The sequence below is a fragment of the Lepeophtheirus salmonis genome, chromosome 1 (genome assembly GCF_016086655.4).
Source record: "Lepeophtheirus salmonis chromosome 1, UVic_Lsal_1.4, whole genome shotgun sequence".
Classification (NCBI taxonomy): domain Eukaryota; kingdom Metazoa; phylum Arthropoda; class Copepoda; order Siphonostomatoida; family Caligidae; genus Lepeophtheirus; species Lepeophtheirus salmonis.
In genome coordinates, this window is record NC_052131.2 from 54708342 (window position 1) to 54767482 (window position 59141).

Below are 59141 nucleotides of genomic sequence, written 5' to 3' on the forward strand. Positions count from 1 at the left end.
ACTCTGGTTGTATATTAATCGATATTTTACTTAAAATATTAATCTTTAGTTGGTTATTTTCAAAAAATAACTATTATTGATATATTGTCATGAAAATTCGGAATAAACTATTAAAAAATAGCTGTTGGTATGAGTGAGTTATTTGGCTGACTACTAATTAATTTAGGAACCATTTTCTGGTGCTTTATATAGGAAAGGTTACGTGATACAATAGAGGTATTTAAAAAAATAAAATAAAAAATTAATTAAGCGTTTTCATATAATGTCAGCGGTATCCGGACAATTCCTCCCTGGTGAAGCCAATATAAACATGAGATAAAAAAAACATAAACATATATCATTTTTAAAAGAAATAAATATTCAAAATGCAATATTATGAGCAATTACTCGTGACTCATCAAAATTTTCACGATTCTCTAAATCATTAAAATAGTCACAATACATTGGTTAAAATCACGATATTGTTTTCTTTGAACAGGCGGAGGACAACATGTAAGCTGTTAAAGGATAAAGTGTTCTTCATACTTTAAAAGTTCGAGAAACTTTCAGAGAACTGGATGGCATGAAACAACTTTCGAGGGTAACTCTCATTTTGCTGCATAATGAAACCTCGTAATTAAAAATGACTATAAAATCGCAATTAAACGTGTGACTACAAGTTTTAGATCCCCATTCTGTGAATTATCATATTAATTAATGGTATGTTTTTAGATCTGGGAGTGAGACCAGATGAACAAATCCAAATAATTAATGAACAATTATTAATTCATTAAGGAAATTATATACTACCTTTAAAAAGAAACTTATGGAACTTTGAAGCCTCAACTATCCATCTATACCTCCTCTCTTATTAAAACCGTTATGCCTTGTTTTTTCTGACAAATTTTAATTAGTAATTTTTTTTCTCCATTAAAAGAAACGTCCGTGTCTTTATAAGCATTTTTATAGACACGGAGAAAACCATCCGTCAAAAAAGAAAAATAAGCGCACGCCACCTTAAAAAGTGGGAGGATATGTGCATAGAACCATTCTCAACATGACTTGTGTTCAGTTCTTTGAAAAATATCAAAGGGAGCTGTGATGAGTGTGGAATATGAAAGCCAAACGTTGGCTTCGAAACAATAGTGGATGCCTCTGTGTCTTTCTCCTTGGATTATTCTTTGTGCTAACACTCTTCACAAAATACTCAAGCAAACGTGGGAGAGAGGGTAACATAAGTCGCTTTGTGGAATTGTTGGAGGAAGAAGATGGTGATCAAGGAAGATTCAAGTGTGAGGAAGGAGTAAAACTCCTGCTCTCAAGGACTCTTCCTTCAAAATCAGCCTTTCCTTCTGAGGACAAAGAGTGTCGTAACTTTGAAATACGACATTTGAAACCAGGATGTATTGCACCGAAGGCTTTAGTGAGCTATCCGGGAAGTGGAAATACATGGCTCAGATATCTTTTGGATACGTCAGTGGGTATATTCACGGGATCACGATACAAAGTAGGATTGAATTTATAATTATTTATGTCAATGGAAATCCTCCATTTATTAAAATTTAAATGTTTTGGTTTTATTCCAGGATTTAGAGATTCAAAGCTCGGGAATGTGGGGTGAAATCCGTCCCTGGAACGATGGATCAACTCTCGTACAAAAAACCCACGACGCCTCCCATGGACATGTTCTTACTGACTTTAAAGGAGGTCGTGGTTTACTCCTAATTCGTAATCCCTATGATGCCATACTCTCCAATCGCAATTATCTCATTGGTGGACATGTAGGCTCTAACTATTCCAATGAAGCATTTAATACCACAGAGTGGAGAGGATTTATCAGTTCCCAAATGGCCAAATGGTTGAATATTGCCACAAATTGGACTATTTATTCAGATCCTAAAAATCTCACCGTTGTACATTTGGAGGATATTAAGGACAATCTAAAAGGCTCTTTGGAGGACATCCTTCAACGTGTATTTCACATCCGTCCAAATCAGATTCGACTCAAATGTGTGCTCAAACATAGAAACGGATTTTTCCATCGGGGTGCTTCTATTATGAGAGGAGACAAAAGTCTTCGAATAATTCCGTATCGTATAGAAGAAAGGGTTCATATGGATGAAATAATTGACTACCTAAACGATATCCTCATACGAAAGGGTTATCATCCCCTCCCTCTCCATCGATACAACTACTATCGTCAGAGTGATGAAGAAATTCTTGCAATGTTCGAGGCTCAACGCAAAGAAAACCTCGGTGGTCATGAAACTTCATTTGAACAAACAGAGGAGAACGAAGATACAAAGGGATTAGAAATGGTGCTCAATTCTTACATTCGAAAGTTGGACAAGGATGGAACTAGATTTAATTTGGATAAGGAACCACTTGTATCCAAGTACACTCTTAAGATATTTAAAAAGGCTCTCAAATTTTGGCCATCAATTCAGAATACTTTTAAGTCTCGGGATCCTATTTTGGAGGAGAATCAAAAAGATGGTTCGGGGATACGCCGTCTCGAAGATATTCCTCTGCCAAGTATTTCGATTCTTTGATGGACTTAATACGCTTAAATCATGATGTATAAACGTCAATTATAATTATATATAATATTTAAATGCTAGTACCTGGAGATTTGATGGATTAAACCAACAATAACAAAAAACAAATTTTTTTTTTAACCAAAAGGGAAAATATCGACTGCTTCTTTATGTATAAAGAAAAAAAAATACTTGTATCAACATAAAAATACCTTTATTTATGTACATACGACCAACGATGTAAGAATAAACTTATAGTAACAAACCACAAATTGAAGTATGTCAATAACTTTCATACATCATTAAGATATATTCAGATTGTTTCTAGGTACACGTATTTCCATATGAGCCATAATATTTTTAAATCACTGGGGATGTACACGTATTAAATATCTTTAATTACGAATTATTTTATTAATGCTTTAAATAACTCCAGAATTTAATAAAACTTGTCGATAGACAACATTTGAAAAAGCCATGGGTTTTTGAAATTTTTTGTGGATAGTTGTGGATTTAAAAAAAAAAATTAACATCAAATTGTATATTTGAAATTTTTTTTTCAAAAAATTTATTATTTGAAACTTGATTTTTCAAATTTTTTTCAGAAATAAATTTTTAGTTTTTTTTCTTTTTTTCTTATCTTATGCCATGAATGCTGGCATAGATATCTCAATCTTTGCATGGTAGGAGGTGTAGCCTGTTTGAAGCCTAACAAATACTTGTTTCTATCATTTTACGTATTGACTAAGTCATTTTATCAATCATACCGAGTGGTCCTTTAAAATCAGAATGCTTTGAATTTTAAAATTCAACAAGAAATAATTTATTAATTAACATTTAAATTTCAACGAAATTAATACTATAAATAGATGTGTTTATGAGGTCTCTTAATCATTAATTTATCCGCCCTTAGCCATGGCTTTCAAGAGTCGGGGGAAGGTCTGGCACCCGCTGCAGATTTAATACTTTGTCATGGTGTACCATTATTGGCTGACAGTGGCATTGAGGTCCTCGATGTTTGAATGACGGACGCAGCTGGTCTTCCCTCCGACATGCACCCAAAAGGTTTATTCAAGGAGGTTGGCATCAGGGATGTAGGGGATCCAAAAATGTCAAAAAAGAGTTCAAAAATACTCAAAAACTCATTCAAAACAGTCTTCTTTCATTGCTTGTGTCAAAAGTGGCCTCTCCACCCAGACAAGGCTCTTTTTTGATAGCTCTTTGGACAGTCTGGTGTAGAACCCCTATATCGCTTGCATGGGGTCTCGTGGACTCGAGGGGATTGGCCTGAGCTATTGTTTTAACTCTTCCGGATCCAGTTTGGCCTTTTTGACGAACCCTTTCTTCCTGTCTAACGTTTCGGACTTGTTGAGGGTGTAAACGGTGGTCCTGAAGACCCACAATAGCTTATAGTACGCGAATGGAAATTTTTTGATCCCATTCAAGGATCCATTTCTCGACTTGTATGAAAGTTAAGGTTAGTTTTGTTTTGTAACTAATTGTTTATGCTTTAATATATTGAAATTTGAATTAATTTTAATCACTGAACCTTTCTTTTTCTTTTTAAATGTTCCTTTAATTGGTTGGATGGAGTTGCAGTGATTAAGTATAAGTAAACATTATAGTTTACATTAACTCCATCTAACCTAGGAATCTTGTGTGAATTTCATATACATAAAGTTTATTTCTTTCTCCAGGAATTATCCTTGGCGCAAACCTACACACATTAAGTTCAAGAAAATAACTTGTGTTGTCCATGAGCTATCGCGATTCCATCATAAATTATTGAATTAGTAATTGTTCAGATTTCAATGGAACACCCGGTGCTTATCAGTATTACAGATCTGAGAAATTCACTATCAAAAACTCCAGCTAAAAAACCTGTTTGATAGGACATTTAATTATATAAAATAATAAAAAGGAATCCAAAATGCGAAGAAAATTAAATACACTTTTCGCTACTATCTCCTTTGCGTTGTACGCAATTAATATTTTTCATATATTTATAGATTATTAATTGATTACATAATTATTTATTGACTTTTCTGCAAAGGTCTTTAAAATAACGCGTTACAATATCTCCAATTTATTCTTAATGTGTTAATCTTGTATTTTAGTCAAATTAAATTATATCCACTGATAGTCAAAAATCAATAAATGGAATGATACAAATTACAAAAAACTCAAGGAGAAACTATCTACATCCAATATTATAAAAATAGCACTTCTTAATACATTATTTTTACACCTCAAAATCAGGTTTTTTGTATCTTTTTTTGGCTTTGATATTTTTATTCAATAATATAATTATTAAAATAGTGGAAATGCAGAGATAAAAAAACCTTTTTTTCAAGACTTGGGTGAATCCATATCTTATTAAGAACTATTTGCTCATAACGTAATTGCATATTGGTATATATATACCCTGTGTTTTACTTTTCGAATTTTGCGGTAAGGTGCATCGGGTATGCTCCATTTGCTTATTTATTATGAGAGTACATTCGCCACGAACATAAACTTTCTGTTTCAGCTATAAACTATGTTTAGTTTGTTTGTGAGATGTATTACGGAAGAAATATTTTGCGTATTCGGCAATTTTTTTCTAGTGAAAAACATGGATCAAAGAATTTGCATCAAATTTTGTGTATAAATGAAAAAAAAGTGCTCTGTCAATATACTGGAAATATTGACAGCGCTATACGGTAAAACTGTTTTGAATTTTAACGAAAATGTTTACACGTAGTACAAACTTTTCTAAAAAAGCTGATAAGATGGCAATGACGCCCTGTCAACAACAGATGAAAACGTAGAAGCCGTGAAGAAAACTGTTTTTGAAAACTGTCGAATCACTATCAGAAAAGTTGCTGAGGATATTGAAATATCGGTTGGCTTGTGCCATAAAGTTTTTTCGAAGGTTTTGGGCATGAGACGAGTATCAGGGAAGTTTTTTCTAAAACTGCTTAATTTTGACCAAAAGATTCGTTTCATGAGCATCGCTCATGATCTGTTGACAAAAGGTCAATGATGCTCTGGGTTTGCTCAAAATGGTCAAAACTTGGTGACAAATCATGGGTATATGGTTATGATATGGAAACTACTGATCAATCTTCCTAATGGAAGAGATCAGGTGAGCCAAGTCTAAAAATAGCACGTCAAGTTTGATCAAATGTCAATACGGTCAATAAAGAGTAAAATCCTGAAGTAATACACCGCTTGTGAGAATCAATACGAAGAAGACGGTCGGGGAAAACAATTCAGGGCTTTTGCACCACGATAACGCCAAAAACAACACGACAACATGCCCCTATCACAATATTCACCGGATTTGGTCCCATATGACTTTTTCTTGTACCCAGAACTGAAGAAACCTATAAAAGGAAAGAGATTTTCAACAATTAATGAGAGAAAGACTGCATCAGTGGAAGAGGTCAAGGCTATACCGAAAAGTGCTTCAAGGATTGGACAAATCGTTAGTACAAGTGTACTGTATCTGAGGGGGATTACTTTGAAGGGACAACATAAATATTCATGACTAAGTGAATATATTTTCCTTCAAATACAAAGTCACCTTACTTTTTGAACACACCTCGTATATCATTATTTTGGATGAGGCGTTGTACGAAAATAATTTTATTTCCAGATGGGACAGCGTGAGACTTATGTTCTGGTAATAACTTCTTGGCTTCCACCTCAGAAATGGAGGGAATAACCCTACAATCGCTTCCATATGTCCAATTAACTTGAGTTGCAACTTTCTTTTCTTCCGTCAATTTGAAGGAGTCCAAGACACGCATGACCTAATCTAATTTACGGTCAGTAGTACCCGGGTAGAGGATGTATATATTTAGTTATTTATCGGACTCAATAATACAGGGTGTCCACGATAAATTGGAACTACTTTAAACTTCATCCAGATCCATAATGTGGATATTCGGGGTTAAATCATACTAATATAAAAGGTTGCGTGAACAATACATTATAACTTCCACCACAATTGCTTTGACAACAAACAATAGTCATCATGGAACAAGCAAGGAAAGACACCATCCTCGAATTGGCTCGCGCGGGACACAACGCTATCTACAAGCTCCTTAACTACCCCAAGACCACGGTGTCGGGTCTTCAATGCCTGGGAGGTTGAGGGGAAGGTCTGCCGCAAGGCCTACAACATGAGAACTGACCGAATCCACATTCCCTGCTTCCTTGAAGGCCTCTGGAAGTCCATCAAGGCTTCGCCGGGGACTTCCTTGTCCAGATTGGCCAAGAACCGTGGAGTGAGCAAGCAGCTGGTCTCCAAGGCTGTGAATGAGGACCTCGGGTACAGGTCATACCGAATGGCCAAACAACCAACACATCCTCACGGCATCCATGAAGGACACAAGCCTCACCAACGGTAAGCGTCTCCTCAATGACCTGAAGAGCCATGGAGGAAGAATCATCTTCTTCTCTGACGAGAAGAACTGGACTATCGACAGAAGCTACAACGTCCAGAATGACAGGTGGCTTGCCAAGGAGAGAGAAAAGGTCCCTACGGTCTTCATCACAAATTTCCCGGCTCCGTGATGACCCTGGGTGTCATCTGCAGCACCGGTGAGGTGATGCCTCCTTTCTTCTTCAATCTCAAGGAAAGGGTTAACGCGATAAGGTACTGCGAAGTCATGGAGGAGTTCGTCATCCCCTGGATGAAGGATACGGCCACTGGGAGGGAGTTCATATTCCCACAAGACTCAGCGCCCGCACACATCGCCATGAGGACCACTAACCTCGTCAATTCCCAAGACATCACTTTCTGGGATCCGTGTGATTACTACTGGTAGGGGAAGTTGGAGAGGGAGGAGTGCAAAGTCAGCCACAAGAGCATTGCGGCCCTGAAGGATCCATTACGAGGGAGTGGAATGCTGTCGATTCCGCGGAAGTCATCAGGGCATGCAAATCCTTTAGGGGCAGGATGGAGAAGATGGTGGCTGCTGAGGGAGGACATGTTGAATAAATTTATTGTTTAATATCATGTCTAACTTTTTCATATTAACAAATACACTCCAAATTCCATTTTTATCAAGTAGGTTGAGTTTTAAGATAGTTCCAATTTATCGTGGACACCCTGTATAGCAGTTTGATGTACTCCCGCAGAGTCCTTCTCATCAAGATTCAACATAACAAACGGTTCAGCAATTTTTATCTTATCATACACTAGGATGGTATACGAGAAGGTTGATCCATACCTTATGACTCTCAGCAATGTCACATGACAAAGCCATGCGTTTTATACCACTTTCTTCGAACAAAATCCGGTTTATTCAAAATATTTATTATTACACATCGTATAAAAGCATACATTCTGTACGGGCACATTTAATAATAACTTTTACTTCTTGTGCATCGCAATAGTTTGGTAGTAAGATCTATTACTGCAGTCGGTCCTGAACGTGTACTAGGGATGATGTATTGTTCAGCGGGTGCACGACTTCAGAGTTCATTAATAAACTGGCAAAATAAAGAGGCTGGAGACGGAATGTCCTTGAAAAGGTCAAAAATTGCCAAAAAGCTATGTCCCCTTATTTATAAATTTCAAAAATCCACTACTACTAACAGATAATTTAATTTTTTGGAAAAAAAAATTCAAAAATACACAGAATTCTTAAAGAAAATTAAAAATCTTTACCCATTCTCCAAAATTTAAATTTTGGAAAAGAGTTTGAGAAATTAAATTAAACTTAAAATATGAATTTTTTTTGAAAAAAAAAAAATGAGATATTAAATTTTCTAGTAAAAAGTAAAAGTTCCTTAATTTTGGGAGGGGTTACAGCCCCCTGTATCCCACTTTTTGGCAACTGTAGACGCCTGAGAATCGGGATAATAGAGGATATAGATATAACGATCACCAGAAGTGTGGCCAAGTCGATGAGGCAGCATGCCAAGACTCACAAAGTCCGTGATGGGACTGTGAGAAGGTATGTGAAGAATTTAAGGAAGGCCTCATATATACAACAACATTGACAACTCCATTCAACAGCAACCAAAGCCAACTGGCTCAAGAAAGGCCATAAATTCTTGAAAACATAAATTGTCAAATGTTCCTACGTGATCTATTTCATTTTGGACGTGGTCGAGAAGAGAGTCTTTGCTATCTCTCACCAAAATTTAGATGGGCTCAAGGCCTCTGTTGAGCAGGAGTGGGCAGTCATGTCCGAAGCCTTCATCAATATGTGTTGCAATGTCTTTAGATCCGACTTGGAGGCCATGGCAGCAGCCAAAGGAAATCATTTTGAAAAATCAATAAAAAGTATTTGATAAAGCCCAAAGGTTTTACTCCTTTTAATTCTCACAAAAATTTAGCCTATTTGTTCGTTATAAAAAAAAGTTGGACACTGTAGTTTCTATTATTCCCTGCATGACGTTATATTATGTACGGAATAATTTTATCACTTAGTGAGTTGAATTATATTTCTGCACTATCTGCCACTTTATTTACAAATTTATAAAACACTCATTCCCCACTGGAAACGCTCTATTGATTTAATTTCTACGGTCGGATTGAATGCATTAATTAGAAAATGCATTTGAAATATTTGAATTACAAGATAAATTAACCGACACATCTAAAATTTCATGGAGGTTAATTTGTACATACGCTTCTATACTCATATAATCTGTCATACGAGGCATAAGTCACGACTTACAATCATCACATACGTATTTTATACCTTGTTGGAATAAGCGTTTAAAATTAATTACATGGAGTCATTATAATTATTTGAGAATGTTGAAAATGTCAGTTTTACGAGGACGTTATAATAGAATAATTGTATTCCATATCATGAACACCTTAGGGATTTGTGATTATATGATATGTGGCCCGTCAGCACAAAAGTAAACTAAGATGATTTTTCTCAAAATGGATTTTCCTCATAAATAATAATCTGATTTCAATAAAAACAAATGCTAAATGAAAAAAAGAATTAATTAATTATTATTTTATTCAATATGGACTACAATAACGCCCTCCACTCGGCATCAGAAACGGGAGCAGGTCTTAATAACAGTCTCCTTTGGCAAATTGCAGAATTCCTCCTGGATCCTGGACAGAACAGGATACTGAATCATTAAAAACACTTGATAATCATAAAAACACTTTTATATATATTTTATTAATCTTAATTTGAATTTGGTATTGTTTTAAGGGTAAAAATGACTGAACGATAATGGGTCTGAATTACAATAATCCCAGATATTTCAGAATTCAGATGACTAAGAGAAAAAGTGAGATCATTTTTGGATACTGTGCTCAAAACTAAATTCCTTTTTTATAAAATTCAATACCCCCCTCCCCCCTTCACTGGAGATAGTGAAGATCATGTTCACATTTTAATTCCAGAATGTCAAAAGCATGAGGGTCATCTCCTAACATTTTCATAAAAAATTACTGATTATTTTTTGGTATGTTTTGAGGAAGGGATGTCTTTTAAAATTGCCTAATTTTTATTTTATTTCCAATAATATTTCAAATGCAAAAGTGCAAATTAAAAATATCATATCAGATGGACGTGTAAGTCCACCCCAGTCTATTTGATTGATAAGCGTATGTCGTTCTTCATCATTTACATATATAAACAAATTTACTTTAAATATTTTCCCTTGATATGTAAAGATACGTGTGCAAAAACTACCTTGGGAAAAATTGCCATGTAGGAAAATTGCCCGTATTTTGATCAAACTTCATGAGTTCCAAGCCCTCGGGTTGTGCAGGGTACTTGAGGGTACCCTTGGATCCTTAAAAACCACTGCCAAAGCATCACATATATCCAAAGAACCCCTATAATACCAAAAAATAGTTTCAAGACCTTGGGCTGGGCGTGGAAGTCTTGGAAGTGTTAAAAGCCAAGTGTTATGGGTCGAATTAACAAGGTACATGTTTCACATTCCCTAATTTTTTAAATCTTATAAGGCTATCTTTGTTCAATGTATACTTCTGTAACATTACTTCAGTAATACCCCCAAGTACCCACGCCACCCGAGGGCTTCGAACTATTTTTTGATATTAGAGGGGTTTCTTGGATGTATATGATGCTTTGGCCGTGGTTTTTAGCTATACCACACTACCCCGGGATCCCGGCCAACCCAAGGACTTTGAACTAGTTTGTGGAGTTAGAGGGGTTTATTTGATTTATTGGATAGATTGGCGGTGGTTTTTAACAATCCCACACTACCCCCGGGACATTGGGCAATCTGAGAGTGGAGAGTATTTAACCATATTTTAAGATGCCCTAAGTTATTTATCCCCCCCCCTTTACAAATCCCCACGATCCATTTATTAGAAGATTGGATTGAATTTCAACAAATGCAATGAAATTGTATTGCAATATTATTACTCACACTTTAATGTGGGATGGAGCAAACAAATGAGCTTTGATATTTGTCATAAATAATATTAAACGAATTTATAATTTGTTATTATTTATCATGAAGTTTGATCAAAATACGGGCAATTTTCTCCCTGACAATTTTCCTAACTGGCAATTTTCCTCCATGGATATCTTCCACTAACAATTTTCCTCATGGCAGTTTTCCTAGTACCATAAAGATATTTTTACATGATCAACACCTTCAGTTAAATTTGAATCCATCAAAATAAAATTCGAACAAGATAAGGAATTCAAAAAAGTTAGTATATTCAGTAATACGTAGCCTTTTTAACACTGTACTTTAAGTTAAAATATCACGCTTCCAAATTAATACTGTGTTAAATCATTATAATTTAATACTTATATATTCATATATTCTTATTGAATTTTGAATCTCTTCGAGTCATTGAAGGTCGAAAGCTTGCAAGAGCCTGCCCATTCTTAGTTGTAAAAATATTATTGTATTTACCTTTTGAACTTTGTGTTGAACTTTATAGGGTAGATATGGCTTTGAAGTCATCTATTTGCATAAAATTTTATATCCAGCTCTCAGTGAGAGGTGTAAGGTTACAGATTGTATGGCTACATATTTTAAGGGTCAAACTCAAAAAAGTTTGAGAACAACTGCTCTAGTACAGCATTTATCAAACTTTTTGAAATTTAGAGCAATTTTCAAAGATGCATAAAATCGGAAGGCATCCCAGCGTAAACTATAATTATAATAATTATTTTAACAAATACAAACACAGGTTAATAAAGTGATTTATAAACTTGATTGACCTCTCAAGCGATACAATCATATAACAACAAATAAAGTAAGAAGATGTTACATTTCACAGTCAATCATGTCCAGTTCTTGTGGGTCTTTCCTTTGTGGAAAACGATCCATGATGTAGTTACTGGTTCCTTGCTTTTTGTGTCATCAATTGTATTGTGAAGGTTCAACAACAAAGCAATATTATGCACACTGCAGTAATCCTGACCCCAGAGTGCTATTGGCATTATACGTTGGTGAGAATTAGTAGTTGAGACAGACTATTACGGTTAATTTTATAAATTTATATATCGTAACAGGTCAAGAGGCACTTCAGTGTGCCACGACATCCTTAGAGAAACACTGCATTAGTGTACATAGAGTACCAACACATGACATGGAAGTGTATTTCCTTCCTATAGATACATTCATGTGTGTACTATCGAGTAACAGTTTCTCATATTATTTTAAATTTTATTGCTATGAATGTATTCATTCATGAACAAATATTTATTTTATTATAGTAAAAATCAAATACTGGAATGGATTTGTAGAAAAACACATATGTAAACCATACACGTTGAATCATAAATACAAATCATGCTGTTACGTCATTATTAAAGAAATATAGAGGCTGTTGGATGTACAAAAATGGCCTAGAAGATGCCCTCTGCTCAATCAAAACTCTCAGGATCCCAAACTGTAAACGCTAAGAGAAAGCCAGAATTGATGTTGGTAAATTCTTGTGACGGGACGATTAATCGGATTTATAAAATAGAGTGTTTTTTTCTGGAATTGCAATCGGGATTTGCATCAGGAAAATAATATTTAATTTATATTTCCGATTCTCATTGATTACTGGTGTTTAAGTATTGACTAATTTTCTAAATTATGTAAAAAAAATAACCCCTCTAAAATTAAAGAGTTTTTCCTTGTTTACATGATAATTTAATATCTGAAATTTAATTAAATTTTACAAATTTTTTCCAAAAAATTTAACTTTCTTTGAATGATTATGTATTTTTTAAATTTTTATCCGAAATTTTTTTATATTTGAATTTTTTCAAATTTTGTTATATTAGATTTTTTTTTTGAGAACAGCTGTTGATTTTCAAAAAAAAATTCCACAAAGTTTAATATTTGAATCTTTTTTCCAAAAAATTTAAATATTTGAATCTTTTTTCCAAAAAATTTAAATTTTATAATCTTTTTCCAAAAAATTTTTTTCCAAAAAATTTAAATTTTTCTTAACAATTGTGGAATTTGGAATTTTTCCTCAAAAAAACTCAATTTTTTGAAATTAGCTATGAGTTTTTGAATTTTTTTTCAAAAAATTAAATATGTAAAAATAGTCATTGATTTTTGAAAAAAAAATATTTAAAAATAGTCATGATTAGTAGTAGTAGATTTTTGAAAAAAAATCAAATATCAGATTGTATATTTCAATTTTTTTTTTTTTTTTTATTTTTTTTAGGACTGCCATGGCCTTGAAGACCAAAAAAAATTGTTACAAGAACCACCTCTTTAGCTTTAAGAACATACTTGAAAAGTTTCAATAAGATTCATTATTTGGCTATGAAGTTGTAGTCGAGGGGGTTGGCATCAGGGCTTATCGGGGGGGGGGTACAAATTGTCAAAAAAGAGTTCAAAATAACTCAAAAACTCATTCACAAGGGTCCATCCAGCCACTTTTTTGATAGCTACCTGGAGAGTCTGGTGTGAAAGCCCAAGATCTCTGGCATGATCCCTTGTGGACTTGAGATGATTTGCCGGGGCTGTTTTCATCATGTAGCAAACCAAGCAAAAAGACTCGTGAAATCTGTTACTGCACGGTCCCCTTGATGTTTGAAGAGTCATTGTATAGCAAGTCCTTGTTGTTAGTGGAAGGAACTTTGGGCATTAAAAAAGATTTTCTTTCTCTTTAGAAACTCCCCTATATTTTCAGTAGAAAGGCTTTCTGAACCTGAATTTAAGGCCCTTATGAAAGAGTTAAATATAAATTACCAAAGTCCATTGGTTCACAACTATCAGTTCTATCGTCAAATCCAGAAATAAAACAATTGGAGGTAGGGCATCTATTATCAAACCTCACATCGATCCATAATAGTTTCAGACTTTCCTCTAGACCTCTGACAGGGGCCCATAAAGAAACTAGTGACATTTATGTAACATTCCCGGTGAACCCTAACTCCTCCGATTTTTGTGTTAGAGGTTTACAGTGTACACGCAATTTATTTCAAACGGATTTGCGTATAAAAATCTTTCAAACACAAACAATACTCCCTTGTAAAATAAAGAAGTTATCTGATTTTAAATGTGTCTTATTTGGAGAGAGATAAAACACCACGTTAGTTATTTTGTTACTTCCAATATTTAATTTATCAGACCATTTTCGCTCCCCAAAACAAGAAATAGTAGAAAATTAAAATTGCTGTATCTTAAAGTGAAATTTTTTTGAAATTTGAAGATTATAATAAAGTTCTTGGGAATAAATTCTCTATTGGTGTGTTTCAAAATTATACAGTGTGCAGCAGCGAAAAATGCAGTAATTGATTCCCGTGTACGATTTCGCCCAGATTTCCGGAAATAAAGAAGCAGAGAATTGAACTTTTTACTGGTTTATTGGGATGTCATTATCTATATTATTTTTCAAAATAGCCTCCCTTAGCCGCCAGTATGGCCTCGATCCAGGGATAAAAGGCCAAGTACGTCTTCCTCACACAGTCATCACTGATGCCCTCACACTCATTGTCCACTGCAGCCTTCAGACACTCCACATTGGGCTTAGAAGTCGAACAAACCCTCTTCTCAATAGCACCCCATACACCAGGGGGTTCAAGTACATGATTGACGGCAGTCAAAAATATTTTCAACAGAATCTCTTCAGGGGCGTTTGCAGGATTATAATTTGTAAGGAGTTTCCTTTTCCAGCCATCCTTTTCCAGCTTCTTCACCTTGAAGACGAACCTCTCCAAGGAGCCAACGATCCTCACAATTTCTCCTAGAAAGTTGGATAGCCTTTTTCTTTGAACTTGATTGTCGCTCTCGATCGTAATACAAATGTTGTTTTGAAAAACATTTGTTCTAATTGGATTATAGAATAGGCTTATGTAACTTCAAATAGTTCAAAATAAGGAGTATGAGCTTTAAACAAGTTTAAATCCTACTACATGATTCGATGCTGCAGACTGTACAGGGTGTCCACGATGAATTGGAACTATCTTAAAATTCAACCTGCTTGATAAAAATGGTATTTGGAGTGTATTTGGTAATATGAAAAAGTTAGACATGATATTAAACAATAAATTTATTCAACATTTCCTCTCTCAGCAGCCACCATCTTCTCCATCTTGCCCCTAAAGGATTTGCATGCCCTGATGACTTCCACGGAATCGACAGTATTCCACTCCCTCGTAATGGAGCCCTTCAGGGCCGCGATGCTCTTGTGGCTGACCTTGCATACCTCCCACTCCAACTTCCCCTACCAGTAGTAATCACACGGATTGATGTAGGGTGAGTTGGAAGGCCAGGTGTTGCAATCCCAGAAAGTGATGTCGTGGGAGTTGAAGAGGTTAGTGGTCCTCATGGCGATGTGTGCGGGCGCTGAGTCTTGTTGGAATATGAACTCCCTCCCAGTGACCGTATCCTTCATCCAGGGGATGACGAACTCCTCCATGACTTCGCAGTACCTTATCGCGTTGACCCTTTCCTTGGGATTGAAGAAGAAAGGAGGCATCACCTCACCGGTGCTGCAGATGACACCCAGGGTCATCATGGAAGCCGGGAACTTTGTGATGAAGACTGCAGGGACCTTTTCTCTCTCCGTGGCAAGCCACTTGTCATTCTGGACGTTGTAGCTTCTGTGGACAGTCCAGTTCTTCTCGTCGGAGAAGAAGATGATTCTTCCTCCATGGCTCTTCAGGTCATTGAGGTGATGCTTACCGTTGGTGAGCCTGGTGGCCTTCATGGATGCCGTGAGGATGTGTTGTTTGGCCATTCGGTATGTCCTGTACCCGAGATCCTCATTCACAGCCTTGGAGACCAGCTGCTTGCTCACTCCCCGGTTCTTGGCCAACCTGGCAAGGAAGTCCCCGGCGAAGCCTTGATGGACTTCCGGAGGCCTTCAAGGAAGCGGGGAGTGCGGATTCGGTCACTTCTCATGTTGTAGGCCTTGCAGCAGACCTTCCCCTTAACCTCCCAGGTATTGAAGACCCGGTACACCGTGGTCTTGGGGTAGTTAAGAAGCTTGTAGATAGCAGAGGGCTTGTGTCCCGCACGAGCCAATTCGAGGATGGCGTCTCTCCTTGCTTGTTCCATGATGACTATTGTTTGTTGTCAAAGCAATTGTGGTGGAAGTTATAGTGTATTGTTCACGCAACCTTTTCTATTAGTATGATTTAACCCCGAATATCCATATGGATCTGGATGAAGTTTAAAGTAGTTCGAATTTATCGTGGACACCCTGTATACATGTACACGCATGATATATGGTTTTGTCCAAGATTTTTTTTGAAGTAAATGTAATAATATAGATATATTTTATTATCTGTAATTTATAATAGTTGGTTTTTGCAAAACCAACGCTAATAAACAGTCAAATATATTGCATAATGAAAATAATTAGTAATGATCACACAATATTTAGAAGAAACAGTAATTTCAACTTTCTATTTTGGGATTTTGTACGAATTGCAACTTGTACAGGGCGAGAACTTAAAAAATGGAATCCTCTTCGAGACCATTTACCCTCAGATATAAATTTCTTGCATTTGAAAGTAATACGTTTCTTTATAATATTACCTTCTGTGTAGAGTAATGAGTTACTTATTAGCATACTTGCTGTCTTAAGCAACCAACACCTTTCATGGTATCTGATGAGCGTTTACTCAGGCACTTTAACCCAACGTTTGGTTCATCCACAGCGCCAGTAAATGTCAAATTGTAGCTTTTTACCAGTCAAAGGAGCTCATAAAAAGCTACAATTTGATGTGAGTTTGGTTTTTGTACGATCAAAAATGTCTTAGCAGCAAGCAAAACGGCAGAGTGTGTGCGATCCCCTCTGCACACAAATCGATCTCTGACAAGAAGATCTTCATAGTGGACGCTGTTCTGAACAGGAAAAATAATCACTTCTTGGCTGAATCAAGAACTCAGGTTGAGGGAACCTTCAGGACCAAATATCCAGCTCAGGTTATGGCCATGGCCTCGTTGCATCCGACGGCAGCAATATACCACCCTAACTCTTCAAGGCCAATGAGAAAGTCTTGCCATCGTTGAAGAGCACGTTCCTCAGGAACAACTATGTGTTTACCTAAGACGAGGCTCCGGCATTCACGCCCAAGAAGGTGCAGAATTTCAGCTGGGAGAACATGGCTGTCTTCTAGCCGGCAAACTTTTAGTCTTCGTTCTCATCCGACGTGAACCCCCTGGACTTCGTGGGCTGTGTCTTGGAGATCAAGATGAAGAAGACTTCTCACCCTAATGTCCATGCCCCGAAGGCCTTTATCACGGTGGAGTGGAACAACTTGTACTCGTACTTCATGAAGGCCAGCTGTGCTTCTGTTCGTTCCCGTATTGAAGCCATCAATCAGTATGGAGGGGGACATATTGAATAAAAAGTGTAGAAAATTGTTGAATTACAGATTTTTGCTTCAAAAGTTTCTCATAAAAATGGTATTAAATATTTTATTATGCGTATTTTTTTTGTTTTTTTTTCCAAAATTTAGCGCTACTAAACATTTAAATATAAAGGCTAATAAAAATAATTAGTGTCGATCCCACAAAATTTAGAAGAAACAGTTAATTCAACTTTCTATTGTGCAATTTGGCGAATTGCAACTTGTATAAGGAGTTAGTGCCATTCACAATATCTACGTCTCATAAGTTGGGTTGTAAAGGTGTGTTACCACAAGCAGGGGCGTCTGCAGCCCACCCCCCAAGGGAGGAATTTTGAGAAATAATCGTTCAGAAAGAAACAATTTTAATGTATGTACATACTTTTAAATTTCTCTAAAAAAAAAACCTGTGGACGTCCAGCCTAATATTGTGTTTATATTGTATTGAGGACTGATGTCAAGTCTTGTCCCATTAAGTATAATCCCACTTAAAGGTCCTTAAAGAGTTAAAATAGATCACTTGTGACATCATTAAAGTTTTTTTTACTTATTTTATAATTATTCAATTATACAAACTGCGACAACATATTTTCCGTTTTCAAAAGGCAATAAAACAGGTTTTATAAATCAGAAAAGTTATTTTTTCCCCTCCATAATGATAGTAAAGATTTAAAGTTTTGATTTACACAGTTTGAAAAAATATATAAGATACGTGCATTATTATTTTTTGTTTTTTTTTGTTTTGTTTATTATTAAATAACTATTGATTGAAAGGTTTTAGAAGAAATGTGAAATTTATTATAAAGATGCAAAACGTAACTGATAATAAATCTTATTTTTTTAATTGTGGATCGTTAGTTTATTAATTAATGAGTTATTGACGATTCTGCAAAGATCTTAAAAATGTTAATATTGCAGAACCAAATTACCCGATTTAAACAAACATCCCCCCAAAGGGGGTTTTGAATTCTTATATGACACCAGATTTAATCACACTAATTTTAGGTTTCAAGCATTATTATTGGAGTTATTTGTACTCAAATAATAAACTACAAATTTCAAATTATGTAAATGAATTGAAAAAAATTATTTTTTGGATCTTAGAAATTGAAGCAATTAACTAATTTTCATCCAATTAAAACTTAGGAGCTGGATTGCAATTAGTTTAGTTTTATAAAATATTCTGTCAAACAATTTTTTAGCAATATTTATATTCGACGGAAAATAAATATATATTCCTCATTACTCCAACTTATGATAGCAATGGATTGTATTTCCAAGAAAAATGAAATAAGCAATGGCATACGTAAGAATTACTCCAACGTCGATCCTCAATTCTACTCTGAGTCCAACAAGGACTTACAATTATAACTAATCATAATAACAGCTTAATAAAAGACTCTTTATTTTGCCAACTCAAAAAACTTTTGCAAAATAATGCAACTATTTTATTCTGATTCAAAAGCGACTGAGTTTCCAACTATTTTATTCTGTTCCACAGCAGGGAGAAATCTATTTAATGCAAGCCTATTAAGAATCTTTTTGTATCTAATGGTAATCTTGTTATTACGTTTTAGAGAAAAGAAAGACAAAATTAATTGAGAAACTTTAAATAATTCTATAAGAAATATTTTTATATAATTTTTTTTTTTTAGCTTTTGGAATTTTTCCGAAAAAATCTCAAAAATTCAAATTTATCCTCTGCTGCATAGTATGGTCGAATTAATTTTTTCTAGAAAACAATTCCTTTTCCTAGAGTCCCTTCAATCCCTGCCTTGAACACCCCTGTAATTAGTTTGTAAAAAGTGTTAGGGAGATGAACGTGTATTCAACTGAGTATCATGTTTTCAGGCGAGGAACGAGTATACCTCGTAATTGCTCGTATTTGAACTAAACAAAGTACCATCTATCAAACAAAGGCTTCATACCAGAAATTTCACTCCTTAGGATTTATCTTGAGATATTGACGTAACGTTGGGGATGGTTTTATCAAAAAGTCAAAATCTTGGTGTTTTATGCATCCAACAATAGCTGATTACGTTCGTTTGATTATATTAATAATATTTTAATACTTTATTCCTCTAAAGCGTTAAGAGTTAACTACTTTTTAGTCGTGTTGTACAGAGCTCGTTCTCGTCTCTGATTTTAACTCTGGCTAAATAATCTATTAGAAAAGAAGAGTCAAACATGTTCGAACTAGCAGCCTCCTATAGCCTGAATATCGAAATTTACTAAAGGAAATTGTCATTAACTATACAGAGATAGGGATTAAACGATTACAGAAAATGATTTTATACAATTATCAGCAGATACTATAAAAGGTGAAGAAGAATATGAAATATAACTCATTCAAGGTGAGTGTCAAATTGTATGTATTGATATTCTTTTCTTTGGATTTCAGTGTTGATTCTTGGGATTTTGGTGGATAATCTAAGGATATTATAAAATTATGGGTAGCATCCATACTTCAAACTAAAGGACTCAATGAAAAGAACAGACAGATAAAAAAAATTGTTCCTCATCTACGCATTCAGGGAGCACTATCATTCATGGTGAGGAAATAAGAACGGTCTGTAATGGTATAGGTAGGCATGTATCTCAAGCACCCAATGCTTTTTGAACTTTTTAAACCATACGAGAAATGTCATCGCAGCAAGATTCAAGACTTAGGACATCAACTCTTCTTCGTGCGGGTCACACTCCAGCAGAGTAACAAGTCTGATGGGATCTGATGAGACCATCTACAATGTTAAGAAGAGACTACATCACAAAGAGGCTATAGAGAGGAAGGAGCGTTCCAGAAAAGGCCCATCATAAAGGTGGATGCCCTCAAGGATGCCATCAAAAAGGAACCAACCAAATCTATATGCGCCCATGCAATGAATCTCAACATTAATCATACAAAAATGTCAAAAAGTGGGGTCAAAAATCCTTAGTGAGGTTGTAGGGGCCTCTCTTTACAGCCACTATGAAGAGGAACCATCTTCAACGTTGCCAGGGACTCCTCAGCAACATGAAGAGTACAGCGTCAGGAAAAGTCATACCTTCTCAGACTAGGAGACTTTGACGTTGGCACCGATAAGAATCGCCGTAATGACCGTTATGTCAGCTTTGGGAAAACCAATGAGGACATTCGATCGGTGACCACACCAAACTCCCAGCTTCAGCCATAGCGCTAGGCATTGTTGCCTCCAACGTGATTATAGCGCCCCTGATCTGGTTCCTGGAGGGTTGCAGACACACGGTGGCCATATAAACGTCGTCTTTCACCCAGATGGAGGCCCTGCTCACACTGCAAAAATTATTAAGAACTTCTTAGTTAATAACATCGCCTTTTGGGATAAGAGAATGTACCCACCACATAGTTCAGATGTAACTCCCCTCGAATTTTCTTTCTGGCCTCACATTGAGCGCACACCTGTAGCACCCGTTACCCGAACGTTGAAGCCATGAAGGCCTTCACCAAAGAGGAGTAGGCTGCTATGGACCCGAGCTTCATTTGCAATACTTGCAACTCTTTTTGCAAGAGGTTTGTCGCCATATGTGAGCCCAATGGCGGTCAATTAGAATAAACTAATTTGACGTTGACTATGTATCAGAAAAGATTATTTAAAAGCTTTGTTAAAGTATTACGGAGTTGCAGGCTTTTTTCTTTTTTCTTTTCAAATGTGTAGGTTTCAAGTTTCCGCTCGGTACATGAAGAGTGGAGGATTTCCTGGAATATATAATATGAACCAGCAATAAGGTGTATTTTTGGCATTGAAAAATTATATTGATAATTATTTAAAGATTGGTATCATTTAAACCCTGATTATCACTCTCAATCATAGGTTCATATATGGGCATGTCCATTTCTAATCAAATATTTGAAGAACTGTTATTTTTTGTTGGAATTCTCATCATCACTTCTCTGATGCACTTCATTTTCCTAAATTATAAAATTGTATGCATAGTGTGGAAATCAAAAATAACAAAGACATTATGTTGAATATTAAAATATTCAAACATGTAATCGAATAAATTTAAACTCCTCTCAGCAAATGAACGTTTGAATACATAAGATTGAGTCCCTGATAAAAAGTTTCAGATAAACGAGAGCTTTAGTTTTTTATATATAATAATGTTCAAATACTAAAATATAATTGCATTATTTGCCAAACACCACTGTTCTCCTGGAGACTTCCTCGAAAACTTAATTCTCAAAATAAGTCTAAACCAAACAATTTAATAAGAGAAATTAGAATAAATAGTGACATCCTTTCAAAAAAAATACTTTAATTTAATTTTTACATCCCTCACATAGTAAAAAATAGTTGGTTATATTACTTGACAAACTTTTAAGCCTTTGGTTGAAGTCAAATTAGTACGTTTGATGGCATTGATCTACAAATTGCATATATTTCTGTCTTTTGGACATGAATGAGAACCTTGGATACTTTTTATCTGTAGTGGATCTATATTTATAAAATACTGCACTGCAAATTTGACATACTATTATGAAAGATATATTGAAATTATTGGCTAATTATAACAAATAATTAAATTAAGCAGACAAAATAGTAAATAAAACTCTTCCAAGACCTTTTAAATAGATATTATGGCAGCTTAAAATTTTAAGCCAATCACCAACGAGGAAAAAAAAACATGATCATCTTCTAGTAATTCATCTGCTCTTTACCTTGGGTCCTATACTTTAGACCAGGGCTGTAGAGTGGGTAAATAAAATGAACGACTCCAAATCCAACTCCAGTATTTTGAATGTAACCGACTCCACAACTCCTACTCCAACACACAATAATTTAATACATCTTATAGGCTTTAAAGTACTATAGCGTCATTTGAGTCTATATACTATAAATATACACCTAATTTAAAGATATAGATAGTTATTAGTCATATGTAATAAATAATTGTCCCAGATATAAAGAAAATATTTAGAATATAAGATATTTAACAGGATGAACAACAAATGAAATGGAATGAAAATCTATCAATTGCTAATACATTGTTAAGTTTCTGAACATAATTTATGTACTCGTAACTGAGGAACGGTAATAGATACAATATCTCACTGGAATGATACACTTTTCTCTGATGAGACTGACTGTTCACAAGTCTAACTAATGAACTAGCACGGCTAGTGGCTATGTTCTACCCACTATAACAATTTAGGCTTTAGAAATGTTTGGGAATTGTGATTGTATAGCCTATAGGGCACGATTGAAATTTCTGAAGTAAACTTTTAAATTAGTTAACTTTCATGTTTCATAAATGAAAAGTACTTAATACTTATGATTTAAAACCATTTAGAAAATAAATTTATAAATACAATACTAAATATAAGCCTTAGATTATAAATAAGTTTTATTAAATAAATTTTAATAATTTTTGTAGCCGGAGTTAATGCACATTTTCCGACTCAAACCAAAAAAAAACCGACTCAAACTCCGCAGCCACGCTTCAGACTGTAGCTTATATTCCTAAGTATCTCAACCCATTCCACAAATTAAAATAGGAAGGCCATAATTGACCGAAAAAGGTCAGTTAAATCATGGGCCATTTATATTTAGAAAGTAAGACAATAAATTGGGAAATTCCCATTTTCTTAACTTTTGTTCAAGATTACTTTTATATTCACACACTATATACAATATACAAAATAGTTATGTTTTCATTTTTTGTTTGAATATAAATTAGTTTTATTTGTTTACATGCCATACGCTCTCAAGTCATTAATGTCAAAACAATGTCCCAAATAGTCATTTAAATCCAATCAAATATTATCTTTCTACAAATTAAAACTATAATTTTTTTTCTCGACGATAAAGATTAAATCCCTGAATCCCCGCTAAAATATTTGAATATAAATATTTCATAACATCCTCTGAAATTAATTCACGAATGATACGAAGGATCTCCATTCCAGTTTTAGAATAGACATGAGTAACCATTTGTCCATTGGTAAACTCGGAATCTGTTTTGAAGTCTCTTCCTAGGAAATTCAAATCACTTCGTGGAGATTGATCCTTATTCAAAAATCCCACTCCTTTGTAAATCGTTCCATCTGGATCTGTAATTAAAAATATAAGCCAAAGTAAAATATCTCTGCAAGGCTCTCAAGCATTTCTATCAAATGTCATGCTCTCACGCCACATAGGTATAGTATTTCTCACGCCTTTTTGCTCTATCATAAATCATGATAGTATAAATGTCCTATTTAGAATCACAATGTTTCTAATAGGAAGTAACCAATCACGTTATCAAGGTCTCAAAATAAGCCCCAAGTGGGGTTTTATGCTATATCTTTAGTCGAAATATAAAGTTTTATACATTTTTCAGAACTTATTTAAAAGCTTGAATGCATAGTTGAATGAAGTCATAAACATGATGACCCCCTCCTAAAAATCTCAAACTGAATTAATTTCAAAATTTGAGGGCCTAACTTATAAGAAAATTTTCACAACGAAACGGATTTGAAATACATTTGGTATATGATATCACTAACGATATTACCTGGGTTCGCTTGAAGTTTATAGGCATCGTCGAACAGACAAACTTTGTCTTAATAGTTTAAATGATAACTCCTCAACAAATCCTCAGTTTTATACTTTGTTTTTTTATGAGCACACTTAGACGTAGGTACTCAATTCTTAGATCTTCTCTCCTCGAGAATAAAGGGGGGAAAATATCAATTTGAGGAAAAAAAATGATTAGAATTGCCATAGAGTACTTTAACTTGTTGCTAAACCTTATCTATAGTCCCATTCATTAGCTATATTTATATAGAGTACTTCCGGGTTTTTTTTCTTTTTTACTATGATATCTGTGAGATTTCATTCACTTTTACAACCCATTTTTATACAATTATTAAAGATGGGATTTTTGCATGACCGCAAATAGAAAGCAGGAGGGAACCATATTGTATAATTGACCTAAGACCATTTTAAGTATGGCTGTTATATGATTTGGGGCCAGAAAATGAATTACTGCTATAAATAAGATAACCTTCTACATTTAAAGTAGCATTAGTACAATGAAAATATTATAATTGTATTTTAATTCAAATATATTTATTTCATTGTCCATTTTCAAATCAATTTTCAACAAAGGTAGGTGAGAATTTTACTTTCAGAGAGAGACGCTAACACCGCGATTACCTATTAAATAACCAACAAAAAACGAAAGAGCACACGCCTGAACCGTTTTCCCTTTTCTAATCACTATACTTAGTTGTTTTTTTACACACATCCCATCTTTAACAATTAAATATATACAAATACTCTCTTTTTTTCTTTTTAATATGACGCGCACGCTCGATTGTGAGATACAATAAAGGTAACGACGTATCAAAGAGTAATTCATAAGCCCCTCAGCGCTCCAAACGAACAAAAAAGTATTCTCCTAGCCAACTAAATTTGGACTAAAGCTCACGTGGTCCACGTTTCGTAAAACTTGATTTAGGCTTTTCTCTTGAAGTCTCTGGAGAACAATAAAAAAGGAGGGAAGAAATGAACAGCTGAATGAATCCAGCTCAAAGATTTTTTCTGTTTCTTTTCTCCTAAACAATGTACTGAATTTTGATTGGATGAATTTGAACTAGCTCTTGTGAAGCTGTCAATAATTCTCAAGAATTATTCAATGATAATTCCATAATAGTTGCGAAGAATTGACTAACTACATCCAACTCATTTGATTACTTTTTTCTGTTTCCTTTCGTGAGAAAGGTTGCCAGATAAAATAAAGGTAACGATAGAACTTATCAAACACATATTTTTACTGAAAAATATTAAACAAAATGTAAATTTTAAGACTTCAGAACTCACATTTAGATTTACTTACTGATCCAGCTTTTCATTTATAAGTAGCACTACTCTCAATGATACCAAATACCGAATTAGAGTCAAATTTGTATTTATAAAGCGTAAAAAAAGGCCCTTACCCGTGCCCGTGAAACTAATTTTGTCATACTCATATTTGAGTATTTGCCAAGTCAGTGTTCCATTTGCTAAATAGGTATCAATACCCTTTTGATCAAGTCCCAAACTACTCAAAAGTGGTATAATATTGTCTTGAGAGTTTGGTATTTCGAACCATACACCATCAAAGTCAGCTAGTTCCGGAATCCTAGACGAAATGAGAAATAAATATTATATAATTTATTAGGGATATCAAGGTCTCAAAACATTGACATTCAGTCCATCATGACATTTCATTTAAATAACTATGGATTTTTGACAATTTTTTCCAAAAAAAAATTAATATTTATAATTTAATGTTTGATATATTTTTCCAAAAAATTATTTTTTTTAGACAGGTATGGATTTTCGAATTTTTTTTCCAAAAAAATTAAAGTTTTGTTAATAACTAAGGATTTTTGAATTTTTTCCCCAAAAAATTTCATTTTTTGTGAATAGTTATTGATTTTTGCTATTGCCATTTCTATTTTCTATTGAGCTATTGAGTATTTTCCAAAATATTTGATATTTGAATATTTTTGTAACTAGCTGTGGATTTTTGAAATGTTTTCCAAAATATTTAATATTTGAATTTCTTTGAAAGCAGCTGCGGATTTTTGAAATTTTTTTCAAAAAATTTACCATTTGAAATTTAATTTTTGAAATTTGTTTAAAAAAATTTACAATTTGAAATTTAATTATTGTAATTTTTTTCTAAAAAAATAATTTTCTGTGTATAGCTATGAATTTTTGAATTTTTTTTCAAAATTTTTTTACTTTTTCTATTTTTTTTCAAAAAAATTCAACAACCCCCCCCCCCCTAAAAAAAATAGTTTTTTTAGTATCTAAAACAATATTTACCCATGAATTTGTGATATTCTTGAGAAAAGAATGATTGTAAATAAAGAGTGGATTGATAGATATTTCATCCTTGTCTTATCAATATAATATTCTACTTCCAGAGATGAACTGAGACTAGATATTTCTAACCCAACTTCATAAAATAAATAAATACTTCCACCACTCCTTCATGCAATAAATAGAAGAAATTTATAATACCTAACTTGAATAAGCAATAATTACTTGCATGGTTTGCCAAAAATATATATACTTGTAATGTAACTTCAATCCGGAATAAATATTTTCATTTGAAGTTGAATAGAAAATACATAGAATCTATTCAAAAATGAAATCTATTTTTTTTTTTTTCCACTACTCTCTCATTTTCATAAAAAATATTTTTTCTTATGTTTGATGGATGTGATTGATGTTCCTTCAGGAAATAAAAATCCATCAGAAATGTTGTTGTGTTAAGCCCCTTTGATGAGTGATTGCCGAGCCAAGCGTAAGAGCTTATGTATAAAATTTCTATCCTAGGTATAAAGAAGCACAAATCAATTGAATACTGTAAAACATGTTTACAGCTGATACAAAGAGTATTATATCTACAAATGTATTCATTACCTTCTTGATATGTTAAAAAATAAATCGAAAAGTAACATGGTAATTTGATTGATGTTTGATAAAAAACAGTTTAGCAGCTATGACGTTGTATTAGAATGGCTACAGGGAAGGAAATAAATATAAATCCCACATCTTTATTTTCCCCTTAACATTGTTCTGAACGTTGATTCGTTGAATTAAAATTAGATTCTTGTTAAGTTGCTGTGAACAATTCCCAAAAAGTATTGAATAATAATTTTGTAGTTTATATAATATATATATATTGGCCATTTTATTATTTCTATGAAGAAATTTTGGCTATTTCTTCATAGAAATAATAAAATAACTACTCTTTTAAAATTAATATTACAAAACAATATTATAATACAGGTTGAAATAAAATACTATGTAGATTTTAATAATATGTAATTCATTTTAATTATGGTGAATAAATAAGATGACAGTGATAGTCTGGAAGTACATTAGAGACACATGGCAATTGGTATGATTGACTTATTGGGATAACTATCAGATAGATGATTTTGGGCATTTTTCTGTGTCTGTTTGGAGGAAAAGTTGCGTGATACAATAAAGATAAATACGTGCGTCACGTCAGCATTATTGATGTCGGCCATTTTGCAGGACTAAACAACCAAGTGTTATAACAATGGAAACCCTTTTTTCAACTATAATAAGGAAAATATTGAATTATGATGTATTTTATGTAACTTGCTATAATTTTCAATTTGATGTACCGCAACGGCTGCTGGGCATGATGGACATACTTTGACGTCATAGAGTATAACAACATTACTCTAACAGTAATTGTCAAGTAAGGTGATGTATAGCTCCTTTTAGGAACACTTATACTCTTTGACGACACTATTAAAAAGCACGAAGAAACATAAGTCGGAAAAGGGTTTATGATATAACCTTGTATTTTATTAATCTTGTAAGCAAGGTTGTGGAGTAGGCACATAAAATCCCTGACTCCTTTATTTTGAATGTAACCGACTCCTACTCTAATAAACAATAATTTAATACATCTTATAGGCTTTAAAGTACTATTTTTGTCATTTGAGTCTATATACAATAAATATACACCTAATTTAAAGATATAGATAGTTATTAGTCATATGTAATAAATAATTGTCCCAGATATAAAGAAAATATTTGGAATATAAGATATTTAACAGGATGAACAACAAATGAAATGGAATGAAAATCTATCAATTGCTGAGCTGATACATTGTTAAGTTTCTGAACATAATTTATGTACTCGTAACTGAGGAACGGTAATAAATACAATATCTCACTGGAATGTTACACATTTCTCTGATAAGACTGACTGTTCACAAGTCTAACTAATGAACTAGCACGGCTAGTGGCTATGTTCTACCACATACATATAATAATTTAGACTTTAGAAATGTTTGGGAATTGTGATTGTATAGCCTATAGGGCACGATTGAAATTTCTGAAGTAAACTTATAAATTAGTTAACTTTCAAGGTTCATAAATGAAAAGTACTTAATACTTATGATTTAAAGACATTTAGAAAATAAATTTATGAATACAATACTAAATATAAGCCTCAGATTATAAATAAGTTTTGTGTACATAAATTATGATTATTTTTTTTTTTAGCCTGAGTCGGTACAAATTTTCTGACTGCTAACTGCGGCTCCGCAGGCCTGTTTGTAAGAAACCACATTTAAAAAAAAATGGAAATATAGGAAAGGGCTGCATTTTTAATCTTTTCACACGGCACTGTTTATTCTAATATCGCTCCTGACATCAACAATATTTACGTTCTAAGAAAATGTTCCATTATTAATAAAACAAAAAAGTGTGAATGTGGGAAAAACACATTATTAATTAGTGATTATAATGTAGATATAACGTAGTGCAATCATTTGATCAATTTAAAAAATCTTAATACTAGGGTTTCTCATTTCCTGGGAAATTCTCTTTAAATGGATTTCCGGGAAATATCGGGTTATCTTTAGTAAACAATAAAAGACAGCGAAATGTATGTATCTATCTATCTTATTTTTATTTATAGTCCTCTTAGCTTTGATCTCACAGATTAAGAAGGTAAAGTTCTCGAGATCAAATTTAAATGCTTGACACGCTCCACGATATGATTTATATTAATAAAGCAAAGTTTGCATGTAGAAACTCATTTTTGACTGTGCGAACCGAGTGACTACTTGATCTGATAAATAATAATTTAGCCACCGGCTTATATAGCTTACGTTCAATGCGGCATATTAAAGAAGAAAAGACAAGCGAGTACATATAAGAAGGGATGAGTTTTTTGGAAGAGCGTGAGAAGAAGGTTGTAACAAGACATATGGTACTACTCATTTAAAACCCTTGTTAATATTAGCTTCCTGTTACATGATGTTTAAAATTAATTACTGCTATATGTAACATTGAACATTGGAAAGTTGATGAATATTACCCTGTGCAAATTTCGTTATTATGGCTGTAGAAGGCTCTCAGTCCAAACTTGTTCCACCGTATTTTTATGTTATTTAGCCGCATTTAAAATCATACAAAATGAGAACGAGTTGAACACGACTAAAAGAGTAGTAAACTCTTAACATTTTAGATAAACAAAGTTTGAAGATGTAATTAATATAATCAAACGGGAGTAATCAATTATTGTTGCATGTATAAAATCCCAAGATTTTGACATTTTGATAATAATCATCCCTAAAGTAATGTTATTATCCCAAATCCTTGGGATACATCCGTAATATATAGATATAGACCGTAAACCTAAATTAAATTGTTTTCTAATTATGATCTGATTTTTTTTGGTCACAATCTGTTGACCAATTTTCACCCTTATCTTGATTTATGAATTGTACAAATATGATGGATGACATTTAATTTCATGTGGCTTTATGGTTTTGAAACCATTTTGAAACAGACATGACGTCATTGACAATTCATCTATAGAATTTGTTTAGACCGAATTTTAAACAAAACCAATCTTACCAAATCATTTTTTTTTGTCGTACAAATTTGAAAAAAAATCTAAGCAGACGGGTATCGGATATATATAGGAACAAATCACTAGAGGTCGAATATTTTCTTTAGACTTTAGACCAGGGATGTCCAACCACTGGCCTGCTTAATGTATAAGTCTTGCCCACTATTCATTCGCACTTCAAGTAGTATTTGGTAGCAAAATTGTCACAATATCAAGAAAATAAGTGGAACGCGCATATACGTACACACATTTAAATAAAAATAGTTCCCAAATAAATAAATTTTTGTAAAATTATCGCCCTGGGGGAAAAAATTTAATGAAAAAAATAAAGAAATATATATATATAATATTTCTTTATTTTTAGAATATATATATAATCTTAATAATAAAAGGTCCTTCGATCAAATTATGGAGGGGAGCATAAAACCAAGCCTCAGGTTAGCCTTGAAAAATTAGATGTGGCCATTTCTTATATTTTGCCTAAATTTGAATTAAATATGTATTCAATATTTTTGTTTTACGAATCTGTTTTTCTTTAAATTAAATTAAATAGGTGTTGTGCCCCCTTAAAATTATTACTTGAGACAATGCGGACCATTATATTAAAAGGTTGGACATCCCTGTTCTAAAACATGTCCTCGATCCTAAGCCTGAATATCTTGCAGGTCTTCTTCACGTATTCTTCCTAAATGTCAGCCAACTCTTTCTTTACGGGAGCCTTAAGGGCATCCAAATTCACATAGGCGTTGGCATAATCCTTATTCTTGATGGCAACCCAGATCGCTTAGTCAATTGATTTTTTTTAGTTAAAATTGGTTTAAATCGAATTGTCCTTTAAGATCGGTCCAGACCAAATTTCTTTAGAGGACCGAATTAGTTCGGTCCACTGAAAAATCATAACACTCTCAGACCGATTTAGAATTTGCAGACCGAAAACCAAAACTAATATTTATATTATTAAAGCAAAGTGTGTTTGTCTACATAATATCTTTTTTAAAGGCAAATAACTCCATGGATAATTAATAAAAGATTTCCTTAAATTCATTTTCATAATTTGATTTTTTTACCATTAGATCCGTTGTCAAGCAAGGATTCTAAATTGATAAGATTTGTTCAAATGGAGTTATTGACATCGGAGTTTTTCTGGGAAAAAAACAACATTTAAAAAACCCAAGCAAAATTGCCAATAATTAATTACCTAATTAACTAATGATCCACAGCTTTTAATATAAGATATGTTGCTAATAAAATTTTGCATCATTTTTTATTAAATAACACTATTAAATATTTTGAAGTGTTTTTCCAACAATGTCCTTTTCTGTGAATAACTATAGATTTCTGTATTTTTTTCAGATTTTTTTCTGTCAACAACTATGGAATTTCGAAATATTTTTCCAAAAAATTTAATATTTAAAATTTAATTTTTTCCAAAAAATTTAATTTTTCAAATTTTTTTTCGAAATAGTTTAATTTTTCAAATTTTTTCGAAATAATTTAATTTTTTGTAAATAACTTTGATTTTTGATATTTTTTTCCAAAAGATCAAATATTTGAAATTTAATTTTTGAATTTTTTCCAAAAAATTTAATTTTTCAAATAATTTTCGAAATTATTTAATTTTTTGTAAATTGCTTTGATTTTTGATATTTTTTTCCAAAAAGATCAAGTATTTGGAATTTGATTTTTGAATTTTTTCCCCAAAAATTTAATTGTTTGTGAATAGTGCTGGATTTTTGAAAAAATTTCAAACAAATTATAATTTTTGGATATTTTTTTTTTTTTAAATCCAAAAATCAAGCCCTGCAAATCCTTTGTACCCCCCGGCGTAGGTATGAAATCCCGGAATCTCGGGAGAGAAACCCTTCTTAATACGCCTTTATTGTCTTCTAATGAAAATGAGGTCAATGACTGACAGGTAAGCAAAATACTTTGACAAACAATTGTATACTTAATATGAGGGAAGACAAAAAGATATTTACAATTGATAGATATGCAAAGAAGACTTCCTGTAACAAATAACTGGAAAATATATAGCCCTATGATTAAATTTTATGCATTTAAATATTACATCTAAATGATCTAAGTTCTAAATAAACAACATCCTAAGAATTTAATTAGAACACCATCTCTGTATACCGAGTGGAAACTTGAAACTTACACTCTGGGAAAGACAAAAGAAAATAGACTGTAATTCTTTCATTATACATTTAACAAAAATCTTTATTTATCTTTTACTAATACATAGCGAATGTCAAATTGATTTATTTGGCCGCCATTGATATCGCGGATGGCGACAAGCCTCTTGTGAAAAGGAAGTTTGGGGCCTGGTAGCCCAATCCTCGTTGATGTAGACCTTCATGGTTTCAATGTGCGGTCAGAAAAAAAATCGAAGGGATGAACATCTGGACTATATGGTGGCCACTTTATCTTATCCCGGAAAGCAACGCTGTTACCTAAGAAGGTATGAGTAATTTTCTCAGTGTGAGTGGGAGCTCCATCTTACTGAAAGACGACGTTACACAGCATGGGCGCTCATTGACTTGGTTGGGTCCTTTTAAATGGCGTCCTTGAGGGCATCTGTATTAATGATGGGATTTTTCCAGAGAGCCCCTTTCTGGTCTATGGTCTATCCTCTTCTTAACATTTTAGATGATCTTACGAACCGTTTTCATCAGCCTGGCCGCCTCTATTGGAGTTTGACCCGCACGAAGAAGAGCTGATGCCCTAAGCCTTAAATCACGCTGTGATGACATTTCTTGTCCGATTTAAAAAATTAAAAAAACAAACAAACATTTTTTTATGAATGATACATGCCTACCTATAAAATTACCGACGTTTTTAATTTCTTCACATATAACCTCTCAAGTAAGTAATTTTCAAGTTTCCCCCGGTTTCTTGGGTACAAGTAACGATTTTTTACAAGTCGTAGCTTCTAACACAAATCCCACTCCGTATCTAGTAATGATAGATACTGGATCTCGTGGAGCTTGCTTACAACAGCCACAACGACCGGTTGCTAGGTCGGAGTATCGAGTACATTCCCCTGAATGAGCATAGAGGATAACAACTCGCCAATCTATTAAAAAATGAAGAAAGAACAGCAGACCTTTGGTAATTTCAAAACTTTTATTTTTCTTTATATTTTCCCCGGCCATACATAAAAAAATCTACTCATATAGTTGAGCGATTGCATATAACGTCAGCATTGTTGATATCGATCATTTGGGTGTCTGAACAAGCAGGTTTCCTCAAAATAAAAACCATTAACATTAAATAAACTGGTTAACTATTGAATTTTATAATGAAACCAATAAATAACAGGAGCTAAACCAGGGATGTCCAACCCTTGTCCCAGTTAATGTTTAAGTACGGTCCCCTACTCATTCTCACTTCAAGTAGTATTTTTTTTTTTAAATTGTCACAATTTTAGCTATAAAGGTGAAAATCCAGTATGGAATCGGCATGTTAAAAAAAGAAGCCAAAAATGAACATGGTAACCCTAACAATTTGAAAAATGTTTTGGAAGAATTACGTTTCATTTGATCAGCTACAATCAGTTGTGACAAGAGAGAAAGGAAAAAAGGACATAAACAAAAATATTTGCAACAATTACTCCGATGACGATCCCTAATTATACTCTGAGTCCAACAAGGACTTACGATTATAACTCTGTGAACAAATCCTCAACGTTACGCTCCGTCTTTTATCAGCACACACGAACGTTCAAACATGTTTTGAATATGATTGAATCTATTTAGGAAAGGATGTTCACTACTCAGGAATTAAATAATAATGACAACTGCTAAGGAAAAGAAAATTCATTCTTTACACTACCAATTACAAATTAATGGGCCAGCTAAAAAACAAACCGGATTTACATAATTCCATTCATCATCAAAACGCGTAGAACGCGCGTAATATGTTTTGTCATTATTGAAAATTATAATCGCTCTGAGGGAAAAAATTGATAATTAAACATAAGGGATTTTTTTTTCTATGGATTTATTTCTAAAAAGAAAAAGTTCATTCGATCAAATTATGCAGCGTAGCAAAAATTCAAACCCCCAACCCAAAAATTTAAATCCTGCTGACGCCTCTGAACAGGCTTACCAAATTGGTCTTGAAAATATATAATTTTTATATATTTGGCCTTAATTTTAAATATGTCATTAAAATTTGTTTTTTATGAAGTCATTTTTCATGCAATTTGATTTAATAGGTTATATAGCCCATTAAAATATTTCAAGTCAAGTTATGTGGCCCATTATTTTAAAAGGTTGGACATCCTTTACGAGAAGCCTAACTACTTTAAAAAAAATTATCTTTCTATTCACTCATAAACAGGGTTGCCATATTGGCCTTTTTTGAATAATTAGATTTGGCTCTTTTATATATTTGGCCTAAATTTGAAAAAAATATGTATTTAATAGTTTATTTTATGAAGCCATTTTCATGAAATTTAATTTAATAGGTTCTGTGACTCACTAAAATATTTCAAGTGGCAATATGGCCTATTATTTTAAAAGTTAGGACATTCCTTACCTACCCTTACTGTCTATAAAAATTTTATCCTTCTATTACAGCGATTCCCAACCTTTCTGGTACCGTGACCGCTTGATAACATTTACCTAGTTGCTGTCCCCTCAAGGAAACAAAATTATTTGTGTTGAGCTTCCTTCATTGCATTTTTGGATTTACATATTGGACAATTGTGCCTTCAATTTTAGGATGTCTAGTCAAAATGGCGCTTAATTTTGTTGGGTTTTACTCGGCTTACATAATTTCTTGGCAAATGACACCTTGTGGCTTTTCAATTCTTGCTTCAACTGTAAAAGTATATCCATACTTCAAAAATTCATCACTATATCTTCTTTTCCTAATACTTGTCTCTCTCTCATCATGGGCAATCTTAAATTTCAAATATTAAACTTTTTGAAAAAATCAAAAATATGTAGCTATTCATAGAAAAAAATTAATTTTTGGGACAAACAAAATGTTATATATATTAATTTTTTTGGAAAAAAAAATCACTAATGAAATTTCAAATATTAAATTTTTTGGGAAAAAATTTGAAAAATCCACAGCTATTCACAAAAAATTTCACTATAAATTTTCTTGCCCTGCTGCATAATTTTGCCAAATGAATTTTAAGAAAATAAATATTTAAAAAAAAAATTTATCCTATTTTCGGTAAAAATTTTAATCCTGACAAAAAAAAAAATTATAGTATTAAGCTAAATTTCTTTAATTTGGGGAGGCTACAGCCCCTCCAACCCACTTCTTACAGACACCGCCGATTATAGTTAGATAATATTGATATAAATACGAGAATACAACACAAGGACATTTGGTAATATTCAACATGTTAATCATTGAGATCAAGTAGTATTCAATACAGATATTAAACTTTTTAAATTCTTAAAGCCATTGTATGAAAAATCCCATCAAGATTTATTAAAAATTTGTTCAAAATCAACTTTGAGCCCCCAAGATGGCGTCACTTTGCAATATAATATAATTTATGACGTTAGTGGAAACAGCTGACAGGAAAGTATCGACATCGAAAATACACGGCATCTTTGTTTAGTTCAAAAAGCTGATTGTGAATTTATTTATATTCCATCATATATTTTGACAGTTTTTATATATAGTTTTTTTACATTTTTATTTGCAAATTCAACTAAAGAAAAGAATAAATATTAAATACGTAATAATTTTATCAGCATTTTCAAAAATGATATTTAAATAATAGCTTATTCAGCCTCCGTTGGTTCCCTGAAATGACGAATAACAAATATAAAAATTCGAACAGAGAAAGTACGTTATGTTTTCCAATTTTCTAATCCCTTAGGAAGCTCAGTATTTTCATCTAGAGATCCAGTGCCTTCTACAAAGTCTTCATATGTATGTTTTTCAGCAAATGGTCGTTCCCCTAGTAGTTCGATCATGTCATCTCTGTTCAAAATTTCTTTTTTCAAGAGTCTTTCTGCGACCATCTCAACCTCCTTTTTATGTTGAGTCAATAGTTGAACAGTTCTATCCATTGCGGAATTAATTAAAGCCTTAACTTCTTCGTCGATTAATTGAGCCATGCTCTCGCTATAAGGCTTATCAAATACCATTTCTCCAGCGCGAGGACTCTCAAAGCTAATATTTCCAACATTTTTATTCATACCAAATTGAGTAATTTGCGCGTAAGCAGACTTTGTGACTTTTTGGAGATCATCCTGGGCTCCAGTGGTAATTCGACTAAAAAATAGTCTTTCTGATGCACGTCCACCTAAAGTCATGCACATTTGATCTAATAATTGCTCTGTGGTATACAAATATTGTTCTTTAGGCAAATACTGGGCATATCCTAAGCCTTTTCCCCTAGGAATAATAGAGACCTTGAGCAAGGGATCCGCGAACTCAAGGAACCATCCTGCAACAGCGTGCCCTGCCTCGTGATAAGCAACAACTTTTTTCTCTTCAGGTTGAAGAACATTGGACTTCTTCTCCATACCAGCAATTACTCTTTCAGTTGCCGCCTCAAAATGTTTTAAAACAACACTAAAGGATAACTCGCGAGCTGCTATCAAGGCAGCTTCGTTACAAACATTCGCTATATCTGCCCCAGTAAAACCTGGAGTAAGAGCAGCTAACTTTCTAGCGAGCTTAACTTTAGTAAATTGTTCATCCTCAATTATTTTCAAAGGTTCCAAATGAACTTTGAATATTGAGGCTCTTCCTTTAATATCAGGTGCTCCAACGTAAATCTGTCTATCAAATCTTCCTGGACGTAGAAGGGCGTTATCTAATACATCAATTCGATTAGTTGCAGCAAGAACAATTACATTTGTCGTTCCAGTATTAAATCCATCCATTTCAACAAGGAGCTGATTCAGAGTATTTTCTGATTCGCTTTGGCCCCCAATGTTTCTACCTCCACGCTTTCTACCAACCGCGTCAATTTCATCAATAAATAGAATACAAGGAGAGTTCTTACGAGCCATGTCAAACATGTCCCTCATACGTGCAGGACCAACGCCTACAAACATTTCTAAAAACTCTGAGCCAGAAACAGATATAAAAGGAACGTTAGCCTCCCCAGCTGTGGCCTTAGCAATTAAAGTTTTCCCTGTTCCAGGAGGACCATTTAGAATAGCACCCTTTGGAATTTTAGCACCAAGTTCCAAATATTGCTGTGGGTTTTTTAAAAAATTAACAAACTCCATAATTTCAATCTTTGCTTCTTCACAGCCAGCTACATCCTTAAAAGCCACACCAACCTCTGAGGCGTCGACCAACTTAGCAGTAGACTGATTCATACCGCCAAACATTCCCATAGGGCCTCCGCCTCGACCTTTCGTGGGACGACTTCTGGATCCAGACGAACCTAATCCCCCCATACCTGGCATATTCCCCATTGATCTTCTAAACATAAAATACATCATGCCGAAAAAAAATGCATAAGGGATCATTCCATAAAGGGAAGATACTTCAAACTGAGATCGATATACGATAGGGATAAAATTAGAGTGATCCACACCAACCTCTAATTGAACAGACTCCAGATTACGTTCGAAAGTATCTACTGAGCCTATAGCAAACCAGGGCACTTCTCTTGAAGAAGCATTGTCGGAAGTTAACTCCACTTTGACCCATTTGTTGTTAATGACGACGAGCTTTTCGACGAGGCCACGTCGAAGGTAGGAGTCTACAAATTCCTTCCAGGCAATTTCCTTGTATCCCTTCTCGCTTATCATGTAGCCTCCTATAAGAAATGAAGCTCCAAGTCCAGCAAGGAGCAAATACTTCTTTTGCTCCTCGTCCATTTCCTCACTTTTACGACCACTCCCGCCACCGCCAGCATTTCTTGGACCCGTTTTTTCTCGGAGAGAGTCCGAAGTGACACTCTTCTTCGAAGCCCCTTCCTCTCCACCTTGTTTAAACCTTCCAAATCCACTTGGCGGAACGTTCCATACGGGTCCAGATCCACCCAGAGCCTGTCTCGTTCTTAGCACACATCTGGAACACCACCTCAACTTTAGGAGGAAAGACATTCTACATCCAACTCGCCAAACACACTCAAAACACTCCGTAGTCCGCTTTCTTCTTTTATTTTTTTGATAGAACTGATGTGTTTGTCTGTAGTCGTTGCCTTATTATTTAGGAGCTAAAAAGCAAGTATTAATCCTGAATAAATATGATCTTCTCTGACTTTCGTTTAGATGAATTGTTGGTCACTTTCTTCAACTACGTTTAAAGGAGTAATTTATTAATATACTATTTTCATTCTCTTGATGGATCATGATCCAAAACGATGTGAGCCCTTTGTGAGTCAGTCCTTGGTCATTAATTAAGAGTCAGATTCCAGGTTGAACTTCTTTGACTTTGTATCCTTAGACAAGCAGCAAGAAATACTACAGATGAGTGCTTAATTAATAATAAATAATAATGCAAGTTGAAGTAACACTGAAATGAATATCATATGGAAAGCGTTTTTTTGTGCTTGACGGGAGTGCAAAGGAATGTTCTTATATGAATAAGGACGTATGTTGAACAGCTCATATCTTAACCATTTCAGAATTTAATTCAATTTAAATTTGTAATAAAAAGTTTAAGCATGGAGCAATTATCACCTCAATAATGTAACTTAATTTTTATAATGAGACACAGATACACTTAATACTGAAGATAAAATGGAACTAATTCACAATTCAGTCAAACTTTTGATAACAAAATTAGCAGTAGAATAATTTTGTCAAACACTTTTCCTTGTTTTATTCGTGTGAAATTGGATGTTCGCTTCAGAAACACAATTGATAGTTTAGATATTGAAGAACACGTTAGTAAGACGGTTATTTCTGCAAGGGAATTTTTGACTCCATGTTACTTTGATAGGAAATTTATTTTTTCATATTGTATAATAGTATGAACTATTATATATATTGTGTACAAGTTGCGATTTTGTACAAGTTGCAACCAAAAAATAAAATGAATAAGTTTAAATGAAGGATTTACAGTACTCTGGATGAGGATCATGTAATTATTGAATATTCTATGGATGATCAATGTATTAAGGGTTTAATTTTTGACTATTAGGATACAAATTACTAAAACTTAAGGTTTCTGTGATACATTATATAGTTCTAATGACCACAGTTATAGTACTCATAAATATATAATAACCATCTAATTTTAAGGTATCAAAATGAAATGATAGTAGCAATATATATTTGGTAATTAGAATGACCAATGTTGTAATTAAATAATGCATTTTAAGACAAAGAAATTGCAACTTGTACAGTTTGCTCATACAAGTTGTAACTTGTATCATAATTTATATGTATTACATAATAATAATATTATACATAAGATTTGTGTTTGATAATAAAATTTTGTTTAATTAAAAATATATAATACATTTTCTACGTCATTGAAATGATAATTGCTAAATAATAAACTTTCTAAAACACTCTATGTAATTATTTTTTGAAATAAATAAGATGTGATCTGATAAAGTTTCAATATTCTATAATTACTTTATGAATATGTGAAAATTATTTTGCACTTGAGTCAAAATAAGCGCACACCAAAAGAAGATATATTTTCCTTTCATTGTTCATTGGTTTATGTCAACCATAGATAAATACAGATTGCTTGAGAGCGCGGATACAGCATAAATTTACGTCAACTGTTGTTCTCGCTATCTGTATCAAGTACATATATGAATTATGATATAAACTCATTAGATAAAAATTGGAAAAGAAGAAAAGAGAGGGGAAAGAATATATATATAAATATAGCATAAATCCCCAACAACAGCTGAGGTGAACTTATACGACAACAGCGTCTTTAAGGAAAACCTGATAGCTCTAACTATGCTCTATAATGAAGTGCTTCCTAGCCAGGTAAATTTATCATTTGGTACCTTTGAAAACGCATGTGTTCCCTTTTTATAAATGTAAATAAACAATTACGCAGTTTAAATTTGTATATATTCCAGCGTGATACGTTTTGACGGAAAAGTTTAAGAGATATCAGTTCTGTAAGACTTTTTTTAATTAGAGTATTTAAATAAATTATAATTATTGGTTAAATATATTCCCTTTCAGAGAGGATCATCATGCCCAAGCTACGTAAGACTCAGAGGCGACAAAAGTACAAATTCGATATGAATCGAAGAAGAGTCAATGCAAAGCTCAATAAACATCAAAAGGGGCGACTAAAAATGCATAAGTGAGTAATTAATTACTAATTTATTAAAAATGAACGATATTAATGAAATGCTCTTTTTTTAAAAATCATCCAGCCCGACTATAAAGGAGCATTGGGATAATTCCATAGCCTTTACGGAAAATATTGATAACTTAGGGATCGTAATGAAGCCAAATAAGGCCTTTCCCGTCATTTCTGCTAAAGACGCACTCCTTAAAAAGAAGCCTAAACGCTCAAAAAAGTCTTCCCGAGGTCCTAAAGGGGCAGTCACATCCCTTCAAGAGCAGATGGAGAAGGAAATGAAGGAGTGTAGTAAGAGTCATTATCGGTTCTCTGAAGATCAGCTTAAATTCATTACCCACATGCTGGATAAACATGGAGATGATTACGAGGTAACTTTTGGAAGGGTTACTAATCCACTTATTTATTGTGTTTTGACACAAAAACAATCCTGAACTAAAATGTGCACTTGGTAGAGGGCAAAACCAAAGTTATGGTCAATTATACATATTTTTGAGCACAAAAATTGTCATTGGAAATCATTTCTCTACTAAATCATTTACTAACAAAATCAGAATATCTTCCCAAAACTTGTTTTATGTAATGGCAGTAACACCAAGCAGGTTAAAAACCACCGCCAAGACTTCACAAAGCATTTAAGCTCCCTCCAAATACTTTAAATGTATCTCAGGTTTTTTGAGAGTGGATCTATATCCTTTGGGAAATTTTAGAGGTATTTTTTTAACCTGCTTGGTTGCCCTGCCGTAGTCTTAACCAACCCATGGGCCTGGAGTTTATTTTGGAGCATTTGGAAGGAGTCTATACTGCCCTCAGTTTGTAAAAGCTATTTAGATGAACTAAGTAGTTCTGGAAATCTAATCTGGGAAAACTCATTTATTCTGTGGGTGCAAGGGTAAAAACTGATAAACATACGGATAATAGGTTTTACAGCTAATATATACTTTGTGAAGAAGCGGTACAGGTTTTTAACCTACTTGGTGTCTTTGTTGTTGCCTAATCAATCCATGAGCCCGGGGTTTTTATTCATAAAAGTTAGCCATAGTTGGTAGAAAAATAGAAATGTAATCCAGGCTCCATTTTGAGAAAAATCCTTCGGGCGACTTTCCTGTTGACGGCCCACATATCAGACATCTTCTTGGACTATTAGAAATTGACAATAATTTGTCGACTAATACAAATGTAATCCAAGCTTAATTATATTGAACATTCATTTTATTGATGCCCCTTATTATGACCCCGATATATACACTTTCAAATAAAATCAATGATTTTTCACAACTTAAATTGTAATTTTCGGGCATCATAAGGATTAATCAGAATCATTTGTTGATAGAAATTAATCTAGACCTTAGAGAAAAATCACGATAGCTTGCTTTTGTGCTCACCAACTACATATGTCTATAATTTAATCATTAAGAATATATCTATGTACATATTAATTAAATTTTTGAATCGAGTTTTTGATGCACTTTGCATTATAAGAAGAATATTTTCATTCTTTTCCAAAATGTGATTGTATTTAATTTTTTTATTTATAAATATAATATCGTTATTTCTAGGCCATGGCCACGGATCCTATGAACCATTATCAAGAGACAGCCAACAAAATCCGTAGGAAAATACAAAATTTCATCGAATCTCCAACGTATTTTGCTCCTTATGCTAAGGAAAGGGGACTCATCTAAAGAAAATAATGATATTTTAAATAAACATATATTCCGACTCAACATTCAGCGCATTTTCTATATAAAAATTATTTGTTAAATACATTGATTTTACACCAAATCAATAGGAGTCTTTATTAATCAGTGCAGTGCTGTGCTCCCTATCCACAACTGAAACATAAATACAAACCTAATTAAAATTATAAACCTGCAGAATTGTGACCACATCCATGAAGTACTATTATGTTTAGTATGTGACGCTATATTCTACATTATTGTGCTCTACAATCGTTAATTTTTACTTATACACTCCAGACCAGGCATGTGGACTACCGTGTTTGCCATGTTTTCTTAGGACTTGGGCAAGTCTAAATTTAGTGGGAGTTCCCAGGCCTTCCTTCTGTTTTGTTTATTATTCATAAAAGTTAATTAAGCCCCTGTCAGATTGGCGCATGAGAGCTCGTCAAAAATTTCCTGGTAGATAAAAAAATACCATTGAAAGATATAATTATCAATGTCGAGAATGGACCTCGACTACGAGGATAAACAGCCTTTGACGCCATAAAAAAGTATCTTCCTATATATTCCTCGGATTTTCGTGACCTTGCGTACACATAAGTGTCAATGCAATCGTCACAAGGGAGCGTCGAACGATTGTTCTCTAATGTGAAATTCATTTTATGTGACCAGAGGGTATCAATGAAGGAGGATCTTCTGAATGCAATCCTTTTCTTGAGAGCGAAGTAGGATATGTACAAAAATGTTAAGCAATGAAGATAATATTATCTGTTGTTCTTATGAAAATCATGTCATAACTTAATAATACTTAAGTTTCTATTACTCATATACGTTTGTGAATGGAACACTTTGCAGGGTATGAGTGTTTTTCATCTTTTTGTCGTAGCATTCATCAATACTTGTATTGGGGGTTACAGATTTGGGCGTTGAGAGATATGAAGACAACGTTTCAACGTATTTGTCCTTTTTATTGTGATTGTATTTCCCTGATTGCTTTTATCCCAATAAACATAAAATTTCAATTTGATAAATATATATCCATGTTTCTCTTTTCTGATGAAAATGACTAATTAATTATTAGTATTATATGGCATATTATATAACTTAAATGCAACAGATCTTCCATTCGTAAATGTGTGGTATTTATAAATTAAAGTTGGTAATTAAAACGATTGGTGCTTTAGTCCAATACGACGTTATATAAAGTTTATATATTACAACTTGTGCTAGTTACACAATTAACATAAAAACAATATTGAAACAAAATAAAAAAATGGGAAAAACATGCCGAATTATTTTTCTATCATATCTACATTAAGCCCATACATTTCATAGACATATTTTGTTCCGTTATAGGCTTTGTATTCATATTTCTGGGATGAGTTGTGATACCCAAGAATGTAAACTATTTTTTAAATCCCTCGTTTGATTGGTGAGACTTAATTTGGCTCTGATATAGCTGCTCAAACAAAATAATTTTTTTAAATTTTGGCGCTTCATTTCTGCTATTAATGGAAATATATGATTGTTAGAAATTAACGATAATTCGTCGAAGAATACAAATATAGTCTAAAGTCAATTATTAGACAAATAACTTTAACTTTGTATATGACATATCATTATACAAAGTATGTACAAAATTAATAAATAATTAAGTTATAATTGAAAGAAATATCCTTTTTGACTCATCTAATATCATTTATTTCTCTACACAAACATTTCAAAAATATCAATAAAAACAGAAATGTCTTAACTACATAATAAACGAATATTTATAAAGTTTTTTTCGACTGAATGTAAAGGATTTATAAAAGAAGTATTGGCATGGCAAGTATACGTAAAGTTAAATAGGGGATTTTAACTTCATGAAGAAGATTTGGAGTAGAGGCCAAGAAGGACACCATCCGCCTCCATTAGCGTCATTTCATTCTCATAACCAAGAAACTTTTGAGACAATTCCAGAGATTTGATCAGAACTCTCACTTTTACACCCCGACGGAAATTTTCGGAGTTATTTCGAGGCTTACGACACACGCAGGGGAATTTATGGCCAATGTCAATATACAAATCGTCTTCTATAACGTGATATACTTCTCCAACGACAACCTAGTGGTGATATTACAAATGATGATGGATCTATTTATTAGTTATCACTTCAGATATTACCTTGCCCTTGGGATCACCCATTTGGATCCATGATGATTGGCGTAGGAGGGAAGCAAAGGAAGATGATTTCTTTTCCGGAGTCTTTTCTTCCTGAGCAGGAGCCGACTCTGAGGAAAAAGCTGCACTAGAGGGTAGACGTGATGATGGATGTCGAAGAGACAGTCGTCTACACAAGGTGGATAAACTAGTGCGGAGAGACATTTCGATTATATTATTAAAGTATAAAAATTAATAATTAATTTTATTATTTATTAATAAACAATCAACTTCCCCGTGTGTTGACTATGTTTGTTTACAATTTTGTTTATACAAAATAAGAGTTGCCAAATGAAATATATTTTTTATCGTGAACCTTATTTAGTTGTAACAGTCCTTTACTTAAATTATAACGCAACCTCTAACAACTAATTAGATTTTCATGATTTTTTAATATTCCTCAAATTAATTTCTTGGCCTCTTACATTCAAATAATATATATGAATGCTTATGATATCTGATTTTTTATAGTTATAATAAATTAATCAGATAGTGTGAGCATTCTAATCAATATATATAAAGAACAAATCAGATTGACATTTACCTTATATTTCGAAAATCAATAGTGTAATCTTATTATTTAATAGTAAAAAATATAGTGTATTGAAATTGTTTCAATGGTATAGTTATGTATAATTTCCCAAATCTAGAAAATATATATACTATACTATGGAAATCTTTGTCTGGAGTCCATATTACAAGAGAGAAACCTCGCGGTATTATTTTATTTTTACGAGCGAAAAGAGAAAAAATAAACTTTGATGTAAAATAATAATATTATTGTTTTTGTAACGGACGGATCCTCTTTTGGTCGTAACAGAGGACTAAAATGATCGAATCCCCTCATTTTGAAGATGGGGGAGAGGATGATGATGAAGGACTGCAACTCATTGTCAACTGTTTAAAGTGCCTTTATTTGGACGAGTTGCCCATCGAATGGGTAGACCATGTTTGGGACTCTCAATTTACGGAAGTAAATGAGTTGCCTTTCTCGTATACGAACAGAATGAATTATGAAAACTTGAATCACATCCTTGGAAAGGTGATGTATTTTGATTTTCTTTTCTTTTTTAGGCGATTTTTTATTTTCATTTATATATTTTTTAATATATGTTCATTTTTATGCGAATTTTTAATTCATTTTTTTTTTTTTCAATGATTTAATTCATTTATTATATTTGAGGCTTTGTATCAAATCCTGACGCCATATTCAATTCTCTCTCTTTCTCCTTTTTCCTATTATATTCGTCCTCTAATGCAAAGTACCATTCAAAAATTTGATCCACAGTGTGATGAAGCCCTCGAGAATATCCATAATTCACAATAAGCTCCTTTCCCTTAGGAACAGGTTTTGTCGTTAGGATATAGACAATCGTTCCGAAGCGTGGATGCTCCGCCTGGTAAAATCCTGTGTTGACCTCATCCCCAAATCCATTATTCATTTTATGTCCCAAAGTGGATCTATATCGAGATTCCTCATCATAGTCCACTGGGATATCAATCAGTGCTCCATGATATGTAGAAATTCTATATTTGTAACAATATGCGATTGATTTTGCTGAGAGGGATGCGTTGAATCGGCAGGCATTGTTCCATATATTGCCCTCTTTCTCCCCAAAGAGTGCTCCTGAGTACCATGCACCAACTTCACCTGCCTCCAAATCTCTTTTTGCATGGAGTCCATCCCCACTATTTGGAATTTCTGACTTTGATAGATATATCGTCTCAGCTTCATAGGGATCTTCAATTATCAGCATGGAAGGGGAGGCTAAGGTAGTGTTGGAGGGAGGATCGTAGAAGTAAACTTGCTCTGTTTCCATATTGGAGGGCTTTCCTGATATTTTAACCTCAAGGATACTATCTTTATTACAATTTAATTCCAATATGTGTCTATAAACAGCGGCTTTCATAATTCGATCTTCAAAGACCCCGTGGAGGACATTAAAGTGATTTGGATATATATATGAAATATCTGATCCACTCAATTTCCCCTTTGAGTCCACTTTTCCATAGAGTAGGCCCTGCTTATTTAATTCATGGCCAACCATGCCATACCAAACCGTTCCAGAAGCTCTTCCATTTAGGAAATAGCCATAGAAGCCAAGTCCATTCATTGTAACTTGGTTATAATTGAAATTTATGGTATTTTTGGCCATGGGATACGGATAGTGACTCTTCATTCCGATGGTGAGGACCCTTCCATGCAAAACTCCTTTGACAGCAACTGCGGCACTACCTTGAATGTTATCCTCCGAAATGATATACACACTCCCTTCCAGCTCTCCATTTCTAAAAAATCCAGATATCAAATTTATTTCTGGAATGGAACATTTTCCGCGCATGCATTGGTTTTTGTCACTCAGCTCCAATATTCCAAATCCATGGAACCTTCCTTCACCATCCAAATCTCCAGTATATTTGAACTCGCTAAATGTTTTTCGTTGAAACGTAAACTGTGCTTCATAGATATTCTCTTCTACATGATCAATGCGACTAATCAATTTGATTGCTTTTTTGTCTAATGAACTTTTATGAGACTTAAAGTGAAAGAATTTAGAAAAGTTTGAAAGAATGGTTGAAAAGTAGGATCGAATGGACTGGGCAATATATCTATCATCAATTGCGGAACAAAGTAATTTTTCATCTTGAGTAATATCTGCTTCCTCTGGATATGTTCTAATTTTTTCATCTAAAGAGTAACTGAAATAAGGATAGATCTTATCCCCGTTTACTGTTACGTAGCAATGACTAGAATTGTGTGCTCCAAAGTCTATTCTTGATATAAGGGCTCGATTGATAGTCCTGCTATTTAGATCGAGGAACCCTCTGATTGTTAGACGGAAATCGTCCAGAAAGATAAATCCCTCATCCTTTGGACGGGGAGTCAAAAAATCTTCGCAGGAGCCATAATATACCTATTTAAAACATATTTTAATTCTGTTTGATGTATTTTTATGGTCTTGCCATTTCTGAGTCGATTATCCAGCATGTCGTAAGATCCACTTTCCCTATATTTACTCTACCAATTCCCCATTTACCACTCTCTGAATCTTGCAATTTGTAAACTCCATGAAGGGCACCCCTTTGTACAGACGCTTCTATTTTCAGAGTTCGCTTATTTTTTGTCTCTATCACAGTTTCGATTGTACTATAGTCGATAATATTCCCATTTGAAAAATTGGCGTAGAACTCCTTGATTTGACCTCCAAATATATTTTCGTAGGATCTACAAAATGTGCAAGTAAGAAAGAATTATATTAATTAGTTAATTAACTATAAAAAATTTCAGAACACACCTTCCCATTTGAACGCAATTCCTCTTATTGGATTTATTCCCATTCACTCCGAATTTAATCCTTCCATATCCCTCAAAGAGCCCCCTATTAGAACTCACTTTTCCATCCCATGAAAAGTCTCCTCTCGCAGATGGATGTCCACAAATGATGCTTTGTATGAATATGTCATTGTCTTCTGGCTCTTTTTTCATTGGATAAGGACAGTTTCTATTATTGATGGAGTCTTTTACATTACTTATCCAATTTTTAATTTGTTCTATAGATTCATTATGAATGTTGGATATCCCATCGTAAGGTGTTGAATTAATAGAGTTGGCAAGTAATATTAGAATGAGTCCTGTGCAGTCATTAAAAACTCGAATCTCCATGGTAATTCTTTTGCAAAAAAAATATATTCTCAAAGAGACCACCCTTCCTCTCTTCTGGTCTTTAATTTCTAAGAAATTATCATATATCAAAATTTTATTGTTCATCATATAATCCATGTACTCAGCATCAAGATTCCTGCGTTTAAAAACTACAAGCATAGAATCGGTTTCCCTTTTTTCAAGCCTTTCTAACCTATGTTTATATTTGTACCTTTTTGATGGAAATGGCTGTACTAAGCATTTTGTAAAAGGGGTCATTGCTTTTAATTTAAAGCAATCAAACTTTTCCTTAAAAGTAAACAATTGCATTAAAATGCACTTCTGCATAGTAGTACATAACATCCAGGAGAAGTTCAAAAATATAATTAATAGAAGAGTAGTTATTGAAAAAATGGCCTTAAAAAAGAAACCGAAAATCAATATGGTAACCTAGGCTGTGGAATCGGTAAATAAAATGCTTGACTCTCAGTCCAACTCCAGTATATTGGATGTTCCCGACTCCGACTCCACCACACAATTTTTTAACAATATCTTTTATAGCCTATATATTGTGTCCTTTGAGTCTAGAGACTATAAATATAGATTGAATTGATAGCTATAGGTAGTTATTAGTTAATTTTTGTAAATAGTTGAAATAATTGGTATACAAGATATTTAACAAATGAAATGGATCAAAATCTATCTAATGCTAATACATTGTTAAATTTCTGAACATAATTTATGTAGTCGTAACTGAGGAACGACAATAAAAACAATATCTCACTGGAATGATACACTTTTCTCTGATGAGACTGACTGTTCACAAGTCTAACTAATGAACTAGCACGGCTAGTGTCTATGTTCTACCACATACATATAACAATTTAGACTTTAGAAAGGTTTGGGAATTGTGATTGTATAGCCTATAGGGTACGATTGAAATTTCTGAAGTAAACTTATAAATTAGTTAACTTTCAAGTTTCATAAATGAAAAGTACTTATGATTTAAAACCATTTAGAGAATAAATTTATGAATACTAAATATAAGCCTTAGATTATAAATAAGTTTTATTTTGATAAAATATAATTATTATTGTAGCTGGGTCAGAGTTGGTATAATCCTGACAATTTGAAGAATGTTTATAGAGGAGAGCAGCTTAGCTAAAATGACCAGTGATGTAAATCATATGTACTTTTTAGTTGGCCCGTTTTTTTGGAATTGGTAATCTGATGAAAGAATTTTCTCTCCTTAACTGTTGTCATTATTATTAACTCTTGAGTAGTTAACTTCCTTTCCAAATGATCAAAATTAGTGTGGATACTCGTTCTAAGAATATATATATATTTTTTTTTGTGTTCGGTCTTATGTGATTTTTTCTAGACAGATCTGGACTGATATTTGCAATTTAATCTCCACACTAGTTTTGATAATTGAAAAACTAATGTATATAAATAAAACTGGACAAAATATGACATTAGAACAGAGCGACAAGTTATGTAGTAAACAGTGTTATATATTTTCCAAGGCGTTTATCATTATTAATATATTCTTAAGGAGGAAACATCTGAGAATAATGTGTATGTCCTCATGAATATCGTAGAGTAATATTGATGATTTGTTGCTGAGTTATAAGTAACGTACGTCAGGGGTGTCCGCAGAGGGGGGGGGCGAAGGGATGTAGGACCCCCAAAAATTAAGATTTTTTTCTTTATTCGGGCAAATTATGCAGCAAAGTAAAAAATTTGAAACGAAAATTTGAATTTTTTGTGAAGAGTTATGGATTTTTTGAAATTTTTTTCCGTAAAATTTTAATATTTGAAATTTAATTTTTGATAATTTTTATTTTTTGTAAATAAATATGGATTTTGAAATTTTTTTCAAAAAATTTTAATATTTGAAATCTAATTTTTATAATTTTTTTCAAAAAATTTATTTTTCTCTGAATATCTATGAATTTTTGAAGAAAAAAAACATAAAAAAAATAGTAATTTTTGTGAATTGCTATGGAATTTGGGGGGGGGGGCGAAGGGGTCTAGCCCACAAAATTAGGGAATTTTTGCTTTTTACTTGAAGTTATTTTCTTTATCGGGGCGGATTATGCTGCGGAGCAAAAAATTTGGGTTTTTTCCCAAAAAAATTAATATTAGACATTACTTGAAAACACTATTTACGCGGATTGCATTTAAATGATATAATTTGCATTTAAAGCGTTCAAGAAATGCGCTAGGTTTAAAATGTTTTTCTTACGTAAATCACGGGTCAATGACTCTCTACTTCAATAGTATATGATATGTACATAGATGTGGGTTTTATTTAATTCCATTCCAAAAAAGTACAGTCTCATTCTCCCTCATCTTACTTATGTATTTAATAGTGTTGGGGTTCGGTCTGAAAATCCTAGACCGGTCTGAGCCTGTTAAGATTTTTAGTGGACCGAACTAATTCAGTCCTTGAAAAAAGTTCGTTCTATATCGGTCATAAAGAAAAATCGGTGCTTGTCAGACTGGAATTCTCTTGACTATGGGATCAGGGGTGCAATCCAGAATGTGGATGCCCTAAAAGCTGCCGTTTTAAAGGAGTGGGATGAAATGTCGGAGTAATACGTGATTCCAGATCTTCAGGCGTAGGATCGAGGCCATGGTCTAAAGAAGGAATGCCCAGCCACTGTTCTGCGGACCGCATTTCAGCTTGCTTAATTAAAAGTGCGGTTTACTACTCCTTCTCACTTCAATTAGTATTTTGTAGCGAAATTGTCACAATATCAACAAAACCCATGGAACGCGCATAATACGTACAAACATTGAAAAATATTTCCCAAATAAAGGAATTTGTGAAAAATTATCCCTCTGGAGGAAATATTTTTAATGAGAAAATAGAATTTTCTTTTTAACGGTTTCTTTTCGAAAAAAGGTCAATCGATCAATTTGTGCAGCAGAGCAAACAATTTAATTCAAAAAATTATTCTAAATAACCAAGCACCCTAGAATAAATATTTATCTAATAGTTTTGTTTATGATTCCATTTTTTATGACATTTAATTTGATAGGTTATGTGGCCCATTAAAATATTTTTACATGAGCTGTTGATTTTTTTTCTTCTTTTCTCCTAATCAGTGTTTTCAACGTTGATTGGTTGAATTAGAATTAGCTTTTGTTAAGGTGTTGTAAACAATTGTTAGGTTAATAATATATGTACAAATCAGAAAACTCAGTATAGGAGAGAATATTTAGGGTCATCCGCGGGATTTTTTTTTTGAAAAAAATTCAAAAAAATTTAAATTCTTCGAAAAAATTTGAAAAATTAAATTAAATAGGACCGCGTTACCTCTCTCACACAAAAATATTAAATGTATATCCAAAAATGAGGCCTCCACAGACAAACTTTGTTTTATTCATATATAATTATATTTATAATTAATTATACAAATTTATATTAATTTCAGACTACTGCATACATTACAGAATGGGTTAAGAATTACAAAGAAAGGCCTTCCATTTCCACAAGTTTTAATGATACCCGTTCTTATGGCGTGTCTTCCATATGGGCCACATTAGTTGCTCAAAACATCAAATACAAATCCCTCATTGCTCTATTGTATTATTTAATGCACCAGGGTCAAAATCTGAGTGCAAGTGAAGAAGATAGGGATTTGTGTATCGAGTCATCCAGTCTATACTTTCTATTATTGAGTCTCCCTGGAAGTGGAGCTTTTAAGGTGTTTCACGCAGTTCTCTACTGTAAAACTCTAAATACTTTCAAACTAGCATTGAAGCTTCATTTGGTAAGTTTGGTTGTTTTTTTATTAGATACATTCTGTCAAAAAAGTACCGGGAATTATTAATTTAAATTACCAGCGCCGAAGGGATTTAATTTTTTTATCTAGGTCGGCAGTTTTGTCTTTCATTATGATGGCAAGTTAGAGCGTGATCTGCAGACCAGTTTGCTTGCAACAGCTGGATAAGTCAGTCTACCTTACTAGTGCTCCACGATTAAAACAATAAACGAAATTATTGAAGAAAAAAAATCTTCATACCAGTTTAAGGGAGTTATTTCATTACCTTATCATCTCCCATGAGTCAGTTAGTACCATTCTGACTGAACATTTGGGGATGAGACGCGTCGCAGTACGGCTTGTTGCAAGAGAGCTGAATTTTCTATAAAAACAGTACCGTGAGTAAGTATCTTCGGACATGCTTGATCGCGCGAATTCCGGGCCAACATTCATCGAACGTATCATAACTATTAATGAGACGTGGTATGGCATGCAAACAAGCCAACAATCATCAGAATGGTGGGAGAAAAAATTCATTCTAAAAATCATCGAGCACTAGTGAGGTAGACTTATCCAGTTGTTGCAAGCAAACTGGTCAACAAATCACGCTCAAACTTGGCATCATAATGAAACACAGTACTGGCGACCTTTAAAAAAAAATGTTTTTTATCCTTTCAGCGCGGGCAATTTAAATTAACAATTTCCCGGTACTTTTTTGAGAGAATGTATATATGCATTATACACGCATGTAAAAACATGATTTAAATTATGGCAATCGTTTCTTAAACTTTTGCAAAGCTTTTTAATATTCCTTGATGTCTATATTTAGTGCTGTACGTGGAACATATGAATTTTCTGAAAAGTGTTTATGAAAGAGACTGTGAGGAAAGAGGCAATAAAAAATATCAATATTATCACCTTAAATTCTGATAGTTTTCAAATATTTTACTTACGCTATGTTCATCTTTTGAGTCATGTCATTGTTAGAAATGGGATTATTGTAGAGAAACACTTCAGGTTTATTTAGGTTTAAGTCAACTTATTGTGGCTCAAATTTCTTCCTTTGAAAAAATAGAAAATTGGACATAAAATATTGATTTTTCAAAAATGTTAGTGTTTAATTAAACTCTCCAAATCGTGAAATATTGACGTCAAGGAGTTTTAAAGAGCCCTCAAAATCTTAGGAAACAATTTCGATAATTTATATCATACTTTATAGATTTTTTTAATATTATGCTATATCTATATAATAAAATAACTCCGTAATTGATATTCAGATACGTTCAAGTCCTAAGAAAAAATCTAGTTCACAAGCGAAGAAAAAATCATCACAACAGCGATGGGGTGGATCTCTCTATAGTGGAGGAACGGTGGGTGATACATATTTGATAATATTTTTCTCTCCTATTTACCTTATTCTATTTGTTTTTCTTTATATATATTTAGAATTACGATTCTGATGGATCCGATGATGAAATGACGGAGTTACTATCGCCGGATCAAATAAGGGTCTTGACGAAATCCCTTAATTCAGTACTTGATAATTTTTTATTTTATCTTTCTCACTCTTCTCTTAAAAGAAGCCCCGAGTCCTTGGATCTAACCATAGCAGAATTGGTGGATTTAACTCATTTGGAGATAACTAATCCCAATCTGAACTTTAAGAAACCTAGAGAACGTCATGGTCTATCATATCTTGCCTTTAATGCCTACAAGGGGCTTCAAACTCTTTGCTCCCCTCTTCATGGTGGTTCTGCAAAAATATCAAAAATGATTTTGAAGGCACTTCTCCCTGGCGTACTCATGGTTCATAAAGGAGCTTCTGAAGTTAATACTAAAGGACTCTCTGTTATACGAGAGCACTCCATACTTTTCCTTCATCATCTCATTGATATTGTAAGTTGTTTAATGATTTGATTCGTTTAGTTACTTCCTTGATACTCATTCTCCTTCATTTTTTATAGCTAGAAGAGTGCTCATATGAAGGAGTGGAAATATTTATTCAACATCTAGCATTTCATGTTCCGGATAAAGCAGAATTCCGTCAAAAAGCTTCCTCAACAATTGTTTCAATCACACGCCGTCTTCCAAGGATTTTTTATAACCGAGTTGTGAGATGGTTCCTTTCTTGGTCTTATAACGAAATGATGAGTCAACGTTTATTTGCAGTTGAGGTTATGGGTGCCTTTATTCTAGTAGAAGAAAGATCCGCGATCTCACATACAATGAAAGATCTATCACCACCTGCTCAAGAAAATAATGACCCACAGGACTTGATATCCCACAAATTTATTTTCGGTGTTCTTTTGGACAGATGCAGAGATAGTTCAACCAAAGTAAGAGCCAAGGCTTTCAAAACACTTTCTGACATTACAATAGAGGCTCACAGTGACATGATTGAAATCATTCGCTCTACTTTTAATGTAGATAAAAATGATGGGAATAATATCTCATCAAGGAGAAGTAATCAAATTAACTTTATCAAAGTTCTTCAAGACTTATCTAACTCTGATCTTCAAAATATGAATCCAATCCCAAGTGCTGAGGACATAATAGAGTTTCTTATAATAAGTGTATCTGACGAATCCGTATTTGTTCGCAAAAGTTCTCTCCAAGTCATGTACAATATTGTCAAGATTTCCAACGTATTTCGAGAAGAGTTGGTACGAATTTTAGCAAAACATTGTAGGGACCCTTCTCTTATGGTACGAAAGCAAATGATATCATTCCTAACAGAAATATTGAGAATATATCCCGAGAATGAAATTGTTATACATCTTTGGGTTGAGGGAATTTTTCCGATCGTAATGGATTCCGAATTAAAAGCCTCCGAGAAAGCTCTCGAAGTAATTTTTAATCAAAATATATTGATTATCTGTAATAATCTGTAATTATTTGAATTATCTTACAGTGTATTTGGGAAATGCTATTCGAAAATTTGACTGATCATGAATGCGTAAATTCGCAGATAAACGTATTACCTTGGCAAATCATTCATGAGAGTGAGAATCTGGGAATGACAAAATATTTGACCCGTGCAAGTGGAATTTGGTATAGAGACGGACTTCTGAAATCCTCCATATTCAAAATGATACGATCCCACATCAATACGGAAAACAATGATCGAGCCTGGTTTCTTTTAGCTGTAATAACGAATCATGTTCCTTTACAAGATCCGCATTTTGTGATGGAATATTTTAACGCATCCATTCATACACAACAGGGGGTAGGTTTTATTTCTTCATATTTTGCTCCTAAATGAATGATAATTGTAAAACTCTCGGGCAGACGACGATGATTATTGAGGGATTTTCAAACAATGAGAATCTAAATGAATTTCAATAATAATAAAAAAAGAAAAATGGATCAAACTAGTGATGTGCTGCGAGCTGAATTTCGCTGCTTGAGTATTTTCGAATCTATCACTAGACATATCATCCATATATCTTTAGGACCCATACATGATTAAAGAAAAAGTGGGGAGACTGATTAGGAAATCAGTCCTAGGACTGATCTAACACTAATGTAGCGTGACTATCGGTCCATTTGTTTTAATTTTGTATAATTTATAACTAAATTTAAATTACATACATTGAAAGGAGCTCACTCAAAAGGGTTCAGGTATTTCATTTAAAACTTGCTTTGCAATCAAAAAGTTTAAGTTAGAGAGACCCTTTTTCTGCCTTATTTTAACAATATACTGATTGATATATCGCAAAATTTTGTTCTCCCTTCTAAATAGGTTGGTCTCTACACATTAATTCAAGTCTTGAGCGTTCTCCTCTCATCTGTGAGTCGATTGTCCATTGAAGAACAAAAAAATCTTCAAAAAGACTTGGTCCTCCTCATTGAGCGGTTCTCATTACCTACAGAATTAATATCCACAGCTACAGACATTGCCACGGTTGTAAGTCAATTAGAGGCTCTTCGTAAGGATGGGAGTATTGACGTTGCATTGTATCACTCAAATGTAGAATCATGGGCTTGTAATGTAGTTGATTTAATTGACAAGGATCTACAAACGGGTTTATTGAATAATCCAAATGATAAGGACTTTCGTCTTATTCGTCAAATATTTACTCTTGGAGAGTTGTCTCTTATTGTTCCTGGAAAAATCCACAAAAAACTTTTTCTATTATTGCAAAATCTTGTTTTTAATGACAAAAAGACCCCTGGGGCAGGTCCTTCAAATATTAGCTTAGGAGGACGAGCAGGCTCTTCCTCCAAAATTGCTGCTCTTGCCATCGTTACATTGAATAAAATGTGTGTAACAAATGAAGAAATGGCGAAAAAGATCGTGCCTGCCTATGGCAGACTCCTTGACGAGTCAACGGACTCTGCTGTGAAAAATAATATAATCTATGGTCTAAGCGATCTCTGTGTAAAATATGCTAACGTTGTTGAATCCATTGTTCCGCAAATGGTAACTTGTTTAAAGGATAAGTCAAGTTTAGTAAAACAAACAACCCTTGTCACTATTATTCATCTCCTTCAAGAAGATTATCTCAAGATAGGTGGTGGCCGAGGTACTTTTTTTCTCCGACTTATTCAGACTAAATTGGATGATGAAATTAAATCCCTTACAGAGTTTTTCATCAAACATAGGCTCATGAAGAAGAGTCCTAATGTGATGTATCAGCATTTCATTGAGGCCTTGTTCTTCTATAACGAGTACAAAGGTCACTCCACATACAATAAATTTATTGATTCACAAAATATCCGTGAAATGTTCTCTATTGCGGGTGCGTCTGGAAAAGAGTCAAGAATGTATTTATATAAATTCATGTTGGAAAACATGAACGACGAACAAAGATTTCAAATGACATATAAATTGTGCCAAGATATCTTAGGAGGGACTTTAGAGGGTCAAATTAAGTTAAATGATGACTCTTATGGTGTTCTGAAAGATGCTTTGGCATGTCTAGCGAGTGACGAAATTAAATTGGTAAGTTTAAAATCCAAATCCACTGATGAAGTGGAAGATGGAGATGAGGATCTGGCTGGAGCGGTAGCTGCAGTAGCTAAAAAGACCATTATTTCACAGGTGGTTAAAAAGAACATTATTGAAAATATTATACCAATTGTCATTGCTCTGAAGCACAAATTAGAGGAGTTGAAACATCCTTTGATTGATGACCTCATGACATACTTGAGGGAAATTATGAAGGATTATAAGGATGAAGTGAAGGAGATGATCTCAGCGGACAAGAGATTAGCTCACGAAATTCAATTTGACCTCAAGCGTTGGGAGGATCAACAACGAAGGAACGAAGCAAGAGACACGGAAGATGATAGTAGTGGCGAAGATGAAAATGATGGTGACTTCCATCCTGAGGCTCAGAGAAGAAGAATAGGTTCAAGAGAAGTAAATGATGATCGTTTGATTCGACAAGTACTTAAAACGGCCATTGTGAATTTTAGGTCGCGACGACGTACATTGAACGACGATATCGAGAAAGTTGATAGTGGTGTGGTGCAGTCCTCACGGAGAACACTAACACATGTGGATTTGGCTGATCGAAATAAAGATAGAGAAACGGTAGCCGAAGTTCCTAAAAATAATTCAGCTCCACAATTGAATTTAAATAAAGAACAAGAACAATCTGAGTCACTCTGTAAGGAATCTTATGGTTCTGAAAGGGATTGTGCTTCTGAATTAGAATCAAATAAAGAGAGACCAAGTGTGGAATTATCCACATCCACAAATAAATGCGGAGAAGAGACTGAAACTTCAAAACAACCATGTATTCCTACCGAAAAAAGTGTAGTCTCTGAATCCTCTAAGAGAGTATCAAAAGAGACGGCATCTCAAAGTTTAAGATCAAGTCCAGAATCTCTTTCTTTTCTTGCTTCAACAACAATAGCGTCTTCTGCTCCAATTGGAGTTCCCAAATTGGGGAGAGCCGAAGTTAGAGATTCTTCTTCTACTGGAGAGGTTTTCCTTAATCCACAAAATGCCAAAAAACGCTTATTCAACTCCACAGGGAATTCCATAGTAACACCAGTTAAACGACTTAAAATAAATCGAGCCATAAGTACTCCTTCCGTGAGTGTAAGAAACATTACATTTTTGAATGAGAGTGATTGTAGCGCCATTAGCTTCATTTCTGCACCATCCCCTAAAAATGTTCCTAATAGTATATCAAGTAAAAAAGGGGAGGAGGAAGATGGGTCCATAGGTTCCTTTAGGTAAGATTAACATTTAAAATGGAACGTTTTACCAATTATTACAGGGCTGATCTTATCTAGTGGTACAAATTATATTTTTTTCAATTTTTCAGGAGTGAAATTTAAACGAGAGATTATGTGAGGATATTTATTTAACAAAATCATCTGAAAATAGAGCTTTGGCCAACTTTTACTCAAAATGTGAGCCCTCAACTCTAATTATTACCTCAATATGGGGCCTAAATCCTTTGCAGTCCTTGACCATGTAGTCGGACTCGAGCTTAGTCCATTCATTATTGATAGAAAATCTAGAGACTGACCACTCCTGTGAGGAGTATCACACACCCTCTCCTCCAGACGTGCCTGGATAGAATAGTCCAAGTTTTTTGCGTCTGGAGAGAAGGGTGCCCAAATATTGAGGCCCCAAAAGTCGGGCAAGTTGTCGTTCAATAAGGCCAGAATCTTACTGGCGCAATGACCTGGAGCTCCGCCTTGAGTGAAAACAAATTTCTCCCCGAACATTTCTCTGATCCAAGGTAGTATTTTCTTATCGAGTAGTTCGATGTAAGCTGTTCCTTCCTCTCTACAAAAATGGGAGGCAGACTTCGCCTGCGCTGCCCACTGGATTTTTTTTGTTCTGAAGACACGTCTCATTGAAGTTGAGACATTGTTTGGATATTCGGTTGTGATGTAGCGGCTGTTCTGCTTATTCACAGTGGCATCAACAGCGAAAAAAATTTCATCAGAAAAGAGCAGAACTTTGTCCGAATTTTTGTTGGCCTTGAGAAAATTTAGAATCTTCTTTATTCTTTTCAACCGTCTTTGCTTGCTCTGTTCAAAGATAAGATGCCTTGTTGTCCACCTTTGTGACTTTGCACGCATGTGATTCCGGATTTAAAATAATAAAATGTGCACCACTCTATAAGATCCACTCTGTGTACTACTAGATAAGATCAACTTTGTATATCATATTTATATACTTTTCTTTTATAAACAGATATGGACGTAACAAAACGGATGCATTTGATCATTTAGTGGACGGAAATAAGAAATAATACTTTTAATCAATCGAGAAATATGTAACATATATTTTTTTATATAGGATTTTTATGAAGATAATTAATTAATATAAGAGTATGAATAAAAAAATATATAAATTGATTAATCTATTCTGTTCATTCTTTGGATTAGGGCGGTATAAAATGGGTTAATTTGAGTCAGTTAAAGATTAATCAGTAATTAAGGGCGTCCGAAGGGGGTTAAGGAATTTTTGCTTTTTACTAGAAAATTTTATATTTGAATTATTTTTGTTCCAAAGAAGTAGTATTTGAAATTTAGTATAATTTTTCAAATTTATTTTCCCAAAAATTTATTTATCTGTGAATAACTATGGATTTTTGAATTTTTTTTTCAAAACTTTAATTTTTTTATATATTAATGATGTAATTTTTTACTATTTAAATACAAATTAATGAAATATAACGTTTCTGTGGCACAATATAAAGTCCAAATGCCCAGAGTTATAATACTCATAAATACATAATAATCATGTTATTTTAATGGACCATAATGAAATGGGAGTTTCTATTACAGTTGGTAATTAGAATGAATAATGAAAAAACGTATTATAGGATAAATAAATTGGAACTTTTACAATTTGGTTGTTACAACTTGTACAGATATTGCAACTGGTATACAACATATTTCGAATCAAAAATTAATAAATTCAATTTATAAGAGTCCTTCAGTTTCCTGGATGT

The 59141-nt window shown here is 33.5% G+C and overlaps 7 protein-coding genes across 10 annotated transcripts; 3 read left to right on the forward strand and 4 right to left on the reverse strand.

Moving 5' to 3' along the window:
* The first annotated feature begins 1049 nt into the window (after positions 1 to 1049).
* LOC121132070 (WSCD family member AAEL009094) lies at positions 1050 to 2994 on the forward strand. The gene is made up of 2 exons (XM_040727512.2): positions 1050 to 1486; positions 1566 to 2994. Exons 1-2 carry the CDS (start codon positions 1094 to 1096, stop codon positions 2529 to 2531), a joined length of 1359 nt encoding a protein of 452 aa, XP_040583446.1. The 5' UTR covers positions 1050 to 1093; the 3' UTR covers positions 2532 to 2994.
* A 19887-nt stretch (positions 2995 to 22881) lies between these two features.
* Positions 22882 to 26279, reverse strand: LOC121132071 (uncharacterized). Its single transcript, XM_040727513.2, has 3 exons — positions 26104 to 26279; positions 25227 to 25411; positions 22882 to 23357 (listed from the first exon to the last, which is right to left on the reverse strand). Exons 1-3 carry the CDS (start codon positions 26169 to 26171, stop codon positions 23089 to 23091), a joined length of 522 nt encoding a protein of 173 aa, XP_040583447.1. The 5' UTR covers positions 26172 to 26279; the 3' UTR covers positions 22882 to 23088.
* Positions 26280 to 35267: 8988 nt separating this feature from the next.
* Positions 35268 to 39364, reverse strand: Afg3l2 (AFG3 like matrix AAA peptidase subunit 2). Its single transcript, XM_040727514.2, has one exon. The coding sequence runs from the start codon at positions 37732 to 37734 to the stop codon at positions 35512 to 35514; it is 2223 nt and encodes a 740-aa protein (XP_040583448.1). The 5' UTR covers positions 37735 to 39364; the 3' UTR covers positions 35268 to 35511.
* A 223-nt stretch (positions 39365 to 39587) lies between these two features.
* On the forward strand, positions 39588 to 41698 carry LOC121132074 (nucleolar protein 16). The gene is made up of 4 exons (XM_040727515.2): positions 39588 to 39722; positions 39790 to 39913; positions 39987 to 40284; positions 41473 to 41698. The coding sequence occupies exons 2-4, from the start codon at positions 39801 to 39803 to the stop codon at positions 41596 to 41598; spliced, it is 537 nt and encodes a 178-aa protein (XP_040583449.1). The 5' UTR covers positions 39588 to 39722; positions 39790 to 39800; the 3' UTR covers positions 41599 to 41698.
* A 1574-nt stretch (positions 41699 to 43272) lies between these two features.
* Positions 43273 to 44061, reverse strand: mRpS28 (mitochondrial ribosomal protein S28). The gene is made up of 2 exons (XM_040727517.2): positions 43762 to 44061; positions 43273 to 43701 (listed from the first exon to the last, which is right to left on the reverse strand). Exons 1-2 carry the CDS (start codon positions 43960 to 43962, stop codon positions 43459 to 43461), a joined length of 444 nt encoding a protein of 147 aa, XP_040583451.1. The 5' UTR covers positions 43963 to 44061; the 3' UTR covers positions 43273 to 43458.
* A 432-nt stretch (positions 44062 to 44493) lies between these two features.
* On the forward strand, positions 44494 to 58542 carry LOC121132076 (condensin-2 complex subunit D3). 4 transcript variants are annotated; one of them, XM_040727520.2, is made up of 8 exons: positions 44494 to 44839; positions 50884 to 51222; positions 52491 to 52583; positions 52660 to 53109; positions 53178 to 54059; positions 54125 to 54439; positions 54956 to 57402; positions 57495 to 58542. In XM_040727520.2, the coding sequence occupies exons 1-8, from the start codon at positions 44627 to 44629 to the stop codon at positions 57505 to 57507; spliced, it is 4752 nt and encodes a 1583-aa protein (XP_040583454.1). In that variant the 5' UTR covers positions 44494 to 44626; the 3' UTR covers positions 57508 to 58542. The 4 variants fall into 4 exon arrangements, with proteins under 4 accessions (XP_040583454.1, XP_040583453.1, XP_071750213.1 ...); XM_040727519.2 differs by having other exon boundaries at positions 58379 to 58542; XM_071894112.1 differs by having other exon boundaries at positions 44580 to 44839; positions 50903 to 51222; positions 58379 to 58542.
* Positions 44854 to 47521, reverse strand: LOC121132077 (uncharacterized). Its single transcript, XM_040727522.2, has 3 exons — positions 47094 to 47521; positions 46762 to 47023; positions 44854 to 46712 (listed from the first exon to the last, which is right to left on the reverse strand). The coding sequence occupies exons 1-3, from the start codon at positions 47459 to 47461 to the stop codon at positions 44970 to 44972; spliced, it is 2373 nt and encodes a 790-aa protein (XP_040583456.1). The 5' UTR covers positions 47462 to 47521; the 3' UTR covers positions 44854 to 44969.
* Positions 58543 to 59141: the final 599 nt, after the last annotated feature.

What these genes read in the sequence shown, in the direction of transcription:
- LOC121132070 (XM_040727512.2), top strand. Translation starts at nt 1,094, where the DNA reads ATGAAAGCCAAACGTTGGCTTCGAAACAATAGTGGATGCCTCTGTGTC. An exon ending in TCACGGGATCACGATACAAA is followed by an intron (nt 1,487 to 1,565) that starts GTAGGATTGAAT and finishes GTTTTATTCCAG; the next exon opens with GATTTAGAGATTCAAAGCTC.
- LOC121132071 (XM_040727513.2), bottom strand. Translation starts at nt 26,171, where the DNA reads ATGAAATATCTATCAATCCACTCTTTATTTACAATCATTCTTTTCTCA. An exon ending in AGAATATCACAAATTCATGG is followed by an intron (nt 25,412 to 26,103) that starts GTAAATATTGTT and finishes CATTTCGTCTAG; the next exon opens with GATTCCGGAACTAGCTGACT. An exon ending in AATTAGTTTCACGGGCACGG is followed by an intron (nt 23,358 to 25,226) that starts GTAAGGGCCTTT and finishes TTTTAATTACAG; the next exon opens with ATCCAGATGGAACGATTTAC.
- Afg3l2 (XM_040727514.2), bottom strand. Translation starts at nt 37,734, where the DNA reads ATGTCTTTCCTCCTAAAGTTGAGGTGGTGTTCCAGATGTGTGCTAAGA.
- LOC121132074 (XM_040727515.2), top strand. Translation starts at nt 39,801, where the DNA reads ATGCCCAAGCTACGTAAGACTCAGAGGCGACAAAAGTACAAATTCGAT. An exon ending in GGGCGACTAAAAATGCATAA is followed by an intron (nt 39,914 to 39,986) that starts GTGAGTAATTAA and finishes AAAATCATCCAG; the next exon opens with CCCGACTATAAAGGAGCATT. An exon ending in AACATGGAGATGATTACGAG is followed by an intron (nt 40,285 to 41,472) that starts GTAACTTTTGGA and finishes CGTTATTTCTAG; the next exon opens with GCCATGGCCACGGATCCTAT.
- mRpS28 (XM_040727517.2), bottom strand. Translation starts at nt 43,962, where the DNA reads ATGTCTCTCCGCACTAGTTTATCCACCTTGTGTAGACGACTGTCTCTT. An exon ending in TGGGTGATCCCAAGGGCAAG is followed by an intron (nt 43,702 to 43,761) that starts GTAATATCTGAA and finishes TATCACCACTAG; the next exon opens with GTTGTCGTTGGAGAAGTATA.
- LOC121132076 (XM_040727519.2), top strand. Translation starts at nt 44,627, where the DNA reads ATGATCGAATCCCCTCATTTTGAAGATGGGGGAGAGGATGATGATGAA. An exon ending in CTCTCTATAGTGGAGGAACG is followed by an intron (nt 52,584 to 52,659) that starts GTGGGTGATACA and finishes ATATATATTTAG; the next exon opens with AATTACGATTCTGATGGATC. An exon ending in TTCATCATCTCATTGATATT is followed by an intron (nt 53,110 to 53,177) that starts GTAAGTTGTTTA and finishes CATTTTTTATAG; the next exon opens with CTAGAAGAGTGCTCATATGA.
- LOC121132077 (XM_040727522.2), bottom strand. Translation starts at nt 47,461, where the DNA reads ATGGAGATTCGAGTTTTTAATGACTGCACAGGACTCATTCTAATATTA. An exon ending in AATTGCGTTCAAATGGGAAG is followed by an intron (nt 47,024 to 47,093) that starts GTGTGTTCTGAA and finishes CACATTTTGTAG; the next exon opens with ATCCTACGAAAATATATTTG. An exon ending in GGATAATCGACTCAGAAATG is followed by an intron (nt 46,713 to 46,761) that starts GCAAGACCATAA and finishes TGTTTTAAATAG; the next exon opens with GTATATTATGGCTCCTGCGA.